General features: G+C 36.0%; 1 protein-coding gene across 2 annotated transcripts; it reads right to left on the bottom strand.

Moving 5' to 3' along the window:
- Positions 1-6,019: 6,019 nt before the first annotated feature.
- On the bottom strand, positions 6,020-52,235 carry LOC131068017 (OVARIAN TUMOR DOMAIN-containing deubiquitinating enzyme 4). 2 transcript variants are annotated; one of them, XM_058003218.2, is made up of 6 exons: positions 52,042-52,235; positions 51,722-51,929; positions 38,963-39,084; positions 38,225-38,265; positions 6,638-6,736; positions 6,020-6,418 (listed from the first exon to the last, which is right to left on the bottom strand). In XM_058003218.2, exons 2-6 carry the CDS (start codon positions 51,858-51,860, stop codon positions 6,250-6,252), a joined length of 570 nt encoding a protein of 189 aa, XP_057859201.1. In that variant the 5' UTR covers positions 51,861-51,929; positions 52,042-52,235; the 3' UTR covers positions 6,020-6,249. The 2 variants fall into 2 exon arrangements, with proteins under 2 accessions (XP_057859201.1, XP_057859202.1); XM_058003219.2 differs by lacking the exon at positions 52,042-52,235 and having other exon boundaries at positions 51,752-52,034.
- Between the last annotated feature and the right edge of the window lie 19,854 nt (positions 52,236-72,089).

A 72,089-nucleotide genomic window follows, 5' to 3' on the forward strand; every position in this document is an offset into this window, starting at 1 on the left:
AACCAATTTTTTTTTTTTAAACAAACTCATAACACAAGTTGGATTCAACAACAAACCCCCATTTCCCCTGCTCCCAAAATTGGCAAAACTAAAACCCCCATTTCCAAATTCACAAAACACAAAATAAAAGACAGGAAAGAACAATATATGAAATGATAACCAGATTTCTCCATCCATTCTTTCTTCCCAAATAAAAAGGGAAAGTAGAAAAATAGCTGACAAGGAAATAAATAAACAATGGTATTTAAAATTCCAACCTTCCATTGCTTTCTTGGAAGAAAAGTTTGAGAAGAGCACCCAATCCTCCCCAATACACTAGAGCTTCCAGCAAAACCCCCATAACCATAGATACGAAGAATTTCTCCAAAATGAGAAAAGAATCCCTCTTTTTAAAAAAATTTCCAATTATAAAGGAATTTCACCAAAAAAATCTTTTTTAGGGCACAAATTCACCTAAAAAAAATAAAATGAAAATCTAATTTTATTTAAAACATTTACATGACTTATATTCAAAAATTCTATTGTCTTTTTAAAACACCAAGAGCTATTAAATAATTCAATTACTAAAAAGTAAAAATTAACTTTTTTTTTTTTAAACTAACACTCAAGACATGATGTAAATTCCACTGGTAAATCAACAATCTCCTTAACCAAACAATTAAGAATAATTGATTGTCTAATTAACCACAAAAGTGCTTTTAATAATTTATTCTTAATTTAATTTAATAAACACGACACACATTAATTATTAATAACCATAAGGTATTAATAATTAATTTCTCATTAAATAGCATAAGAAGAGAATAATTAAGTTCACAAAACGCATAACATGCAAAACTCAACTTAAACAAAATAAGGACATGATCCACATACCAACATCGGAAAGGTGGCCTACTTGGTGATCCAACAAGGTTGACAAAAAACTAACGACGCTCACAAACGAGCAAGGTTAGGGGTGACATTTAGGGCCTTGAAACCATCTCCTCCACTTCCATTAGATTAATTAGGTACGCTTAGACATGTGGAGCCAGGTGGAGTCGATACCTTGTACCTGCAATTCCTGCATCACCGAACCACACATACACATATATACAAACACGGTAAACACGCCGGTGAAGGAGAATCGTGACTTTCTGTGTCTTGCCAAAGTGAGTGATGGGAAATCATCTCCTCGCACCCATACACTTTCCACACATACATGACGTCATATACATTATGTCACTCACACATGAAGTAAATGTGTTAGTCCATCGTTAGTAACACATAAATAAAATTAACATTTTATCATTTAAAAAATACAATGCATAAGCAAAATTAACATCTACTCCTCCATAAGCAATAATGCATAATCATATTCACCAGATCATACTCCAAAGCATAATACCGAGATAAAACATCACAATCATAATGAATCAACCATCCACGTAAGCCACTGAAAAGTCAACCATGGTCAATGAGGTAAAAAAGGGTTTGATTAGGGTAGGGGTATTACATTAACTCACAATATATGAACAAGATTACAATAATTGTTTTAGGCTTATTGTGAAGGAAGCTCACTAGTCCTAGAAAGACTTGCAGGTTGAGGTGGACTACCCCTGGGCAAGATACAAGGGACTTACGAGCTGAGATTCATTGCTTTAGGGCAAGATACAAAGAACTTGCTAGGGAGACTCACCATCTCCGAGAAAGGTACATGAATATATGAATCAAGATGAAACGAGCCTTCAACAACACTGCCTCCAACGACCTCCAGGTATGAAGTTGCCCTTGAATCTATGTCTCAAGCAACCAACTTCAAAACAATCACCACACATTGCCTCAACTTTGCATCACATACTCTACAATTAATATGATCATGTAAGCACATACACATACTCTGATCCATACACTCATGCCACATATTCACACTAATTTGATCTTCTATATATACCATCCTCTTCATCATAAAACATCAATTAGGTCAACTAGAATAGGGCAAGCATAAGTCAAGTTGGACACCATATTCTAATGGAGAATATAAAAGCTACCTAGGTCACTAGTAATTGAGTATAATCATGGTTGGGATACATGTTAAACACACCCCCAAAATGAGAAGGGGTTGGTGAATCAGTCTTGATCAATCACTTAAACTTTATACATCAAATCAAAATCAACTTATTCTTAATCTTATCACCAACAATGAAAGATAAAAATAATGAACATCGTGCATAAGAGAACACCTGATTTACATGGAAAACCCACGAAGGAAAGAACCATGGTGAGAGTTAACTCACAATATATGAATGAGATTACAATAATTGTTGTATGCTTACTGGGAAGAAATCTCACAGCTCCCAAAAGGACTTGCATGTTGAAGCGCACTACCCAAGGGCAAGATACAAGGGATTTACTCGCTGAGACTCATTGCCTCAAGGCAAGATACAAAGAACTTGTTGGGGAGACTCAATATCTCCAAGCAAGGTACATGAATATATGAATCAAGTTCAAATGAGCCTTCGACAACATTGCCTCTAGCAATCTCCAAGTATGAAGTTGCCCTTGAATCTTTGTCTCAAGTGACCAACTCAAAACAATCACCACATGTTGTCTCAAATTTGCATCACATACACTGCAATTGATATGATCATGCAAGCGCATACGCATGCTCTAATCCACACTCATGCTGCATATTCACACTAATATATATATATATATATATATATATATATATATATATATATATATATATATATATATCATCCTCTTCATCATAAAACATCAAATAGGTCAGCTAAAACAAGGGACTTTCAGCCACCAAACACAATTTTGGTAAAAGCAGTCCAATCCAAGAGATAGAGAGGACCTAAAGCATCATATCACATCTTTCTAAGCAGCCCTAATATCACATACACTAACATACATCCTCCAAAGTTAGCAAAAAGGTAATGTGTAGATAAACCATGTACCACATAACCAGTCGACCCAAAACAAATCTTCTAGATGAATAAACCCAATGTGGATTCCCACACGCCAAGGCAGGACCCAAAATGCAACATAACACAACCTCCAATGCAAGTAGAGACACTCAAGGATACACCACAAGAAAAAGAACAAACTCTATCAGCCAAACCACAATAATTGCTTTGAAACACAAACACCAAACACAATCCAACATCAAAGAGATCGTTTAGCATCATGTGGAGCATGTAAGGACGTCCCTTGAACATCCAACAACATTCCAAAATATTTCTCTCTATCACATCAAAAACATATGCAACACAAATAGTTATTGAACACTTCATTCCAAAAGGTAGAAAACCAGTCATGAACAAAACATCATTATCAACTCTTGCAGACCACATCAACACCTGAAACGCGAACTAAGACAAATCACAAATATCACAGACGTGTCCTCCAAGCCGCAACACCAGAAACATCAATGCGATGAAATGCATAGCATTTTCTGAACCAATCTTGATAGACAATCAATCTACCAACAACCTACAATTACCAACCACATCAATTGCAACACCAAAGACTTGAAAATATAGGAGTGCAATGTCCACAGAGCATACACATTATGTTCAAATCCACAACACCATATCATCAAATGTGAAGGAATGCAAATGATTCTTCCAAACTATCTTCAGCATACATTCTTGCATCTACTTGCATCACCAATCTTCCAAAGACCACAATGTCCCAAAAACAAACATTTTCTCACTTGAGAAATAAATCAACATCCTGCACCATACACAAGATCATCACAATCATATCCACTTCATTGTCATGCTTCTAATCTTTATCTCAATGCATTTAATCCTCATCTTAATATTCTTCATCTCAAAGCATCTAATCCTCATCTTAATATTCCTCATCTCAAAGCATCTAATCCTTATCTTAATATGATATTATCATCATGCTTTAATACATCATAATGAGTGTAGATATCAGACACCAAGAAGGTAGGCATCCACAACACAGAGCATCTACAACCAACATCCATTTTTACTCAACACCTAACAATCAACATTTCGAGCATATCATCAATGACCACAAAACTACTACCACCAAAAGTATAAACATCAACATTGTCCACTCACCAACAAATGGTCACACATACTGAGAGACCATACATCTTTATGGCCATTGATTGTTAAGGACATTACAAGGATGATGATTTTCAACTCCAAATTCTTAAGAGATGCATTGAGTAGGTTGGGATAGAGAACGTAGTGCAATTAGTGACTAACGTGTCATATGAGTGCAAAACTACAATTAAATTGATTGAAGCAACCTACAAACATATTTAGTGCACTCCTTATTGTGTGCATACCATGAGTAATGTACTCAAGGGCATGAGTAAAATCAATTGGATCAAAAAGGTTATTAATGATGCTATAGATGTGCATATGTTTATTTGTAACCACCATACTTGCATGCACTCAACAAGACCACCTCGAAGAAGTTTTTGAAACTTAAAGAGACTAGATATGCATCATAATTTATTCTTTGGGAGAGGATGCTTGAGTTATGTGAAGCATTACAACTACTAATTATGACAACAAAGTGGAATTGATGACCTAACTCTAAACTAGAGCAAAGGAGAGTGAAAAAGGTGATGAAGAGTGACACTTTTTGGATTGATGCAAGATAAATTGTTGTCACTATTACTCTAATCTTCAAAGTTTTTAGATATGGAAATAATTGTTCATCTAATTTTAGATAGGCATATGAATGCATTGATGAAATGCTTGGCCAAATGAAGACTATTGTGTGAGAGAAAGACCCCACATTGTAGTTCCACAATGAACATATTTAGCCAGTCATTTATTACCAATGGAAGAAGCTCTAACACTTCCTTACACATGGTTCCCAATATATTGAATCCAAAATGGCATGTGCAAAGGTTGAATTGAAGATGGAGTTCATGGAGACCATTGAAAAGATATGATTCTACATAAGCTATCATGATTCATACTAAGTAGAAAAAAAAATTACTTCTAAAAAATATCAAAAAGCAGCCAAGATAAATAGGAAGATTATGGCACAAGAAAATCTAATTCTATGGTGGACTATGCATGTACCTAACTCTTTGACAACCACACTAATAATCCATCTATTGTCCCAAGTTTCTAATTCTTTTGTTTTTGATAAATAAAGCAGCGATAACATGGACACATTCTTTTGTTACTAAGAGCCATTGATTTGCTTATAGTTTCATCAACTCTTAAGAGGAACCAACTTACATCTAGGAGGGTGGAGAAACTTGTAATTATACATAATGTCATGTTACCATTAACCACAAAACGCTCATGTACAAAAACAATCCAATAGTTCAATGGGATGTAGAGTCAAAAGAGCGATGCAACACAAACAAGGTCAATTGGTATTGGTTTGGAGAAGCTTGAGTTTGAGTTGGCCAATTGTATTTGAATTTTGAATTTTCAATGTAATATAGATATAATGATACATAGCATCTTCATTGTTCAATGCAATATGTTGTGTGTTTCAAAGTTGCATTGCTATGCACATTTCGCTCTAACTATTTTTTTAGCTATATATTTGCACTATCATCCCTCTATCCCCAAGACCCTTGGAACAGAAACTTTTTGTAACAAAATGCTTTGTCTTGGGGAAGGAGATTAATGGTTTTGGGTGTGGATAGGACGTAGGAGAATATCAGTTCAGGAGAAAGTTCAAGCACAACTTAATCTCATTTTAGTTTTCTTCCTTTGTATATGTGCATTGGGTAACCATATCGTTTTACCTATAGAGAATTGTTCTCTAATTAGAAAAGTTTAGGCCATCCTGCATAAACCTCCAAAAATGATATCCTTTTTGTTGTAGGGTGTGTTACTTTTTTATTTGGTTCAACAACTAAATTCAAATGGAAGTAAGAGAAAAAAATGTGTCTCATAATGAATAGGCATTTGCTTCCTGGAGATTAAGAACAGTTCTATTTCTATGCCCCGATCAAATAAAAAACAACCAACATTTAAATTTGCCAAAGAACTATGCTTCTTGAACACGCCCAATGTTATGTGTAATTATAACTCCGATGTTCATCTTTATCGTCGGTGGACCACTAAACTACAGAATAGAATATACTCTGCAAGGTACATGTTACATTATTAAACTTTTTGGAGGTGCATGCACTTTGGTAGAAATTCATTTTAGGATTACTAGAACAGAACAACTGTGCATAAAATTAGTATTGCATTCTTTCATTATAAAGAGAGAATAAATTCTGACACAGCCTTTTCAGTTTTACAATTTTGCCTTAGTCCCTTCAGTTGGCACTTGTAAAGCATCATAGTGACCATATCCATGATACAAGACTCTAATAGGATTTTCTTTTCCATATTCCTGACCGTACTCTGCAATTGCTATAAGATCGTCAGAGTTTCTCTCAAACATATAGACAGTTATTGGCATCCTGCACATATAAAAAAGAGAGCCAATTGAAGAGCTGAAAATATCAAAAGTAAAGATCATGACAGGAAAGTTACAATTCACAAGCCACATCATTCTAAAATTTGTGATATAACAATTTGCTAACAGCATATAGCTCAAACAGAAAGCCACATCCTAATCCCCTAAAATCCTGAACTAAAGAAAAACTACATCAAGCTACAAACTAAACAAAAAGGCTTACTGGAGGACATGTGAAGCCATCAGTAGTTCCGGCTCTCCACCCCAAACATATGGCTTTCTCATCTGCTTGACATACGTATCAAAATTCCCCTCCAAGAACCTAGGAGATTAAAAAGGAAATTTATGTGCCAAGTGTTAGCGTGTTGAACATAAATGGTGAAAAAGTAACCCACATAATAGATATTATAAAATATTCCAGTATGGAGCATGACATGTTCCAGAGTTAATCACAAATTGCAAAAATCAAGTGTCATAAGCGATAAAACGATATGTTGGACTTGGACTTGCCCATCAAAAAACTTAAGTTTAATCATTTACAACAGGTCAGTGATGTGTACAATTAATCAGGTTATGGAAAGAACCATGTAGGCAAGTTAAACAACTGAAATAAATGAAGAAGCTATAAATTTACAAGCTACCATTAATGTGAACTTTGATGGCTTGGAGTGCAACAGATGGTGATACACAACTCCAGTGACATAATTATATCACCTGACTTTATCTAATACAGGACTTATATGTGATGAAAATCATATGAGAGCCATTTACATAAGATGTTTGCCAACTTGGAATTACTAATAAACACTTCCAAAATAGATGGGAAAGGCAAGCCGCTGAAGCAATTCTGGAATCACTAAACCAATGCATAAGCAACTATAGAAAAGTTAATGCCTAAATAAACTTCCCAATCCTGATACCTTCAGGTGAAGTAAAATGTAATTCATCCCAACAAAAAAGTTTAAAATGTAATTTATCCCAACAAAAAAGTTCATGAACAATTCTATTCACGGTTAAAAAATTAAGGCACCGAGTTATCTATATCAAAACCACCATATTCATCAGAGTTTTTGTTATGGTTGCTATAGAGTAATATTGGCAAGGTACTTTTTTAAGCTCAGAATATGGCCAGGATTTATTCTTCCTTGCAGGTTTTGTTGCTTGTAAGTTATGATAAATATATGCATACTGTTCAATCCAGGAAACACTATCCACAGTTTCATTAAAAAATGTTAAGAAAGTCCACTAGCAAAGGCAGAAAGACCTGACGAAGTTGACACCCTGGGATGGGGTCCTCAACCACTCCTACAATTCTCTACTTCATGAAGATACGGATGAATATGATTCATTAGCTGTAAAAGCCACCCAAAATCACCCACAATAGTTGCTTCAAAAAATTGTAATTGCAAGAGACTATTCAAGGTCTACTAATCTATATCAATCCTGACCAGATTTCCATTAAAAATTATAAAAATGGCACGATGCACTTGTCTGCAGATTTATTACTTTATAAAAACTACTAAAAAGAACTCTGCAACAAAAACGTGCTGTGGAGCAAATATCAAGCATACAAATCATTCAGGACGTTGTATTAAACTTTAAGTCCTGTATGGTGTTTGATCCCATGTCTTGCACCTCTGTAATCCCCAATTGGGTCACATATTCTCTGGCTACAAGGTTTTGTGATCATAGATTTTCAAACCAATTGGAGATTCTATTCATAAAGTCATATCAGCCCAAAAGTTACAACTTACATCGACAAAGCAACTCAGAATCATATGGAAAGAATTCCAGCAAGCTAGACTTTAAAAATCCCTGCCTGAGAAAATTTCATTTTTATTTTCTGGAATAAACAGTTAGATTCAAATGTCAGGCATGCTATGAGTGCAGTTATTTGGTCATTGTTTCACTGAAGTAAGACCTGAACATGAAGCTCCAGACCACCTAAAAGACAGTTGTGAAGTTCCATTTCAAATATCAGAACCTCATACCATTAAAAGAGGCTTCGATTTCTAGAAAAATAAGGATGTAGAAAACCTGGATTCAGTAACGCAGTTCACCAGCAGCAAATAGATTCTACTCTTCAGAAAATCTCAACAATATAATATAGAATCTGCTCACGACCCTATTATATTTTGAAGTTCTTATCGGTGTCTACAGAAAATTGCTGATATAATCATATATGTAAACAACTACCTCAAATTCTGAAAGAGATTATGACAGGAATTTCGAAGGGACTTCTGATAAGAATTTCTCTGGGCACATGAAATTATTGTCGAAACAGGCATTTGACAGTAAAATAATAAAAAGAAAACTGTAAAATGGAACACCTACAAATATAGTGGCAAGAAAGTTATAAAAAATCAGGAACAAATTCTTAGGAATAAATTAATTATTTTGGCAAAGCAAATGGAAATGGATTGTAAGTAGACATTTACAAGAACCATTCACAATCCTCAATTATGACTCTCATCTCATAGAACATTAGCTCAATATCAAAGAATAGGGCAATAAATAAGAATTTCCTCTTCAAACTAGCAAAAGTATGTCATGAGAAACAAAACAGCCAGTAGCAGACATAAAGAATCCCAGTCAGTCTATAACTAGGTTTTGGAAATCTGTAATTCAAGATGATACAGGGCTATCAGATTAACTTTACAAGTACTGCAAAAAAAATTGATTGCTGAAAATTAAATTTGAAGAAACAGACTGATGGGTGAATTTTCTTCATTGTTCTCACTTTTCTCTTTTACTCCAGTAATAACATAGCCCCAACTCAGAAACCTTTAAATCTTAAAAGAGCTTCTTGAGATTAAGTTAATAACAAACTATGAACACAACATCCTTAATAGGGACATTAAACTAGGTTGCCTAACTGAGAAAATAAGGACACTTTCTTTCAACAATTCAACAAGAACTCATCAGGTAAAACTTGTCCTTGAGAATGATATGTTAATTGTGTGCCCGAAAGAAATTAAACACCCTTCAACCAATCATGTATTAACTCGATTAACTCGATTTTTGGACAATCAATTAGAATTTGGTCAAAAATCCTTTAATAAGAGTATTCCACCACCATATCATAAGCAAGAAGAATAATATCCTTATACTGAAACATTTTCCTTCAAAATTTGAGAAATGCAATTGATTTGCTCAAAATTCCAATAAAATATAACACAGTGACTGTGATAAGGTAAACCTATCAGTAAAAATTCAATATTGATTAAAATGTTGAAATACTTTAAACCCAAGCTTAAAGCTTCAGAGGAAAATGTTTCTAAAAATATCTTTTAAGCCAAGACAACAGTAGAGTAAAAGCTACACATCTTTCAGGCAAACATCAGAAGTAGCATGACAATTGATAACATCCTTTTAAAAAAAGGCTTGTTAAGGTGGGCTACATTTAATTGCATTAGAAACTTTAATAGAAGCAAAGATTATGTGTACCAGAGTTAGGAAAGGTAAAAATGCTCCCAATTTTCTTTCAGATAGCTACCAGACACACAAAAACTATATGCGCATTAAGCAGGCTAAGAACGTGCAGTTATTATCCTGTGGACTTGAGGAGAAATACAAAAGGACGTATCCCTCTAATTTTAAAATCCATTACAAGAACCTTGAATCGAACAGGAGTTCAAGATGAAATGATTTGGAATATCACTTGTATGGTTCACCTGTTCGTTATTTATTACTTGTTTAACACATCTCTTGGAGAATTCTTCTTCTCATTTCTTGGACTTGCAGGTCCATTCCAAGGAACTAATTCTGGTAAGCGAGTGTTTGATGTAAGGGGGACTGCAAACCCCTCTAAAAACCACCTAAAATCCACTTCAAACACTATTGCAAATCTGATTTGAAATCAGAAAACAAAGACTATATGGACATCAAATTGATGCAACAAAACTAGGGAAATTGTTATTGAAGTCTGCAACATGTTTACAAAATAAAGAGCCAAGATTATTGGCTTTTCAATTCCACATTACAATCTGATATAAATCTGCTCCAAAATCTGCAAATTGAACTTCATAACAGAAGTAATGACCTTCATACTGACATCCTTCCTTCTCCGTTGCCCTTCTCCCCAAAATTGCACCTGTCAAAACTGAATTCTAACTAATCAAAATTCAACTTGTAATTGCCCTCTAAATTTCATTTCATTTGGAATCCCAGAAGGGGTACATCCAACTAAGATTCCTGGCAATTTTGTCATTGAACTTGAAATTGGGATCCCCTATTGGTTGCACTTAACCTCTCTTACAACAGGCTTAAATTAGGCCTTTTGTTGACCCCAGAATAGCAAACCCAGAACCTCCACCTTGGGCGCCAACTTTTGACATTTACCAACTTGTCAGATAGCATTAAATGTGTGTCATAGCCTGTAAGTGGCCCACTCCTAGATACAATGCCCAAGTTGGGTAACTGACAATTTACTAAGTAAAAGTGGCTGTATTTACATGAAACTTTACCAAATGACAATTACAACTTGCCAAATTATTTAAATAAAATAACTCGCTTATTAAAAATATTATTCAACCTTATTCCACCCAAAATACTAAAAACCAAACCCAAGAAAATCAAAAATCAAAATACTCTCTTTTTGGTTGATGCCAATTACCATTAACTGTGGATGCTCTTGCATCAGTGTTCTTTCTACATTGCTGTAAACGTACAAGCCATTATTTTTATGCAGTAGTTTTTTTGAAATGCATAAGTATATTTTACTACTTCCTATTTACATAGCAAGCACAATACAAAAGGAAGCTCTTAAGTCATATATTTATGAACATAAGGTTTTTTAATCAATGAGTAAAAAGGTTCCGGTAAAACTGTTAGTTTATTGTCATCAACATTTTGGATCATACATCATGATCCACCATCAAGATAAAAAATGAACTCACTTTTTATCTTGATGGATCATACAGTTTTTATTCTAATAATGGATCACGAAGTGTGTTCCAAAACATTCATGAGTATAAATTCACAGTTTCTCTCAAAGTGTTTTACTCAAGCCATACAATAATGTGCTATCGTTACCTAATAAGGACAAGGCAGTTCCTCAAAGGTACCCAAAGTAATTGATAGTCAAATGGTTGCCCCAGATAATGATAAATCAAATTCAATTTTACTGGAGCCATAAAGAGCAACCTGATACAGCCGGTGACGGTGCAATTTTCTGAGATGCTCAAATAAAGCTCTCCTAGTGCTCTATAAAGATTTCGAATTTTTTGTCCATAATAATATTGGCTGAACCTAAGGGTTTGCCAAATGGTTGTCAAATTGCCAAAGATAATGATTGGAGCAATATTGCAGATGACAAGGATTAAAAAGGTCGTAATTTTCTAGAATGGTTGCAGATATCAATAATGGTTTTGTGAGGAATAAAATTATTTCTCACAAAACCATTTTAGTATTATTCCTAGATATTATTCCTAGTATTATTTCTAGTATAATACAGATACTAGAATGGTTTTGTGAGGAATGGCTGCAGATATTATTCCTCACAAAACCATTATAGATAATGCATTATTGTTGCAGATGATAGTAGAATGGTTTTGTGAGGAATAATTTTCTTACAAATACTCCTCAAATTAAGGAAACAGAAGTAAATACAGAATGAAGTATCATACTATCAAATGTATGTACAATTCTGTATTTACAAACAATTTTCAATCATCTAACCTAAATTCAATCAGTGTTAACATAATCTTCTTCCTGATATTGAATTGATAATTCAACCAGATTTATAATCTCACATTTACTTATTCATTCAAATTACTATATATATATATATATATATATTCTCAGATAGTATCACTATATGTTTTACTGCAGAATAGTTCTTTATAAAGTATTATTTAACTAATCAACCCTTGTATGTATATATATATATATATATATATATATATATCAAATTATATGCCATCACTGTCATTTACTAAAACACTAATCATTATTCTACCTAATAGCTGTAGTAGCATACAGATCTGACAAGCGTCAGATCTGGTCTGCCACTATATGTGGAGTTAAGTATGAGTGCCTTACGAATCATAGACTGTATTAGTATTATCCTTAAATATTACTATTAAATCCTCCATAACAAATATTATATATCAAGCACATCCCACGCATACCACCAAGAACAAAGATGCTACTGCCTGTAACTTAATAACAGTTCTGATCTAATCCAACCCATGGTCTTTATATATCTCCGTATATCCTACCCCAAAACTCTTCTTCTATTTCAGATTTCTGTATATTTTTTATGTATATGCTGTTCTATTTCCAGCATTAATCACACATATTATTCTCATGATAGATTTATTTTTTATATATTCCTTACTCCCCCCCAATCAATTACAATTCACAACCTTTATATATACCTATATTTCATTATAAAGACATGCCTCTTCATTGAAGAGTTTTCCAAAGATAAGTCACATCTTATCAAAATAAGTTGACTTTTTAGTAATCGCATCTTTTACTTATACTTTGATTGGTTAATTAACAAATCATAATCTCATTTTCTTAATGATCCTGCTAATCATTTGATAATTCTTAAACATATGGATCATTATAATGTAACCGTCTCCAATATAGTTGACCCAATCGACCATCTTGATAATAAGTAACTTTGAATTGTTTTATCTTTGTTCTCAACAATAAGTTTATTAAATCATATAATTAATGAATGCATTTCTCAATCTGATCACTGCTCATAGTTGGGTTGTTCTATTAATATCTTGCTCACCTTGTATATCCTTCGATGCATTATATATTCTTTGGTTCTATGAAGTCGACCGTTGCCTGATATTTGTTCATTGGTAAGCGCTGCTGAGTCAAGTCCTGTTTGCATATTTCTCTATACCAGATCGTGATTATTTATATCACGTTTCTTTTTACATATTCATTGATATTTAATAAATATTAATTAATTAAAAAATAATATTTAATAATTCCAAATAATCTTTTGTTTGATAATTATCATATTAATAATAATTACTTATATATATATATATATATCGATCAAGGAGGGGACATGACAGTCCACCCTTCCCAAAATTGCTTGTCCTCAAGCAATTGACAATTTTCTCAAACTGAGTCATTCCCCAAGAAATATAGACTCGGGGCATACATGAAGCATACACACAATATATGTAAAGTAATGAGACATGAGGCCTGAATACATTTAGCACACATGAAGCATGAGGCATTAAGAGTATGTAAGACATGGATGCCATGAAGTAATACACACGAAGTCATTTATACATGGAAATCTTGAAGCATAGACAAAAGTAATACCTGTAGCAACAATCACAAATACACGTAGGATATGAATCGTACACGTCACATGGAGGTGCACGGCATGTATATGAAACACACAAAGAGTAAACAATCTATGTACAAACCCAATACATTACGCATACACATGAATACATAAGACCTCAGTCATACATACGATTACACATAAGGTGTAAACCCAAAGCATATAAGGCAAGAAGCATCTACATAAAACATGGTGTATACACATGAATATACACAAGGTGTGAAGCATAGTGAATACAATTAAGGCATGCAAACATACAAGTGAAACACATGTAATGCATGAATCATGTAGTGCATAAGCAGGAGTTCACATAAGTTATGAAGCACATGAAGCATGCACATAAATTCTCTTAAGTCATGCAGCATATATGTGAGTGTATGTGGTTATGAGAGAGACACTTATGTAGAACAAGCATATGCTAGATAGGAAGCAATTGCGTGTAAAACATACATGATATCCATACTTAGAGAATGCACATGAGGTCAGCATTCTGAAGACACATCAGTCCTGAAGTAACTATGAAGCATTTGAGAAAGGAATATAAAATGCACATGGAATAACATATTGAAAACATATCAATCATGATGCGAAGCATTTTCTAGACATAAAGCATGTGTTAGGAAGGTGTGTGTGACACAGTCATGCTGAAAATGTGACAATCATGGAGCAATAATTATACATACAATACAAAAATACATGTACACATATAAAACATACAATGGAGCAAGCATATTGAAGACACATAAAACACATATATATCCACAAATTATGAAGTGTATATACATTTAAGAGATACATAAATCAGGTACGTGAATACCCTTAAAGCATGAGGCAATTCACTTAAATACATATCAGTCATGTAGCACAAAACCATAAGTATATATACGAAGTATGAAATAGCACACATGTAAACATGGAGTAATATACATAAGGCATGGAGTATAGATGCAGCATTCATGTAAAATACAAAGTAATATACCAATATATTGAGGCACAAAGCATGCACAGAAGACAAATAAGACCTGAAGCAATACACAAATATATGTAGGGTACAAAGCACATATAAGAAAGGCACTCATGGAGTGGACATGCTGAAGACACGTCAATCATGAAACAACACATAAAGACACAAGGCATTCTTGCTGAGAAACATATTAGACATGAAGAAATCACATGAATACAAGTAGTATATATACAAAGAATACATGAAGCATACATTAGGAAGGTGTATGATGTGATTATGTCGAAAACATGACAACATTAAACAATCCCACAAACATTAATACAAAACATACATATATAACATGGTGCAATCAAGTTGAAGACACATAATAAACACATAATCATAAATCACTTACATAGGCAACAATTATTGTTTACAAGATCATAAAGGTAATTCATTCTATTATAAGAATTTGAAACTAGAATACAATCAGGTTTGCCCAACCGTCCCATATTGAGCCCAAAAGTGGTCACATGCCCTTTTGGCCCCCTATGGCGTGGGTCTTATCCCCTAGCTTATACCTTGTTCCTTAGTGCTAGGTTTGCCCAACCATCCCATATTCAATCAAAAGCAGTCGCAAGCCCTTCTGGCCCCCTACGGTGTGGGTCGTGTCCCCTAGCTCATACTTTATTCCATAGTACTAGGTTTGCCCAACCGTCCCATATTGAACCAAAAGCAGTCACATGCCCTTCTGGCCCCCTATGGCGTGGGTCTTGTCCCCTAGCTCATACTTTATTCCATAGTACTAGGTTTGCCCAACCATCCCATTTTGAACCAAAAGCAATCACATGCCCCCCTGGCCACCTATGGCATGGGTCTTGTCCCCTAGCTCATACTTAATTCCATAGTACTAGGTTTGCCCAATCGTCCCATATTGAACCAAAAGCAGTCACATGCCCTTCTGGCCCCCTATGGCGTGGGTCTTGTCCCCTAGCTCATACTTTGTCCCATAATTACAGTTTCCTTATGCCAGGGAGTCAGTGGTGGCTAAATTCTACCAAACCCAAGCCCAGGAGCAATCACGTGCCCTCCTGGCCAATTGCTTCATTAACATTCAGTAGGTGACTCACTTGGGTGGGCAGCGTCTCCCCACTACAAATCTCTTTTACTTCCCCGGGATAATATTAAGTGCATACTAATAAGTTTATATATATATTATTGGTTATCAATATCAAATATGTATTTTGAAATGTGGTTTCCAATTAAGTGCAGGTTAGAGCATTTATTAGAAATAATATTGGTAGTTGTTTACCTTTCCTTTGGACTCGTGCGTATTCCTTTTCTCCATTATTTTCTTCCTCTTATATGCATTAATTGACTCCCATAGGATGGCAAGAAAATTGCTCTAATACCACTTGTAATGTCCCCTACTAGGTTTAGACCTATTTTAACATTAGTTACTCCATCTCAACATACTTATTACTTAAACTACATTGATTAGGAGACAAAAACCATCTAACCTAAATTCAATCAATGTTAACATAATCTTCTTCCTGATATTGAATTGATAATTCAATCCGATTTATAATCTCACATTTACTTATTCAAATTACTATATATATATATATATATTCTCAGATAGTATCACTATATGTTTTACTACAGAATAGTTCTTTATAAAGTATTATTTAACTGATCAATGTTAATTTTAACACTTTCAGATTAACTAAACTCAGAAAATCAGAATTTGTTTACTGATTAGATTAATTAGATTAGCGATTTATAGTTTCAGATTTAAGCATAGTAAGGAAAGAGAATGAAATAAAGACAAGACACAGTTACCCTGGGAAAACCTCCTAGGAGGAAAAACCCAGCCAAAAAAGATCCTCGGATCTGATTATGGATTATGGATTATGGTTATGCAATCATTACAACACTTATCTCAAGAATTTGTAGAAGCAGATGTTGCTGTCACAGAAAGAATGACAGATTGGTTGGCTGTCACATGTGTGTTGGTTGTTGCTGGCTTGCTGCTCCTTTAACCCAGATTTGCAGACCTTCAAGGAATTCGCACTATCTTCACTAAATTCGCTGACTTCTAATGATGGAATTCACACCTCAACTAGCAGATCCAAATTGCTGATGTAGCAGATATAATTGCTATAGGTGCAGATGTAGTCTTTCTTCCTGAAGTTCGCATTATCCAGACATGTATATTTCGCATGAAGTGAGAACTGAATTGAATGATTTGTGATGTGGGTTTTATGTTTATATATATGTGGAGCAAACCCCTTTAACATGTTGGCTTGCAAAATAGATTAAAACCTTTTAATTATTTAATTTATTTAATTTGCTTAATGTGAAATGTTTAGGATAGGCCCTATCATGATGGCGTGTAGACTTTAGTGTAGCGTGGAGGTGAAGAGTGGAGATATAGGGCCCAACCCTTATGCGTTGGAGAAGGGGCTGGCCCCCTTAGGCGGATTCCAATGTTGCCCAAGGCAATTGGAATCCGCCACCCTAATTACAAACAACACTCCCTCTTAATTAGGGAGGAGAACATAACCATAATCTTCCATCTTGCACACACGCAAAGGATGGATTACATAATCAGAATATTGTAGTCTTCCATTTTGCACACAAGCATATAATGGAACTACATAATATAACCTTCCAGCTCGCACACAAGCATAGACTGGATCCACCTTACATTGCCCACAGAGGGTGGAGAGGATCTTTTCGACCATCTTACATTGCCCGCAGAGGATGGTCAACAATTACACTTCTCCCTGAGAAGATTACAATACCATCTTACATTGCCCGCAGAGGATGGTTAACAATTACACTTCTCCCTGAGAAGATTACAATACCATCTTATATTGCCCGCAGAGGATGGTTAATAATTACACTTCTCCCTAAGAAGATTACAATACCACCTTACATTTCCCGCAGAGGGTGGTTTGATACAACACAATGTATCACTGAGATTGAGACTCCCTCTCAATTAGGGTTTCATTTTCCACAATACCATGTCTGTCCCTGAAGTACACCAACTTCACTTTGGATAGAGGCTTGGTAAGAATATTTGCAACCTACTCATCAGTGCTGACATACTTCAGCTGAATAGCACCTCTTTGCACCATATCCCGAATGAAATGATAATGGGTTTCCACATGTTTTGACCTGTCATGAAACACTGGATTGATAGACATTTTGATACAACTTTGGTTATCACAGTGAATAACTGTAGGATCCCAAGGCTGACCAAACAGCCCAGCAAGAAGCTTATGAAGCCACACTGCTTCTTTAGAAGCTACACTTGCTGCAATATACTCAGCTTTAGTAGTACTCAATGCCACTGAGGATTGTTTTCTGCAAGCCCAAGAGATCACTGCGGATCCCAAGCTAAAACAAATACCAGAGGTGCTTTTCCAGTCTTTGATGCTTCCAGCCCAGTCTGCATCTGACTAACCTTCCAAGGTTATTGAAGTGTTAAGTGGATACTTCAGCCCAAAACCAACTGTGCCTCGCAAGTACCTTAGGATGTGCTTGGCTGCAACAAGATGAACATGTTTGGGCATGCTCATAAACTGGCTAAGAGCATTCACAGCAAAACATATGTTTGGTCTAGTGTTAACTAGATACATCAGTGATCCAATCAACTACCGGTACTCTGATGGATCTACAAAATCAAAGTTAGCTGCAGAAACACTTAACTTCTTTAAATTAGATTCCATAGGAGTAGACATGGGTTTACAATCCATCATTCTAAATCTTTTCAAAATGTCAATAGTATACTTTCCTTGACTTAGAAAAATTTCGTTAGATCTTTGCCATACTTCTAGACCTAGAAAATAATGCATTAGACCTAAGTCTTTCATTTCAAATTCTGAAGCTAGTTCTTTCTTGCATCTAATAATAAGTTCATCTTTACCAATAAGAAATAAGTCACCCACATTTAGAACTAGAATTAGCATTTCATCATTGGCTAACTTAAAGTATATGTTAGAGTCAGCATCATTTTTACAAAAACCTAGACTTAACAAGTATTTATCAATTCTTTCATACCAAGCACGAGGAGCTTGTTTAAGGCCATACAAAGCTTTCTTCAACCTGCACACATGAGTTAATCTATCCTGAATCTCATAACCCTCAAGTTGTTCAATATAGACCTCTTCCTCAATGACACCATTAAGGAAGGCAGTCTTAACATCCATCTGATGTAGTTTCCAACCCCTAGCAGCAGCAATAGCTATTATCGTTCTAATAGAAGTATATCTAGCAACAGGAGCAAATGTTTCTTCATAGTCTATGCCTTCTTTTTGAGAAAAACCACGAGCTACAAATCTAGCCTTATATTTTTCAATACTACCATCAGCATTATGTTTAATTTTAAATAACCATTTAGAAGAAACAACAGATTTACCTTTGGGTCTGGGCACAATATCCCAAACATCATTCTTGATGATTGACTGATACTCTTCATCCATAGCAAGCTTCCAGGCATGATGATTCAAGGCTTCTTCAACATTGCAAGGTTCAGTTTTAATGAGACTGCACATCAATGCAATGTAGTTGGAGAATACTTGAGATCTCTTAGTTTCACGGAAGGTGCCACTAGGAGCAGCAAATCTTTCGGCTTCTTGAATGGTGTTTCTTACCCAAAGAGGCCTCTTTTTGGTAACGACAATGTCACTAGGAATATCAGTGGGATTCATGGGCTCTGGTGGATCATTATGTTCTTCTTGAGGTGGAGGTTCAACCAGCTCCCTCTGAATCTCAGGATTAGTATCAACATTCATATCTTGATTGTCATTAGCTTCATCAATAACACAAGAACCTTTTGATTTCTTAAAGGCAATGTCTTCTTCAAATGTAGCATCCCTACTTACCTCAACATACCTTTGACTCAGGATGTATATCCTAAATGCCTTGGAGGATTCACTGTAGCCGACTAGCATGCCTTTCTTTCCGGAGGGTTCCAACTTGGATCGCTTTTCCTTGGGCACATGAACATAAACGAGACTTCCAAAAATTCTGAGGTGAGTGATGTCTGGTTTGGATCCTGTGAAGGCTTCTTCAGGGATCATGTTCTTTAGAACACGGTGTGGACATCTATTTTGGATACACACTATTGTTCTAGAAGCCTTAGCCCATAGGAAGGTCTGCAAATCTTGATCGTGAATCATAGCCTTTGCAGCCTCAACAATAGTCCTATTCTTTCTTTCAACAACTCCATTTTGTTGAGGATTGTATGGAACACAAAACTCCCTCTTAATTCCTGACTCAACACAAAAATCATAAAAGCTACCGGAGGTGTACTCACCTCCATTGTCAGATCTTAGACATTTAATTCTTTTACCAGAGGAGTTTTCAGTTAATGCCTTAAACTCTTTAAATTTACTTAAGACTTCATCAGATTCTTTAGATTTCAAGAAATAGATCCAAGTTTTCTTAGAGAAATCATCTATGAAGATTACATAATAAAGAAATCCATTAGGAGATGCTACAGACATAGGACCACATAAATCAGAGTCAACAAGTTCTAGTTTGTCTTTAGCTCTATTTTCACTTTTATGAAAAGGACTTTTAACATTTTTACCTATAGCACAACCTTTGCAAGTATTATCATGAATTTGACTGAGTTTGGGCATACCTTTGACTAACTTTTCAAGAGAGGGAAGAGCTTGATAATGCAAGTGTCCAAGTCTTCCATGCCATAGCTCACAAGATTCAGGAGCCTCATTAATGAGGGCTTGAATAGGGTTAGTAGAGAGCTTATAAAGACTATCATATCTATGACCGATTATACGAGCAGATTTAAAACTAGATTTTTTAGGCCAAGCAAGAACTTTTCCCTCAGAAAATGCAATTTGATAACCTTTATCTTCTAGAGCAGAAATGGAAATTAGGTTTCTTTTAATTCCAGGAACAAACAAGATATCACTAAGGTGCAAAGAAATACCAGAGTCTAAATTTAAAGTAGAGTTCGAACCTCTTACCGAATAACGAGCTTCATCACCAATTACCATGTGAAGGCTGGTATCCTTTTCTACTAAGTCTGAAAGATGATCACAATAGCCTGTGATGTGTCTGGAGGCACCACTGTCAATCAACCATGTATTACTATCTGTAGGAATACTGCTAGACAAAGCGGAGATGAATAAGAAGTCATCATTTTGTTCTGAGACTTCATTTAGGTTGGTTTCACTTTGGATAGGGTTATTCTGACATTCTTTAGCATAGTGACCAAGTTTGTCACATCTAAAGCATCGGACACACGAGGTATCTCTTGGTTTCTTCCAAGGGTGCTGGGAACTAAATGGTTTGAATTCCCTATTTCTTTTTGGATAAGACTTCTTCCAATTTCCCCCTTTCTTGCATTGGGCTGCAAGCATGTGATGATCATCTACATGGGGACTTTTGGCTTGCCCTCTTGTGATGAGATGAGACTCTTCTTGGATGGAATCACTCTTAAGGCGATCAAGGGTAGGTAACTCAATTCTGCCACTTATAGTTTGGATAAATGACTCCCATGAGTGAGGTAGACCATTTAGGGAATCATGACAAGGTCTTTGTCTTCCATGATATGACCAATTAAACCTAGCTGATTCTTTAGTTCTGAAATTCTCATAAAGTAGGAAATAACAAAATCTTCTTTTGCCATTTTGATATTAAGTAGTTGTTGTCTTAAAGTAATTGCCCTACTGAGATTGTTAACTTCATATGTACCTTGTAGATGGCTGAACATTTCCCTTGCAGTAGTAAATGAGGCAATAGAGGTGACTAGGTGGTCCTTGACTGAATCAATGAGAATCTTCCTGGCCTTGATAGCATCCTTTTTGAATTGTTTTAGCTCAGCTGCATCCGTAGGTTCGGTTAGCTCTTTCGCTTCAATGAATTGGAGAAGATCTTCTTCCTCTAGAGCCAACTTGATTTGAACCTTCCATGCAGTAAATTTGAGATTCCCATCATGCCTATCTTCAACTTTCAGCCCCACTGACCTGACCTGCAAATGCGACAACAATCTAGAAATAAAGGAGTACTAAATTCTAAAATCTGAAAGATGATCTAGCCTATAGCTCTAATACCATGTTAATTTTAACACTTTCAGATTAACTAAACTCAGAAAATCAGAATTTGTTTACTGATTAGATTAATTAGATTAGCGATTTATAGTTTCAGATTTAAGCATAGTAAGGAAAGAGAATGAAATAAAGACAAGACACAGTTACCCTGGGAAAACCTCCTAGGAGGAAAAACCCAGCCAGAAAGGATCCTCGGATTTGATTATGGATTATGGTTATGCAATCATTACAACACTTATCTCAAGAATTTGTAGAAGCAGATGTTGCTGTCATAGAAAGAATGACAGATTGGTTGGCTGTCACATGTGTGTTGGTTGTTGCTGGCTTGCTGCTCCTTTAACCCAGATTTGCAAACCTTCAAGGAATTCGCACTATCTTCACTAAGTTCGTTGACTTCTAATGATGGAATTCACACCTCAACTAGCAGATCCAAATTGCTGGTGTAGCAGATATAATTGTTGTAGGTGCAGATGTAGTCTTTCTTTTTGAAGTTTGCATTATCCAGACATGTATATTTCGCATGAAGTAAGAACTGAATTGAATGATTTGTGATGGGGGTTATATATATGTGGAGCAAACCCCTTTAACATGTCGGCTTGCAAAATAGATTAAAACCTTTTAATTATTTAATTTATTTAATTTGCTTAATGCGAAATGTTTAGGATAGGCCCTATCATGATGGCGTGTAGACTTTAGTGTAGCGTGGAGGTGAAGCATGGAGATATAGGGCCCAGCCCTTATGCGTTGGAGAAGGGGCTGGCCCCCTTAGGCAGATTTCAATGTTGCCCAAGGCAATTGGAATCCGCCACCCTAATTACAAACAACAATCAACACTTGCATATATATATATAGAACAAATAAATCAAATTATATGCCATCACTGTCATTTACTAAAACACTAATCATTATTCTACCTAATAGCTGTAGTAGCAGACAGATCTGACAAGCGTCAGATCTGGTTTGCCACTGTATGTGGAGTTAAGTATGAGTGGCTTACGAATCATAGACTGTATTAGTATTATCCTTAAATATTACTATTAAATCCTCCATAACAAATATTATATATTAAGCACATCCCACGCATACCACCAAGAACAAAGATGCTACTGCCTGTAACTTAATAACAGTTCTGATCTAATCCAATCCATGGTCTTTATATATCTCCGTATATGCTACCCCAAAACTCTTCTTATATTTCAGATTTCTGTATATTTTTTATGTATATGCTGTTCTATTTCGAGCATTAATCACACATATTATTCTCATGATAGATCTATTTTTTATGTATTCCTTACTTCCCCCCCAATCAATTACGATTCACAACCTTTAAATATACCTATATTTCATTATAAAGACATGCCTCTTCATTGAAGAGTTTTCCAAAGATAAGTCGCATCTTATCAAAATAAGTTGACTTTTTAGTAATCGCACCTTTTAGTTATACTTTGATTGGTTACTTAACAAATCATAATCTCATTTTCTTAATGATCCTACTGGTCATTTGATAATTCTTAAACAGATGGATCATTATAATGTAACCGTCTCTCATATAGTTGACCCAATCGACCATCTCAATAATAAGTAACTTTGAATTGTTTTATCTTTGTTCTCAACGGACGTAAGTTTATTAAATCATATAATCAATGAATACATTTCTCAATCTGATCAATGCTCATAGTTGGGTTGTTCTATTAATATCTTGCTCACCTTGTATATCCTTCGATGCATTACATATTCTTTGGTTCTATGAAATTGACCGTTGCCTGATATTTGTTCATTGGTAAGCACTGCTCTGAGTCAAGTCCTGTTTGCATATTTCTCTATACCAGATCATGATTATTTATATCACATTTCTTTTTACATATTCATTGATATTTAATAAATCACTTAGTAATATTCTCCACCATCTTGTTCACACATATATGTAATATTATAAGATAAAAATACACTATAAGGTTCATCATATTAATAATAAATATTAATTAATTAAAAAATAATATTTAATAATTTCAAATAATCTTTTGTTTGATAATTATCATATTAATAATAATTACTTTATTTAGGTTATATATATATATATATATATCGATCAAGGAGGAGACATGACATGAACTCCTGAAATTGTTAAACAGAGTGCAGTATCATACTATCAAATGTATTTACAAATAATTTACAGCGAACTGTAAAAACAGAATGAAGTGTCATATTATCAAATGTGTATTTACAGCAAATTGTAAAAACAGAATGAAATATCATATTATCAAATGTATTTACAAATAATTTTCTTACAAATACTCTTAAAATTAAAGAAACTATAGTATATGAATTTAAAAAATAAAAAATAAAAAATGCTTACTTGTGATAGAATCCTGATTGCAAGAGGTTGGAGGAACAAATAATATTGGCCGTGGAGGCACCACCATGTACGAGCACAACTACCATGATTTCTTCCTGCGATGAACCTACCAAACTCTTTCCTAATATTATCCATCACTGCTGGATCAGAGAAGATTCTTCAGAATGCCAAATTGTACCCATAAGAAACTTCACTATCTCTATATGGCACAATTCTCCCTAGAAAAGAAAGTATCTATATCCTATAGTATTTGGGGGATAATGCATGTGCAAGGAGAGGCAATGGTGTGTTCATCTTGTTCCAACAGTGGTGAATGATTTTTTCCACACCTTGGAAAAATGTTTCTTTCGGATCATTCTCTTTTTGTGCTATTATGACCTTTATTTTTTTTATCATGGAGTCAATGCGATTATAGATTTCTCCCAAACATGATCGATTTGTATCAGCAAACCTAATCATACTCATGATAGACTCAATGAAACTTAAGGCATAGTCCACACGAGCCCACCAATCATCATCTAGGATCAACGACTTGACTAGTGAACTTATAGGTCCTCTCTAAATTTGATTGCTTCTAGATACTCCATTGGTGGCTAATGGCCATGGCGCCCAATGCCTCTCGCACCTTCACAAGTCGTCTCAAAACAATTGAGTGTGATGCAAATTGGATCTCAATAACCTAATGTTGTGTAAAAAAATAAATTAGTAACACATTAAAATATAACCATGGCATAAATTAAATTTAAAAATAAAATAAATTTACCTTCAACAACTCAAAATTTGAGAAAATCCTAAAATGCCTGACATATGATGGTTTGTCAAAAACATTTGGATCTCCTCACCCTCAATGTATATAGCTTTCACCCACTCTATTTGAGCGTCAATTGCTTGCATCACCAAGTTAAGGGAATGTATGGTACATGGTGTCCAAAAAATGTGTGCACACCTTTTGTCAACCAAAGCACCTATGGCCCTTATCTTTTTCACATTATCTGTAACGATTTAAACATTTTCAAGACCAATCATCTCTATGGACTCAATGAGGATTTTAGAAATGAATTTTGTGTCCTTGAATCGCCCCTCAGAATCAATCACCTTCAAAAACATTGCCAGTTTGGGGAACACAACAATAATAGTTATTAAAGATCTTGCAATCTTTTCATCCATCAAAAATAATGGACACTCCTATTTCAATCCAAGAATCCCTAATTGGTTTGGGTGATGTCTCTACAAAAAAAGAAATTGTCAATAAGGTGGTGTGAACCTTTTCATACCCAAGACCTATGAAACCAAAAGCTCTATTATTGATTGTCGTCAACATTTATTGCCAATATGGTGATCTCACCAAGTTGAAAGCAAGGCCATTGGCATAAATGCAACATGCAATTTTTTCCTTTATAATGCCTCTTGTTTCATTCTGAAATACCTTAACCAATGGGTATATTTTGTGGGAAGAAGGAGAGAGATCTTCTTGGACAAAGAGTATCTCATAGAAAGGATGTTGGGAGGCCATTACTGAATTTGTAAGTGCCTTCAATGATGTTTTCCTTGTTAAAGGATGATATTTAAATATTTCTCTCACTCATAGCATCAGTGGATTCTTGTTCTTTATTGAATGCGATATTTTTTTCTTTTGGCAACCCCTTTATTTTTCTATCTACATATTCTAATTGCACACCCACTTATATCACATATGTGAACTTTCATTCAACTATATGAGCTTTTAAATTGTACTCCAGACTCATTATAATTCCATAAAAGCCCCACCTTTTGGAAGTTGATCAAGCATTGTAACATATTTCCATAGAGGAGGTGCTTGATCATATTTAAGTTGTTTTATCAATGCCCACAAGACTTGAACTAGAGGCCATTCCAAATAGATAAAGATTGCAATTTATTGTTATAATAAATTTTAAAATTTTAAATTTTAAAAAAATGCAACCCTACAATATGTATAAACTAATAAAAGTTCAAAATGAACACCAAAAAAACATTATAAAAATTCTTGAAACTTGTTTAAATTTTTTTACACTTGAAAAAATCTTTTAAAAAACCCAAAGAATTAGTTGAAATATCTAGCTTAAATGAATAGATCTCCTTTGTGCCAGTTATATTCACCCCTTTGGCACTTTGTGATCATTCTCCTTCAAAAAAAACAAATTCCTTTCAAAATGCAATAATGGTTTAGCAAGAATAAATTTGTGTGAAATGGAGTTGTGTTTGTCAAACAACAAACAATAAGGGGTGTGTTTTAGGGTTTAGATTTCTTTTGGTGTTTTTTTAATGTTTTTTGGTTTTAAAAATCACATTTTAATGTCTTTTTGGTGGCCCGTTGTGTTGGTGCTCCTCCGGCTGCTCCCACGCTCGGCTTGGTTGTGTACAAATCCAAGACACACAACGGGAGAACCCAACAACTTACTTAGGGTAAACACAATTCTTTTTACAAAGTATTCATTAAGGGCTCTATGAGCCAAAAACCTAAATAGAAGAATTACGAAAAAAATCTAAGAGATTTGAGAACATGTCCCTACCCATTGACAAAAGTTGCCTATCCTTTCTTTATTGGGACCCAACTAAACCATTCAAATCTACACCAATGACAATGAATATGCTATAAGAGCAGGCCTATCTCAATGCAATAAGGTGATAAAATATAATGATAACAAAATGGATGATTCTCACCAAACATGCTCTATCTTCAACCAAAAACTATATTATTAATGGTATATATGCTATCAAACATGGAACCTGTATCTTAAGAACATTGATTTCAAAGTCCATATGAACCAGAAGCCATGATTGTAATTCCCATCCACAGCAATATTAACTACAAACATGCATCATTGTGGAACACAATGGTAGCATGTAATCACAATAGTCTTCAATATAAAATTCTCTGGAAATTCCATGTCAATTCACTAGAAGGACTTACGGGTAGCAATGAAACCTACAAAGTATTTTAAGTCTGTTTATTAGAAGACCATGAGAAAGGATATTGATAAGAATGTCACAACTTGTGATAAGTTTCAGCTTAGTAAAGCTAAATGATTACCTTCCACAAGAAATCCAGTATCCTTATCAATAGTCAACAATAAAGCAAAAGATAAATCATACATTTGTTTTCACAACTGCCTCAAATCCCCAAACCACAATTGTTCTAGATAGACTGATTAATAAGGATAGATTTATACTTGATAAATCACTAAAAAGACATTATATCTTGTGCCAATACTTAATGCCAAAGTACTTTTTAACTTTGAAGCACCAACTAGTATTGTGCAACAGACCCCAAATTAATAAGAAATGTCTGAAAGATATTTTCTATCACCTGGAAACCATTATGCAAATGAACCTTATTAATGGATATTGCCTACAATCAACTAGACAAACATAGAGTATATAAAGTATCAAAGATAGTTTAAGACAAACACTATTCAAACAAAAGGCTACCCTTTTGAAAGTTTACAAACCAAACTCATTCAGGGTGATGAGACTTTAAAGAGAAGATGTTGTTATCGCCCTAAGAAGGCCTTACGAACAAAGAGGAGCCAATACTGCAAAATTAACTACTAGAAGAATTCTCTAGACTAAAATGTGACTTGAACCTAAATAGACCCAAGAACCGTGCCAACATTATTAATGCATTTACAATGAAGCCTACAAAATCAAGTATGTTCTCCCTCCTGGCTGGCCTACCACTAAATACAACACTTATTGAGGTGATTGGACCAGTCTTTGTATGTCAGGTTCTGACTCTAAATTTCCATAATTACTGCATACATCTATTTATACCAATGTTCCATGGGGACACATTCTTAAGGAACGTCCACAAGAAGGGACATCACCTGCTTTAGGAATGGACAGCCTGCAATATTTGGAGCAGAGAAACGAAAATCACCAGAAATCGCCCAAACTCGGCGAGTCCGAGTCCGAGTCCGAGTCCGAGTCACCCCCCCACGAGTCCAGCAAACTTGGACTCGGACTCGGACTCGGCCGAGTCTGGGGTCCAAACTCGGCCAGACTCGCCAGACTCGGCCAAACATAGACTGGGGTCCAAAATCTTTAAAAATCTCTAAATTTCTTGAGTTTTTCACTTTCTCGAGTCCAGCCGAGTCTGACTCCGAGTCCCAAGTCCAAGTCAGAGTCGGGCTTGCGGAGTCCGAGTCCGAGTCCGAGTCCCATTTCTTTGATTTGGAGCATAAAAATAAAAAATAGATAACTTTTTTTAAATACTAATCCCCCAGTAAAAATCATTAAAGGAGAGGACTGCTGTTGCAAATTCAGCATATTAATTTTAAAATTTCACTGCCTTTTAATTTGTTTGAGTTATTTTTAATTTTAATAGAGGTCTCTGAAATCCGGAAAGTTTTTAGAACTGGACAATCTGTGCCATTTAATGCATAAAGTTTTAAACAGGTTAAACTTTTTTTTAATGCTAAATCCACCCAAAAGTCTTAGGGACAAACGGCATTGCAAATTCAGCCCATTGTATTTAATTCTTAAAATTTCATCTTTATTTAATCTGTTAAGGTTGTTTAGTAACGATCCCCAAATTCAGGGAATTGTTTTGCTGTCCACATGCTCAAGAATTTTTTTTGCTGATTCCCAAAATCTAGGAAATTATTAGCACTAAACATTTGGCGCATAAAAATAAAAAAGTTAACATCAAAATATGCTAAAATTTCGGTAATAATTTATAACGAGAGGATTGCCATTGCAAATTGAGTACTTGTATTTAATTTTTTTTAATGTTCGTCTTCATTTAGAATCTTTAAGTCATTTTAATCAAGGTTCCCAAATTCCAGGAAACTTTTTGCTGTCCACAAAATCCAGGAATTTTTTTGCCGTACACAAAATCTAGGAAACTTTCAGCTGTACCAAAATCTGGGAACCTTCTAGCTGTACCCGAAATTTGGATAATTTATTGCCATCCCAAAATCTGAAACTTTTCACCATCACCAAAGCAGGGTCCCCCTGCCTGGGAAACTCAGAACTAAACACTGATTTATAGCACATACATACATAGTTCCACACACTTCTCTACCATTAAATGCCTCGTTTATTATCAAGGATGATGGGGATTCAAAAAGGTAATTTTGTCAGACTATATTGTCAACATCAGTGTAAGTCATATTGATGAGCTAACTGATGTTGACCAGATTTTTTAATATGCTATTTGAAAGTTGTTTGATCAAGCATGCATGTGATTGGCTGTTGTGTAATGTCCCTTTTCAATATTTCATAAAACCTGCAACTTTTTGTATTTCCTATCTATGCAAGGAATAAGAACTTCCAAGCTTCCCCTTTAAATTTACTTAACTCTAATAAATCACTGACTTTTTATGTAAACAATAACAATGGAGCTCGCAATTTCGATGATATATGACTGAATAATGGCAAAAGCCTTAAATATCAGCATTTGTTTTTGGCAACCCCTATTGCAAATAATATTATTATTGTAGCTAGCTCGACACTTATAAAATACAAATTTAAATAGCAGGTAACACAGCCAGAACCATCATGCATACAGTTTAAATAACACGAATGAAAGGAAGCAATAACAAAGATCTAACTCACAAACTTACAGCAACAATGAACTGAACAGAAGACTGTGGTGGTACAGCAGATACAAGCAATGCCACAAATATAAAAATTGTTGTGGCAAGAATCAACACCAAAATCATACTATGAACTGCTGTTATAAATATGATGATTGCTGATACAAACTGTTGGTATAACTATCACTTGTACCAAAAAGAAGTGCAATGGTTACACCGATAGTAAAATATCCTAGAAAAAAGTTGAAAGTTGAAACCATAGACTGAAGTTGTCTTGTTGAAATTGTGGACTTTTACATAGTATTGTTATTGTCATCTCATCACAAAATAGAAAGGGACAACTTTAATAGAATGTTTACAAAACAAATACGGGATTGATATAAATAAAATTAGACTTGTTTTTTTTGTTTTTGGTTCCTTGATCATGCATAAACTATATCACCTCATATGCAATTATCTACTCTACGCAATACACTATCCTATAATCAACAACAATTATTAATTAAAAAATGAACCACCTGATCCTAAAATCAACAAGAATTATTAATAAATAATCAACCACCTGAAAATAGTGCTCTAACTGCATGAAACTTTCTAAATTAGTTCTTTGAATTATTAGAAAAGAGTGCATGGAATTCACTATTTTGGTTGCACTTAAACTATTTGTTATTCTAGAAATCACAACGCTTATCCAACAATCTTTAAGATTGGTCATCTTGTTGAGTACATCTTTCACTCTAACAAAATAATCATTTGCACCATGGAATTCACTATTTTGGTTGCACTTAAACTATTTGTTATTCTAAAAATCACAACACTTATCCAACATTATTTAAGATTGGTCAACTTGTTGAGTACATCTTTCACTCTAACATAGTAATCATTTACATTATCAGCTTATTTCATCTTCAAGGTTTACAACTTAACAACTTTGACTTGATCACTACCGTGATAAGCTTCTTCTACAGTTGTTCAAGAATACATTGTTGTCTTTACACTCGTAAAAAAATTCTAGAAATAAATTTTATCTAGAGTTGTTTGAATATGGAATAAGGCTTGGGAATCCTTCTTTTAAGCTTCCTTCTTAGCTGAGGGTGGTCCAATCAACTGACTCTTGATAACATGTTTTCACAATTTTCCTAAATCTTTTCTGATCAAAAGAGTTACAATCTTGATACTTCAAAAATCAGTCATTTCCATTAAATTATGAAATAAACAAAGAGTTATAATGTTCAACAAAATCAATTATTAGAAAAGTCTCAAATGAAAGATTTATATCCTGCAAAACCTAAACACCCACTTGTTCAGATCAAATGAAGAATTAAAAAAATCCACTATATTCTTACTTGCAATAAAAAATTTGCAAATCACGACACATATTACTCAGTCAAGGCAAAATTGCTTACAGAACAACAAATCACCCTTTGTTGATTAACTGATTAGAGGAAACCACGCTTGGAATTTAATGGTCTATATGGCCATTTTTTCACTTTTAGCTTACAAGTTGTCGATTCTAGTCTCCACTCCCAAACCCCCTCATTTTAATCAAATTTATTATATGACAAGAGATCCCAATAACTGGTGGGGGTCTCAAAGCAATTACTCCAATGGGATTGAGGGATAGTGCCCCTCATGGGGGTCTAGGGGCAAAACCCCCAGCAGGATCGGGGAACAACACCCCTTGTGGGGTTTTGGGGGCAATGCCACCAACAAATTCAAAGGGCAATGCCTCTCGTGGGGGTTTGGAGGAAATACCCCAATTGTTATTTCTTATTATCAGCATATTTGGTGCCTGAACACCCATTCAACACCAAACCTAGTTAGCCAAACTTGTCATTCCCTCCATCTAAGGCCATAAACTAACCCAACAAATGACGGAATGGACTGATGTTGCATAGATCTGAAGCTGTTCAGGTCTGATTGTTCAAAATACATCACCTGAAAAGAATAACAATTGTAAGACAACTTGTCTATTGCTTTTAGGAAGAGTTATTGGGTTCAAGCCATAAAATTTGTGCTGCAATTTTGATCTTTGATTTCCTTTCATGCCCTAGGCAGACTTTGTCAAGCTATATTTGACATTTTTCCTTGAGGACTATAGCAACTTTCTTCTGATTATATGACTCTGAAACTGAAGAAACACGCACACTTATACTAAGAGGGGGAGTGAATCAATATAAGTCTATTTTAACTTCTTCAAACTGGATACCATAAGCATATCAATTGCACACAATATCAATAACATACAATGCAAAAATTATGCAACACAAAAATCTATAGACGTAAGAGAAACAGGATTTTGGGTGGAAACCTTTATAGGAGAAAACCACGGTAAAATATTGCTTGTATGAAACCTTCTTACAAATTTCGTAGGCAACAATCCTTAGGAGACACCAATCCCACCTTCTCTATCCCAAAACACCATGGAACATGGTCAGAATGAGATTAATGGTAGAACTTCAAAGCTGTTTTAACCCTTTTCAACGGCACGAATCAACACCTCCAGCTTCTGGGGTGGGAGGTATGATATTCTCACAACATATGCCAATAAAAAACTGAATAACCCATCTATAATGTTTAACGTCTCAATGTTGGTTCATTTACCAACCCATCTATAATGGTTAACATTTCAATGTTGGTTCATTACCCAGAAAAGTTACATTTTATAGTCCTCTCTAAAAACTATGAGCTTGCCTGATATATTCATTGAAACTGTGGAAATCACTTTTTTGGGAAATTTCATCACATTTTTATCTTTTATGTAATGCACCGAAGTTGTTGCACATCTCCTACATGTCTCTTGTCTTGTACGAATGAGTTGAAAGTTGAAATCAATCTATGGAAGGATAAGAATGTAACATGAACCTCACCTTATGATAAATATAGGCACAAATATTCAAATACAATAAATAATCATGTCAAGGTGAAATTCATTTTCTCCTCTATATGCTCTAGTGTGCTATTTTAAACAGCTTGTAAAAAATCCACATAAGATTGTTATCAGTTTTCATATGCAGAGAGACTGTTTCCATAGAATTAGGGAGCCTTGAGGCTTTGATTATTCCAAAAAGGTGGTTCAAATATAGCATATACAAAAAACACAATGATAAAAATGACAGTCTCCAAATTATCCTTTAAAATCATGCATAAAAATTCCCAGTGGAAACAAACCAGCTACCTTAACTCATCTTCTTGCTTCAGCTCAACAAGCACCTTGGAGATGCATTTTTGCCCTTGACAAGAAATATTCACTAGTTTATATAGATTTAATTTTATACAATGTTCCACGGGCGTTGGGGACGGGGGGATGCGGGGACGCGTTTCCGGGACGGGGGGACCAAGGGCCTAAGTTTGGGGATGGCGGGGGGACGACGGCGGCGGGGGGGTGGCGGGGTGGTGGTGCTGATATAGTTATACATATACATATAGTACTTGAAAAACTAGTTTTGAAAAGATGTATGACAGTATTACAGACTATAGTATAAGAATTACATTTCAAATGAGACTATAGGAAATTTGAAATGCTAAATCTAAATACCAAGATTTCTTCAATGCTAATTGTGTTGTTATATGGAGCCTAATCAGACTCGGAGGTTAAATTTTCCCTACTTCTATCGGCACGGTTTCCCCCTATATTTTTCAACGGGGGTTTGGGGGCAGCGCCCCCAAGTTGCGGTCAAGGGGCATCGCCCCTTGTGGGGTCAAGGGGGCGGAGTCGAGGGGCAGCGCCCCACGAGGCCAAAAATACTTTTATTATTTTCTAAAGGCGTCAGGTGTTATTTTTCTCTTGGCCCACGTCCAATTAGGGTTACCCCTTAACCCCCCCAAAAGTCACATGTTTTTTCAAAACTGCTTTTTTGTGGTTAGCTTTGACGTGGGAACGTGGGAGATGCCTGGGCGTCTCCCTATCCCTCGAGAGACGTCTGGGCGTCTCTCGAGGAGACGCCCAAACGTCCCGGCGACGCTTGGGTGGCGGTGGCAGGACGACAGGGGACGTCGCGTCCCCGTCCCCCCGTCCCCAAGACGTTTCTGGTGGGGGGACGCATCTCCATGGAACACTGATTTTATAATATATATAAAATACACTGAGAGATATCCTTCTCAATGCACCTATTAGAATTTAGGGAAAAGAAATATTAAAAATAGGCACCTCAAGAAGGATATCTTTTAGCGAATTTTATATATATTATAATATTAAATATATATAAGCTAGTAGCAGTCAAAACGCAACGTGGAAGACATTCAAATAAGACAATATATATTTATATAGTATTGTATTATTAGATAGAATTATGGCAATATATAATTATATTAGTATAAAGATAAATCATGGTGTTTGGATACGGATTCTATAATAAAGCTTTGTTTTAAGATTAGGATTAAGGTTTGATTAGGGTTATGGGTTATGTTAGCATAAAGATTCAATTAGGGGTGAGGTTCAATTAGGTTTTGATTAGGGACAGGATCAAGGTTAGGTTGGATTTAGGATTAACAGTTAGGGTTCAAGTTCAAGATAGGGTTTAACTATGGTTAGGGTTAATTATAGGGTTAGGTTATCATAAGTGTTCAATTACATTTGGATTAGGATTAGTGTTAAGTGCTCAATTACATCCTTTGTTTCTCTCTACAAATTAAGTGCATGTTTTGTGGCTTCCTCCTCCAAAGACAGTCCTCTGTCAAAAAATCCATAATAAATAGCTTCAGAGAACACCCACTCTTATGTCAACCTAAAACTACAATCAAGGAATCCTGAGTTCACTGAGTCTTTTTTTTAATACAACCAAAGCAATCCACAAAATACCTAGAAAATTTCTTTGAGCTGAGCTTCCATACCATCCTATTCAGAAGTTCTCCATCTCCGCTATGCTGCTGCCCTCAGAGAATTATCTTCTTCCCATTCTTATCCCTGAGTTCTCCCTCCACCACCAAATAAAATTGCATGCTCGCTATCTCACCTCTCCCCCTCAATATAACTCCTCCCAATGTAATGCTTGACTCCTCAACTTCCTGCTCAACCATCAACGAAGAAAAAGAGTTTGTGTAACAGCAAGAGTTGATTTCACTTTTTTCGTTTGCAACTGTCAGCAAATCTTTTTGATGTACACGGACTCGTTCACTCCCTGCTGCCACTGTAGGGTACACCTCTTGGCATAAAAATAACTAAGGAAAAGAAAAAATGACAAGGAATGCAAGGAGAAAAAGTGCATAAAGAAGTAACAAAACAGAGAAACAAAAATAACTAATAAGTGAGGGAAAAAAAAAGCAATGGAAAAAGATGAGAAGAGGAGGAATCTGCCTTACTTTCTGCAAGTTTAAAAAATGTTTTCCATGTGTACTTTGCTCAATCCCAGACCTTGAATGTTTACCTTGCAAACTATGAACATTTGTTACACTTTTTACCAAGGACAAAAAGAGTGCCATGTTCAAGTGAGATCAATTTGCAAGTAAGCAAACAGGATAGAATCATCAATAAATCCTATTGGGATGAAGACTATGTTCCCGGGTTCGCCTCTTTTGGTCCACACACCCAAACTGGGTTCACCTAGGTTCAGGTTCACCTTGGGTATGTACCTTGGTATTTGGGTTCGTCGGGTACGAATCCAAGTGTATCCAAAGGCGGCTGAGCACCAAAACATAACAAAAACAGACATTTTTGACCCTTTTTTGCGTTTAAAAACCCTAAAATGTTCCTAAAAGCACCCCTTCTATTGTTGGGTTCTCCTCACACATTGATCAATGATGAAGTACCATACTATTAAATGTATTTAGTTTTATAGTTCTGAATATTTCTTTAAATTTTTGCATATAACATGTATATACATCAGAGTTCCGTGACTCGCGGCGAGTCACGCGAGTCAGCGGGCCGAGTGACCCCTCCTGGGTCACGGTGACCTTGACCCCGGCTCGAATGGGTCAGGGGGCGTGACTCACCTGACTCGCCAAGTCCGAGGGTCGTGACCCGGCCAGTGTCACTAAAAAAAGTCTATAGATTTATTATTTATTTTGAGAAAATCCTTAAGGGTCGGCCAGCACTGTAAAGTGTAAACCCTGAGACAGCCCTTTAAAACCATATAATTATTTCTTAATTAGCCACTGATATATTTTCAATTGGGTCCTTAAAGAAATCACTGTTCTTAATTGGGTTGGCCATAAATAATTATGGCCCATAATTATCACTTATTTAGGGTTGTCTTGCATAATTTAGTCACCTAGGGTTTTATTATCTAAGCTGCAGCGTGCTAGTTTTACTTACTGTGTTTTCTTCTCTTATGACAAGCCCTAACCTTGGGCGGGGATATGACACTCTCGGTTCAAGGAGGTTGTCTTTTCACATTATCACATATTTGCAAATTCTGTTACAGATTTTTAGTTAATTGTGGCACTGACCAGGAGCCTAATAAGCTACTATAACTATGTATAGTAGTCACACTTCCTCTTGGTGAGATACTGACAAAAATTAAAGTGTAGAGCTCCTTAATATTTCAATATTGGAAACATTCTATCCATAATTTGAACGTCTGCAATATGTAATAAAGTGACCTTTATGAAGTCTAAAGGTGATGTTTATTAGATCCTTTGGTTCATGTGTTTTATTTCATTTAAATATTGTTTGGCATAGCTCATGGGGAAGAGTATTTCAAAGAATTCAATGGTTGTTTCTCATTGCTGTGTGGTTCCAATGCTTGTTATTTTTCAGGCACTTAGCAGTGATCTAGGTGTTTAGGCTCTTCTTATTAAGGTGTTTGTCTTTTGCCATGGCTTGCAAGTACTAATCCTAAAAAAGCCACGATCCTCTACAAAAAGGGCAAGAATCAAACCTAAGAGTGAAAGCCATTTTCGCCTACAATAAATTGGCAGTGCTAGAGTTCATAAAAGAAGTATTAGGTGATTACAGATTAAGACTTACAGGTCTTTGAGGTCAAAGATTGCTCTCCATGAGGACTTATGGCCAACTCAACAACAACTATTCCCAATGGAAGGCCTTGACCCTAGCTTCTTCAACTGTCCTTACCTATCCACTTTGGTGACATATCCTTAATGAGCATTCTATGAGGATGTTGAGAAAGTTTTAGAAGGCCTCATGGTGACCCATAATAAGGATCGCCTTAAGGTGTTGAGTGACTTTACCATCTGTCTTTTGTGGTAACTATATTCATTGTGTGCAATGCACGCCAACGTTGTTCCATGTCATTCGATCCCTTGATGTGTTGACTTCACCACCTTAGGAGGATGCTAGAGGGTGAGTGATGTTCAAATTGAAGTATTTGGGGAGGTGAGGTAAACTCAAGAATGAATTGTTAGGGTTCATGTTGAAAGCCCCTAGGTAAGTCCGATTGGCTCATTGAGTCCACCGATCCAGTCTTCACTAATGAGGACCTTGAGTGGGTTGACCAGGCAGACAGAAAGGCTGAGGCTGTGGCTATGGCAGAGGAGGAGGATAGAGCACGATCAGGCACAGCACCTATGGCTACTCAAACTGGCACATCACAGGTAGAGACTATGGCTACTCAGTCATCCAAGACCTACCTTAGACGCCTTTCTAGGAGGCAGATAGACGAGGCTGAGCCAGAGCCTGAGCCATAGACTTGTTTTTGTTTACACTTTACAGTTACATATATGTTTGGGAACATTTGAAGTCATGGATTTTATATACATTGGACAACATTTATAACTCTATATATCTATGTTTTCTAATTCCTTCAGCTACAATTTACATTTCTACGCATGTGATGGATGTATGTTTATGTATGTGATCAAATTAGCTTCTATTTGATGATGTTATAGTGTCTTTAAGCTTAATTCAATAATGGGTGTATGAAACAAGTTTTAACTTTTAAATCGTTAAAAATCTCTAAATTTCAAGGGTTTTCCTATTTTGTCGAGTCATTGCCGAGTCCGAGCTGAGTCACGAGCCGAGTCAGCCTTGCCGAGTCAGAGCCGAGTCCGAGTCTGGGAACTTTGATATACATACATAATATATATATATATATATAGACAAACCCGACCCACGAACCGGGTTCGTGTACCCGAACCCAAACTAGTAACTTAGGATGAAGACCAAGCAGGCCAAAACGAGGCCTGCCAGCTCATTTCACCAGAATCTGGGCAAAAGTTTAAATATATCAAGTATTTGATAATAAAAATATTTACACATAATGCTTTACTAAAATTGCTGGGGTTTGTGTACCAAAAAATTGCTGGGTTTTTTATGAGTCCAAGTCCTAGCTAAAAAACAGCCTTCTGAGTCTGGTAACTAAGGGATGAACAATTAGTACAATATCCTCAAGGAACATTGACAGGATTAGCATGTCAAACTGTTGTTTAATTGCTCCAAGTCTATGTGGAGTCAAATCTTGATATAGGCAATTATATCACTACAGATTTCATGTACAAACTGCAAAAAAATTAAAAAAGTTTCTGTTGAACCAGCAACTATAATATCAAGAATATTTCTTCGAGTACAGCAACAAATATAAGCAAACTGTATCTAGATTATGCCCAAAAACCTCTTATTCATCAGTAAACAGTCAAATAACTAACCATTCTGTTTCCTTGCGTCTCTTTATAAATTCATCCGCAACCTGTTACCAAACATAATATGATAATTAGAATAATGTAGCAGTTGACTTTCATTTGGCTAAACCTTGAAAAATAATTCTAGCGAACACAAACTAAGTGAAATACTAGCACATCAATTCTTTCAACTAGAAGTGTCGAAAATGAAGTTGTCAGTACACAGGTGAAAGTTAACATTTAATTCTGCAATGATACTGCAAGAATAGACTTTCTGGCCTGAAAATGAAGTGAAATGGTGAGAGTCCAAAGCTGCCTTTCTCCCATATTAGATAGAAAGCAAATGCGACTGCTCATATATCTTGCATGATTATGAAAATCTTCTTTACATAAAAAAGGGGCACCTTATATAGCTTTAAATATAAAGACAGCAAGTTGTTAAAATTGTGAAACCCAACTACTACCATGAAACAAGAATATACTTCTAAATGTTCCATTGGCATTAACAACATAATACAAATTAACTAATATTCCATGGAGCATACATACATGACGAAAACCACTATGAAGTCAAAATCCACATGAGGATATCCTAGATCCAACCATTTAGGTTCCTGAAAGCAAGCTTCATCTTTTCTAAAAGAATATGTGTAAAGTGTATTATTAACTTCAATTGCTAGAATGCTAGGTGCCTAAATGTGAAGTCCTACAAAGGTAAAATGTCTCTTTGCCCAAAATGCTAGGAAGATGGTTTAGAATTAGTACTTTATTGCGTAATTCATCAGCTAACTCTCTCTCGGTGTTCTCGTTTGGGGAGGGTTCACCCTTTCTCAAGCAGGCACCATGAGAAACTGCCCGAAACAAACATCTGCCATCACCTGGTATGCCTGCATGAATCAGAAATGAAAAGCATGTCACTATTTAAAATAAATTTTAAAATGTCCCAGCACACTTCATCTGCCTAGAAAGATTGCTTGCTAGATTTAGTAAACATAAGACTTAAGTCAACTTGCACAAAGGGACTGATCCTAGAACATGAAACATTTAAACACACCTTATTACATAGTGGCAATGCTGTAAGCAATAGCAGTGAGAGATACCAAATTTTGGAACCACTGTAATTCATCTATGGAGAGCATTTTTTAAGTAACTTTATTTATCATTTGGAGTAAATAAGAGTCACTCTAAAACAAAAGCCATCCCTTGATTCTAGTTAAGGTGGATTTTTGTTGGTTTCCAGGATCAACAGAATTAGAAGAGAAAGGTAAAGGTGGCAGGACTTGCATCGCCACAGATAACTCTTACAGACAAATGGTGGTGGGAGCACAGGCTTAACCCTTGCTGAGAGAGTTTGAAGCACTCAAGGAGGTTGTAGGAAAGCAAAAAAATGGTCATGCATCAAAGAATAAAAATACATGCACATAATATTAGGTAAATTGTTAGGATGAAATTGAGATCTAGAATGACTAATCTCCATATAGCAGGAAACTGATATGCATTTTCCTTAGGGCCCAAATTTCTTATGAGGATCACTATGCATGGGCAGAAAAGAATTGGAAGTGTATGGAGAATATGAGATTATTACTTGTCCAAAATGACACTTCATTGCAGTATTCACTAAAAAATATGATCATAATAAAGTCCTCAGTGGACGACCTTACTGCTTCTGAAATACAGGTCTTTACATTAAACACTTGCATTTTTGGGTTCAAACCAATTATGCTTTTGATTCTATCCCAAATTCTATAGGAAATTGTAGGGACCTCTAAAAACAAAAAAAATGGCTTCAATTATGTTTTTGATACTATCCTCAATTCCATAGGAAAATTGTAGAGACCTCTAAACTATTTTATGGAAAAGGGCTAATAAAACTATGATAGGTTATGACTACAGTGGACTATGCTTTGGTCAGATACTTCAGCATGCCAGTTTGTACTACAATGGACATTTCTAACAGTCAAAAAGTACATGCATATTCAATGTGATCAGTGCCGCATCAACTTAAACTGTGTACTAAAAATAGTATATAGTAAATAAACTATATTTAATATATTTGTTTCTCAAGTGTCTTTGAGAAACACAACATTAAATATTCAGTATTGCTTGAAAAAATGGAGATTTTAACTCCAAAAATTGCCAGCAAACCAGAAAATAGAAACTTTAAATTTGCTATAAAATGTTTGTACAGTAACTAATTAGTTTGCATTTTCAGTGTCCGCCAGCTAATAAAATCAGTTAAAAATATTATTGTTTTTTATAATAATATAAATATTACGTGTTACTGTTGAAATTATACGAAAAAAAATAAAAAAATTCAAACAAACTAACTTGTTTGAAATTACTACAATAGAATCACTGCCAAGGCAGTGACTAATAAGCAAATAAATGCATATACCACGCGAAGTATTATTTCAAATATTAAAAAATTATGGTATTTGAGACTTCAAAACATCAAGAAAACAAGATTCACCCAAAGAAACTGAGAATCTAATTATTCTATACGTCTACTTGTAGCTGAGCAAAGGCAAGCGATATGGCAAGCTTATGATATGTCAAACAGAGTCGCATGGAAATGGTTACAGTATCACATACAGTTATGGTCTCAGATATGAATATAGAAAATTTTCAAGATTCTCAGATATTAATATGGCTAGATATGGCAAAATTATAAAAGTATAAATATATTCATTTATTTATTCACTTATATATATAATGTTTGTATATTTAGTGATATACATGTGTATTTTTTTATATTTCAATTTGTTGCTTATTTTGAATGTTTTTTTATTAACCCTACACCAGATATGGCACCACGCAGTGTGATGCCATATCCAAACACGTTGACTAAAGCCCAAATATAAGATTACATATGGATATGTCTGAATATGGTATCCTTGCCATATCTGAGAGTACCGTATCTGTATCTGGTATCTGATACATAGATACTTGTAACTTCGCAGGGGAGAAGAAGTATCCAGCAATTCTGAGGTCAATTAAACACAAACAGAAATCCAGGTCAATAAGCAAAAAATGGTTTAGGTGACATGAGTTTGGATTCTTTAATTTTTTCAGAGATAACTGCCAAAAATATTTATAGAAATAATCTAATAGACAGTTAATAGGGATAGTCCAGAGCATGGATATTTAAAAGGAAGAAAATCATCAAACAGGCAAAACTCTTGCATTATAACAAATTGTCCACAATTTTTTTGTATTTTTTATCTACAAGGGACATATTTAAAAAACTATTGGCAAATTTGCAACAGTTGTCTAGAATATGAACGTTGATAGAAACATCCCCCATCAATGATCACAGTTCTGTCTCATTGAAGCTCGTTCCATTGTTCTGAGGATATTTACTTACATAAAACTGCAAATAGAAAAGGTCATGTAAAGCTCTTGTTTGAGTTAGACAGTAGCAAAGGAAAGCGTGTACTCAATGGACTTTGAATTTCAGCAATACAAAAGATTTCAAAACATGGTAAAAGAAGGAAACTGGTGAGATCCATGTAATTTTTTATTCAAAAACTCGTGGATTACTAGATGCTACATGCATTACAAAAGTCAATTTACCACTTACAAGAAGAGTATCCACTAGTCACAATAGATATTTTAAGATGCTTACAAATTTCTTCTTCAGTAACCATCTTAGTTGATTTTGGTAGGTGCAAAGGACGGAAAAATAAATAAAATATAAAGATACTTTGAAACATGAACGATTCAAATATCTACTCCAAGCATAAAGGATGATTGCTAATATTTGATTATTGAAAAGCAAAATAATTTATATAAACATCATCTCATCAAAAATATAATGAGCATGGACCAAAGTTTCAAATGTGCCTTTGTCATATTAGTTGATTGTTACAAATTACAAAACATTTAATTTGATCCAAACTAATGTTTTGAGATAATTTTTGAAAAGGAAGAATTTTCCAGGCCATTGTTGTCCATTTCTAATAGTGCCTTCACATTTGCAGGTTTTGGAATTTGTAAAGCAAACTACATTCCAAACAGCAGCCAGATCATATTGTTTTAACGTAACCAATGTGCAGGTTTATTATCCACTGCTACATTTCAAGATCACTCACATAAACCCTGAATCCAACACCACAATGCATACTAGCACATATCTTACAAAGGCCAATGAAACATAGAAAAGATATTTGAGAAATCACAAGAATATTGCTTTGAGCAAGCCTGTTCAATGTCATGGCTGCATTCAGTTGCCTCTTCTGAACAAATTACTTCTCTATTGGATAATGACAAGATGGAACAAGCACATGTCATAAGGTAACACCACCAATTTCATTATCTGTAAGGACATATGACCTTCAATTATTTTGGGTGAGTGAATACAAATATGCACATGGATACACACACACACACATATACATTCAGAACCTATATCTAACATTGTTTACCAAGGATTTGAGGGACCTGTTGATGTGTCTTTTGTACATGACCAGAATAAAATACCTAAAGGTACCTTATCCTCTCTTGAATAAAGCTTCCCCAAATGCTGAAGATCTCGCAGAAGGATCAATCAAAGTAGCTCCAAGGTTCTATTTGTAGGTTCTCTAAGTGTGGATAAGCTCTTGCGGTATGATGTGATTTTCCTGGAATCACAAGGGGACTTACATTCGAAGATCTGAGTGTCTGATTTGCTTTGGATATCACTGGAACGTGGGTCTTTACTAATCCTTGATTTTTAAAAAAGGGAAATAAGGATAAGGGTTGGAGAGGAATCTAATTCTAACACTAAGAATGTAGGAGCAATGGATGACCTTTGATGAAACTTTAACTAAGTCTTGCTTTGACATGCTAGGATCATCTCCACAAGGTTAGTGCGATCTTCTAAGGAAAACTTTATGATGTTCAGATCATCACTACAAGCATAGACACCGTCAGGTTGATGCATATCAATGAAGAAGCGATAATTGAAATTAAGCTTAAGCTGAATGATTCCAGTTTACTATGCAAGGCAAGTTTGCAATCAACAAACCGTTAGTAGTATGGATATACAAATTTCACCATTGATCATACAAATTTCTTCCATTCATCTAATAACATGAAATTAAATTTGAGAAGTATAGAGACCATGCAAATTGTAGAATTCATCATTCCTTCAATGAAGTTTACATGTCTTTTGCAACAATCTCTTGGCAACAATCTTTGCCTTCTCTTTCTACTCTACTCTAAAATGCTATCTACTCTTGAGCTACTAGTTATTGACTATCTCTCTTTTGCCAACTCCTAACTATTCTCTGACTATTAACTATTAACCCTTACGAATGACGAACCAGGGCTTTATATAGAGGACCCTTTACAAACAGATGGCTTTGATTGACTTAGAATCAATGGCTAGGATTACAATATAGAAACCCTAATTAGGGTTTGTTACAACAAACTTTCTTAGCCAATGAGAAAATTACATTCCAAGGGTGAGGACCAATAGGAAGCAGGGGTAGGTACATCGAAGTTTGTGCCGCCTCCGGTAAATTAGGTACATTGAATATGGTCATGCTGAGGTGGACCAATCCGACTAGAGGAATGATGACTAGGATGTCACCTTGTCTAACGCTTGTGACTTGGTTGATCCTCCTCTGTCTTTTGATGCGATGAATGATGCACCTCCTTGACTCCCATATGCTTGATGGAGCTTCCTCATTGTCAAGTGTTCTTTCTCTGGTAGCATACCTCGCCTTGAAGTGTCATTCTTCTCTGTCATCATGTGGTTTCTTCATGTGATAGAATGAGGTCTTGAGGCTAGCTTGCAACTCCTCGAACACTTGAAGTCTTCCAACACTTCAAAACACCTAGAGTCCTCCTTTATGCACTTGGAATGTCCTTGATGATGATGAGACTAGAATAGGTCGTCCTTGTCCTGGCTCGATCTTCTCCATCTGCAAAACAAACCAAAAGATGATTAAGTACACATGATATATTCATCTTAACATAGCATTTCTTACCTTAAATCATCAACAAGAAGACATTAAAATGAAGTTTGCTCAAGATCCTCCCCAAGGACGGGCCCTATAAGAATTTTGCTCTAGACCCTTTGGAAGGGTCAGGAGCAAAATTTGCTATTTTGCTCAATTTAGACCTCATTTCATCATTTCATAATCTTAGGCCTAGCCTTTCGCCTCCAAAATTGTCTAGGAATAGGTTTTGCTCAAAGACCTAGGCAAAATATTAGACCTCCTAGGAATTTCACTATGGACCCTTTGGAAGGGTCAGGAGCGAAATTTGCATTTTAGCTCAAATTTCATCATATCCTTTGCCTTGAACTTCTCTTGACCTTTGAATCGCTTCCTCCTGAAGACATCATTGATTTGACCTCCAAAAAGACCAAAAAAAAAGGATTTTGCTTTGGACCTAGGCCAAGGACAGGACCTATAGAGAATTTCGCTCTGGACCCTTTGGAAGGGTCAGGAGCAAAATTTGCATACTAGGACAAAATCTTCTCATTTTGTGACCACAACTTTCTCAAATGCATGCCTAAGGATGCCTATAATCTCAATCAACACTAGGTTTGATGCAAAATTGGGAGCAAAATAGAGGTTTTAAGGATTTCGCTCTAGACCCTTTGGAAGGGTCAGGAGCGAAATTCCTGATTAGGCTTAAGTTCTATCATTTCCTTACTCCAAGTTGCCTCCCAAGGCAAGCATACACTAGTCTTCTTTCTACCTAGGCTTAGGAATCCATACCTTGACCTTCATCATTAGTAAATTAGGTGAAATTGAGAATTTCGCTCTGGACCCTTTGGAAGGGTCAGGAGCGAAATTCAAGTTTTAGACTTATCTCTTTACTTCCTTCACTTCAATTCACCTTACAAGGCAAGAATACCTCACTCCACCTTCAACCATGCCATAGGAATCAATGTTTTGACTTCACACAAGGAGAAAATAGGTGGTTTGAAGAATTTCGCTCTGGACCCTTTGGAAGGGTCAGGAGCGAAATTCTCCTTTTAGGTTGATTTCTCTTACTTAGCTCCATTCTTCTCACTTTGATCTACCTTGACTCTCTATTTGGATCCTTCTCCCATGCATGCAACACTTGCTTGACCCTCAAAATGGCCAGAAAGGAGAATTTTGCTAAAAATCATGGCCAGGGACAGGACCTATTTAGGATTTCGAAGGGTCAGGAGCGAAATTCTTGTCCTAGCTCAAAATCTTCATTTTTGGTGGCCATAATCCATTCAAGGGCATGCCTAGGGGTATCTTCAAATTTATTTCACCTTGATCAAGGTTTGTCTTGACACAAAAGTTGGAAGAAAAAATATGTTTTGGGATTTTCACTCTGGACCCTTTGGAAGGGTCAGGAGCGAAATCCATGTTCTTGAGCTCATTTCTTCATTTTTCCAATTTAATTCACCTCAAAAGGGCAAGGACATATTACTCCATTCCTACCTAGGCCATAAAAACCAAGAACTTGACTTGTTTTGAAGGGGAAATAGGTGTTCTTAAGAATTTCGCTCTGGACCCTTTGGAAGGGTTAGGAGCGAAATTCTCCTTCTAGGCCAAAATCCTTCACATTTGGTGGTCACTAGCAACTCAAAGCAATGCTTAAGGACATCTCCAATCCTAATTCACCCTGACCTACACTTGGCTTGGCACAAAATTGAGAGAGAAGGGAGGTTTTGGGGAATTTCGCTTTGGACCCTTTGGAAGGGTCAGGAGCGAAATCCACATTCTAGGCTTGACCCTTCATCTTTTCAACTCTAATCTTCCTTGCAAGGCAAAAATACACCACTCCACTTGCACCTACGCCATAGGAACCAATGTCTTGACCTCATCCAAGAAGAAAATAAGAGTTTCCAAGAATTTTGCTTTGGACCCTTTGGAAGGGTCAGGAGCGAAATTTCTATTTCAGGCTAAAATCCTTCGCTCCTTCACTTTTAGTCACTCCCTAAAGCAAAAACATGTCAATCCACTTCCCAACATGCCTTAGAAAGTAAGAACTTGGTCTAAACAAGGAAGAAATTGAGGTCTATGAGGATTTTTGCTCTGGACCCTTTGGAAGGGTCAGGAGCGAAATCCATGTTCTTGGTTGGTTTCACACTTACTTCATCCAATCCTTCTTCAAACTTGATCAAATTCACCTTCCTTTCACCATATTTAAGTGAATCCACTATCAAATTAGCTCAAGACAAGGTCAACCTAGAGCTTAAGGCAAAAAGGAAGGTCAAATTGAGGATTTCGCTCTGGACCCTTTAGAAGGGTTAGGAGCGAAATTCTCATTTTGAGCTAATTTCTTACTTCCTTTCTCCTTTTCATGCCTTGGACACACTTTGTTAGGCTTCCTTCCATCATGACCATGCAAATTTGCTCTTTAAGTTGACACATATCTCAAGATTATGTGAAAAATAGGGTTTTATATGAATTTCGCTCTAGACCCTTTGGAAGGGTCAGGAGCGAAGTTCCTCCTTGGGCTCAAATCCTAACTTCATTTTCACATTTCTTCACTCCAAATAAGTGTTTTGCCTTCACAAATGCCTAGGAATGAGCTAGTTCATGGCTTTGGGCAATGTAGAGTGTCTTGTAGAGGAATCAGCTCTGGACCCTTTGGAAGGGTCAGGAGCGAAATTCCTATTCTAGGCTCAATTCACCTTCAAACTGACTTGACTTTGTCTTAGTCTTGATCCTAGATCCATTTCCTTCCATATCCCTGCAAATTTGCTCAACCATTCAAATGATTTAGGTGAAGAATTTAGGTCCTTTGTGAAATTTCGCTCTGGACCCTTTGGAAGGGTCAGGAGCGAAATTTGACATTTTAGCCTCTCCGTCAGGATTCATATATGGAATATAACATTTAAGTATAAGTGACATTTCCTTATATCTTTCTTCTTTCTTATACTTAAATGTTATATTCGATATATCTTTCTTCTTTCTTATACTTTAAGTTATATTCCATATATACTGTCAGGATGTTTGAGAGTGGTTTCGGACCTCCAGGAGTTATAATGCAAAATCTACTTTTTGGAGGATTCTTCAATTTTCTAGACTTAGTCAAATTTCAGGATCAGGATGACATTCCAGACAGCCAAATTTCAGGACATTTGAAGATCAGGATGGCATTCCAGACTTCATCACTCACCAATTTGACCTAACTCAGACCTTCAAAGAGGATATTCACTCACCAAGTTTCATTGACCTCCTCAAACTCAAACAAGACACAATTAGCAACAAGAGCAAAACTTTGTCCTAGGAAGACTTTCAAAGATGACCCTAACCCGGAGCATCCACTGACTCACCTTTAGCTAAAACAGAGCCTGCTATCTTAGTGATCCCTCTGGCAACACTCAGCACGCAAAGGCTAATAGACAAAACCCTAAAAGACCTAGAAAAACAAACCCCAGAAAGCAAAAAGTAGGGGTCCCCATTTGCAATGGGGCGATGTGTGAATACGTCACAACAGGACCACTACGTATGATGGTTTTCTACAAAAAATTTAAGAAGCAAAAGAATTGATAGGCATTCCACAACATGCAAATCCCAGCATGTCTTTTTAACTCTGCTACCAGTTCATACAGGAAAACCCCTGGATCCGGGTCCGGTTTGAACCCTGTTTGGGGCCTAGTTTGGATCCCTTGTAGGGCCACCCAAGACACTGCCAAACAGACCTGGATTCTGCCAATTCTGCTGCAGGGTGGGCCCAGGCCCCAAACATTAATCTAGGTCCATTTTGCAAGACCTGGATAGAGTACATAGGAAACCTGTCTAAAAAGATGGTTCTTTTTATTTTTTATTTTTTTCCTTTCTATTCATCATTGGCCTGGTTCTTTTGGAAAATCTTACAATCAATGTGCTCCTGGAAGGTCTTTGCAAGGAACAGTAGAGGACTTTGCTAGTTCACCATCTCTTGGTGGATCCAATGACCACAACTTTGGGAGGGCAGCAGAATACCACCCCTGATATCCTGACCTTCTCTTTGTTGGCCAGCCCTCTGTGTAGCTTGCTTTCGCACTTTCCGTTGCACAGGAACTACAACAGTGTAATTATGAGCACAGACAGTTGACTAGATGACATACATAAACAATAAGCAATGAAGGAACAAATATATGGCCTATGGTTAGTGGTTACCTCTACTTGGTCATCAAGCTAAAGAATGAGAGCGCCAAGAGTGCATTTAGCAATGACATTTAAAATTTAACAAATTGACATTGAAATTGGATTTTTTCAATTTTTCAAAGGACTTCGTTTGGCCCTTTCGAGGCTTTGTTTGCAGACCTCCGGAAGGGACTCTGTCCCCAAACCCTTGCACCTGCTTTGAATTTAAAAAGTAACAAAGAAAATTGTTTTGTGACCAAATTTGGGTTCATGGTGCTTTGGTTCCAAAACTCCAAGAAACAATGATTTATGATGGTTTTGTTTATTATATGATGCTATCAGTATTCTAACTTAATTACAGTTTCTAAGCTGTAAATATGTATAAATTTATGATCTTTATATGTTTTCTGTATGGAAGAACCAAATCCCAAAAATAAATTTGCCATATTGGCATACCTGAACCCAAACTGATAGCTTAGGTTTTTCATATTTCCTTCAAAAGCTGCTTCTTTTTGTCTACTGTGAACAAAACTTTGGTTCACTGTTGAGTTTGCGAAAACTTTCCTACCATCCACCAAGGCTCATTTCCAGTTTCTGTCTGCTCTATCGAGATGGCATGTGAAAGAAAGGAATGAAAAAAGATGCTAGTCCCGAGTGATTTGGAAGAATATGTCCCTTCAACTTGAATATAATGCAACGAATGTTTGTGCTATAGAAAGCAGCCCCCAATAGTGTGTTTCTTTGAGCATCCAACATACAACAAAAAGTTACTTTTCATATCAAACCTCAATTGATTGCCAACTATTCTCACCCTACTAAATCAATATGCAGCTACCGACAACTTAAAAGGCTTTAGAAAACTAGAGAGATATCTATCAAAATCTACTGAAGAACCCAAACATGGAGTACCTAGCACATCCTATAGCTTCTATACTATGTAAAGATCAGACCGCTAACTCAATACATGGAGATTAAACAGTCATTCCACTCTGCATCTCTGAAACATAAGTACAGGATTTCTGGCCAGGTACCTGATGTTTCGAAATTTCTACGAATTTTGAAATTTCTTTGGTGAGGAAAATGATCCTTATCTAAAATATTTCTGCTAGAACCCTGCATTAATTATTTATTAAATGACCCACTGCATCTGGAACCATTTTCCTACCTTTCAATTAAATTGAACAAAACAAACGTATTTCAAATATTGCAGTCCAAAAATGGATTCTGTATTTAACTAAGCTGTCATATAAATTGATCCACAAAGCAAGTACAGCATCAATCTTAGGGCTTAGAGATAGATGCAAACGGCTTTGGGATATAATTGGAATGCAAATGATAATATGTACCCATCTATGCACAGAGTAAACCATAAGTGAGAATAAGAGTCAAAGCTATTGAAATTTGAACCATTACAACCCAAGAACAATATACTATATCCCTGAAAAAAATGTATTGAGAACTACTTTGTTTGATCATTAACCATGAACAACCTCAGCAATTCAAGACAACAAAGTAACACATAACATTCAGCTTCCAAAAATAATGATTGAGCAGAAGATAATACAAAAAGAACAAGAAGCACGTAATTCATCAAAAAGAAATCCCCAAATGCGTTGATTACAAATCAGAGTTTACCATGCCCAGCACCAGTTGCAAAAGGAAGACTTAACACAACTAAGATCCAGTTCAAAACCCAGATAAGAATGAAGATGTACAAAATTTCTTCCAGTAGGAACAAAACTTAGTAAATTTAACATAATTTCAAATTTCAGTGGCATTAACACGTTAGATTTGCAGGCCATGAAACTACAATCTCATGAGGGCAAGGATTCCCACGATGTACAAGAGGCAATTAAATTTGTCTAAAAATAGGTGTTTCCTGATTTCAATTTAACATTCATGTTCCAGGAACTGGAACGTAAGCTTGGAGGAAAATTAAACTCAACCTAACTACTTTGGCTGCGGCTAAACTGGCTCCAAAAGGTCACCAAAAAGTACAATTTCCGCATAACCTTCATGTTAGTCAAAAATTGCAGATCCTTGATCGTGATCAGCAGAACAAGCTGCGGCTTTGATTTTTCGAAAAAGTCAATAACAGGAACTTTTTGGAGCCAGTTTAGCCACGTCCAACTACTTCACCCAGCTAGCATTGTTAGTTATTGCCACGTGAACTCTATATTTGCCTAACAAACAGTAGTCAATGTCATTGCTATGCCTCTATCAAGAAGCATATGTTAAACAATAGAATCCATCCATTCACAAAATCTGATATGCACAAATAAGTCATACCCATATTTGGATCAAATGGCAAATTATCAATCTTTAACTCATATCAAATATTAATAATAATTATCAAAGTGAGTAAATTATAAAATAAACATTCGATGAAGTCGTTCATATGAGCAACAGCGGTAAATCATTGAAGCTTTCTGGCACATTCTGAGTTCAAATCTCTGAATGAAATGCTCAAGTGTAACAATTGGGTTTATACTGCATCCAATTCTAAGTGTGGCATGTCTCAAAGGATGAGACCCGGTGCAAGTCGTGGGTTCATTTAATGATACAAATACACCTCAGTCGTGGTATCTATACCAAAGGTATCCTTGCAAGGAGGCAATTCTAAACAACAAAAATAACGTTAGGAGCTACTTGTTCACTGAGACTGTTTTATTATTTTTTTCCTTAATGCTCAAAAACTTAAATTTGCCAAACAACAAATCAATCCGAGAGCCATTTTTCAAATTTGTAAAATTCCTAATGTTAACAGAGAACTAAGTATTGTTTCCTGAATATTTTCATTTTTGAGCTGGTGAGGTTCAGGGCTTGATTTTTAACCAGCAGCCATTAAGACACTTGATGTCAAAGCTTAGCTACAATGAAATTATCTTGCATGGAAAGTGCACCAGTCAACAGAGGCCAGGATATCCCGATGACCCAGGGATTACACATAATCACAGGAAGAATTGCCTCAGCCTTTAAAACCCAGTAATCTCTCCTCTGTACGTCAGCAAATGGGTTTGCCCTATCCAATTAAACTTGACATGTTAATGCACGTGAATACTAATTCTATCAACCATAAAGATATGGTGGTCAGACTAATTTATGAATAAAATGCTCTCTGGTCAACCGAACCGTTTAAACAGGTAGAAAGCCCCAGCTTATTTCATGTGATATAAATAACCCAAACATAACAAAAATAAATAAAAATAAAGCAGCACTAAAATATCTAATGAATTTCAGTCCACCAAGACAGTAATCAGCTAATACCCCATCAAACATTCAATCGTTTCCAGACTCATTAAAAACAACCTTCATTTAAACATCCTCAAACAATTTGGTATCAATAAATTTAGCCATACCATATATTCACCAAATACAGATACAATAAATATTTAATCAGAACATTATAAAGAATCCAGTTGCCTTCAATTCAAAACATTTTTGGGAGGGGAAATGTTCGGCAATGACATACGAATAGTACGGAATTGAAGTAAGCCTTTACCCATTGCCCCATTGGCCATCAGCAGCTGCTCTCTACAGCCCACCCTAAAACATGGAGCACCGGGAATACAAGTCTTATATTTTTCTACCAAATCTACCCAAAAACACATACGCCTTTAATTCCTTCGACAATGAATTGTAACCACCTTCAACGATGGCTATGTATCTATCTTAGTGCTCTGTAGACAGAAGAGAGAAAGTTTCTTTCGAAATATGCTTTTCAGAGTTCCAGTAGCATCAAATTCTACGAATAAAAAAAGTATTGGCTCGAGTGCTTAAAGAATCGAATACCTTATTACCAAAGGAATATCAATTCCCCGAATCTCAATTGCAATCTTCCTCCCTAACCTGTTTGCCTGGTTGCTTCAGCCATTTTGTTTTACATGCTTGTTTTTGTTTGTATTTGGCCCCTCCTGCTGACTGACTGGCACAGGAAAACACTTTGACTGCAAGGCTTATAAGCATGGCCGTACAATGTGGAATTCCTAGCTTTGGAATGAGAGAATGATTTCTGCACGGAAATATTTTTTAAATTGGCTTTACCGACCGGCGACCCACGTGAATAACACAAAGTACTTTTTATAAACATGAAATTTGATGTTATATCTTCTGCAGGGAAATATTTTTTAAATTGGCTTTACCGACCGGCGACCCACGTGAATAACACAAAGTACTTTTTATAAACATGAAATTTGATGTTATATCTTTTTTTTTTATTTAGAATATCTTAATACCATTTCATATTCAAAAATAATATAATTTTGTATGAAATTAAGTCTATTTTTATGGTTTTTATTATTTTTTATGTGTATATATTTTTTAAAATTTATTCACATTTTTTTTATTTATGTGTATTTTTCTATATAGATTACATTACTCATCTTGACTAGACAACCATTATATGCATACTCAAGTATTACATCATCTAAGGTCATTTGTTGGATACAACTTTGTGTTCAATTATTTTATGGGTGTGTTCAATTATTCTCAATCATTTTTGTAGGTGGTATATTATTTCTATTATTCTCAATTATCTTATCCATATAGAAGTAATTAAGGTGGTTTATATGGAGAGAATAAATGTATAGGAAAGTATGTGGATATGGATAGGTCAATGTTAGGGTAATGAGCCTCATTTTATAAATAGTGGCATTTATTTGTGTAATGGTACTAATACATTCTCTTAATATAAACAAAAATTAGATGGGATATGGCATAGGTATACAAGTTTCACCATTACAAAGTGCTTTAAACTAGCAATCACACCTTAGTGTGCAATGGGTATGCCGAAGAGGTGTGGAAGGTCAATTAGAAAAAAATTGGTCCATTTTTTGCATATGTTCATGTAGTGCATGAGGTCAATTAATAGGTCATTTAGCAAAGGATGTTTGTGCAAAAAATATCTCGATGGAGAAGTGGTAGCTTTAAGTCAATTATGCATCCACTTACAAGGATCCAAACATGAATGAAATGAAACTTCCTAACAGGCTCATGTTATGTTTATCATAGGGAGATAGAGAGAAAGGGGGAGTTAGAGATAGAAAGAGGGAGAGATATAAAGGGGGAATATTAAGAGAGGAGGTAAGGAGATAGAGGTAAGGTGTGGAGATCTAGAGAGGAAGACAGAGATGGAGATAAGGAGGAAGATTGAGAGAGGAGGTAAGGAGAGAGAGAGAGAGAGAGAGAGAGAGAGAGAGAGAGAGAGAGAGAGAGAGAGAGAGAGAGAGAGAGAGAGAGAGAGAGAGAGAGAGAGAGAGAGAGATGGAGAGGGACAGAGACGGAGAGAGAAACAAGGGGAGATAAAAAGGGAGAGAGATAGAGATATATAAGAAGAGAGAGAAATAGAGAAGGTGGGATTGGGAGGGAGCGATGGAGAGATGGAAAAAGATAGATGGATGTGTGAGAGAGAGAGAGAGAGAGAGAGATGAGGAGAGAGATAAGGAGAGAGATGGGGCGGGGGGGAGGGAGATAGAGGTAGAGAAATACACATGAGTAGAAATAGATAGAGAGAGGAGTGAGAGGGAGATAGAGAGATTATAAGAGATGGAGTGATTAAGAGAGAGAGGGAGATAGATAACTCAATAAATAGAGAGGGAGAGAGAGTGATGTAGATAGATAGATAGAGGTAGGGAGATAAGAGGTATAGAGATATAGATAGAAGAGACAGAGAGAAAGGAATGAGTGAACTTGGGAGATAAAAATATAGAGAATATATAGAGTAGAAGAGATGGAGAGAGTAAGAGAGATAGGTAGAGATGATAAGATATAGATAAAGAGGGAGACAACGAGATAGGGAGATAGAGATAAAGGTGGAAAAAATGAGAAATAAGAGTAATAGAGAAAGGTATAAAGAGATAGAGAGGAGAAAAGATAGATAGAGATAGAGATGAGAAGGGAGAAATGTGTGTGTGTGTGTGTGTGTGTGTGTGTGTGTGTGTGTGTGTGTGTGTGAGTGAGAGAGAGAGAGAAATATGGAGGGAGGGATAGAGAGGATGGGATAGAAATAGGGAGATGAGAGAAAAGCAAGATATAAAAAGAGGGAGTGATAGGGAGAGAGGGAGAGAAAGGGAGAGATATGGATAGAAAGGAGAGATAGAGAGATCAATATAATTTGGGAAAGATAAAGAGGGTGTGAAAGAGATAAACATGTAGAGAGGGAGATACATAAAGATAAAGATATATGAGGTGATATAGAGAGAGGTAGAGAGGGATATATAGAGAGAGAGGGGGGGGAGGAAGGGAAGGAAAGATAGAGGGAGAGATGGAGTGGATGAGAGAAATGCAGATAATGAGATATATAGACAAGGAGTGAGAGGGAGAGATGGAAATATAAAGATAGAGGGGGAACAAGTTAGAGATGAAGTACATGATAGAGGAAAGTAATAGAGAGTGGTGAAAGAGAGATATAGAGGGGGAGAGGGAGGGGGAAATAGGGAATTTTTGCATTCATAAGGGAGAAAGATATGGAGATAGAGATAGGGAGGGAGAAACAAGGAACTTGTGTGTGAAAGTTAGAGAAGGATAGAGATATATAAATAGATAGAGAGAGGGAGAGGGAGGGAGATAAATAGAGGGGAGATAGAAAAGTAGAGATATATAGAAATAAGGAGCAACAAGGAGAGAGGGAGAGAGGGAGAGATACGTTTCATAAGAATTGTTGGAGTTATCTTTTATTAGCTAATAATTATCTATTTAATTATTAGTCTATTATACTCCATGTTTAAGCTAAACTTATGAATCTTATAATTCTTTAGGGTTTTCACCTTTAGGGTTTCGAGTATCCTTTTATAAGGATTCTCTCTTTGTATTTTTATAACAACTATAATTATTGAATTGCGTTCTTGTTGCACAATCAATATGACTCCTCTTTTCTGGATCTTTGAATTTTGGCCTCCATAGCTATTTTGCTTCTCTCTTTCTGTGACAAGTTTCCATGCAGGTGATCTTTGGGACCTGTAGAGCTGATTTTTCCTCAACTCCAATATGGTATCAGAGCTCTAGATCTGCATGCCCATGTTCTCTTCATGAGAAATTTGGGCCTTGTTCTTCATATCTGTGTATTTGGGGGTTTGTGTAGTTGTTGTTTTTTCATTTTTGGGGGTAGTTGATTTTGTGGTACATTTTGGTGCCAAAAGGACCTCACGGTTGGATTCAGGAGGCCGATTCCATGAATTTTGATATATAATTAGACCTATTTCAGTGACAAGGGCATCTAAGCCATGTTTTTTATGGCATGCTTTATGAGGCACAAAAACCCTACAATTGTACCTACAAATGCGTCAGAAATTTTTTCGTCAAAAAAATAAAATATATATATATATATATATAACCCTCTTTATGCCCTAAAAGAAGTTTTTTTCTTTTGGCCGTAACTTGGTCATACAGAGGCATTTTTCGACAAACCTTATATCGTCGAAAAGCTCTTTCCAAGATCTATCCATATATGGAGGTTTGAACTTTTGATTTTTCTTTTTTGATGGATTTTTTTGCTGTCAAATCCAAAGGTTCATTTTTGCACTTCGGAAGACATAACTTGAGCATCCGAACTCCATTTTTCGAAAACTTTATATCGTTGGAAAGCTTGTTCTATGTTATTTCCATTCATATGAGTTCTTTCCAGATTCTGCTCTAGGTATATTTTATTCATTTTTTTGTTTTTCAACACTTCGGTGAATATCTTGGATGTTTCAGGTCCTGAGATCTCTTTCTTTGAGTGGGATGTCTTGTCTTTGACTGTTCTTTCTATATTTCCAGTCTTCTATTTCTTCTGATCATTATAGAATTTTTTTTATGCAAACGCATTGAGATAAAGTATCACTTTGCATTGTATACTTGGGATCTTGCACATCTTGTGCCTTACTGTACATGCACTACTTATAAAGTGTCATGGGGCGATTGATGTTTGCCTTTGTTTGCCATCTACCTTTGTCACGTGAGTGTTCCTTCCATGACATTAGCCTCATGTTGTGTATCAAGTGAGTGTTCCTTCCACGACATGATGTACTTTCTCTGCACCTCTGATGTTCCTGGTTCTTCATCATGTAGTTCTTGTTGGTCATTCTTTTCAGTGTACCTGTCCCTCTCCCTTTTCGGCATTATGGGGAGGTTTGTCCTATTGGTTCTAATGCTTCCTTGGTTCGATTGATCATCTCTTCGGGCTTTGGTGTTTCATGCCATATGTATCTTTGAGTTCAGTTGTTTGCCTTTGTTTTCCATCTTATTCGAGTAGTGTCATTTGAGGGCACTCATGCAGATTACAATCTTCTCTACTTGGTCATGTTCTATTTTAGTGGAGGTTCTTCAGATCAACAGTTACTCTTCGATAGTGTTTGCAGCTATTTCATGCTTTAGTGGTGTTGTTCATGCTCTTTTTTTGTTCCTATCTTCTGGAACACTCTTGTTTGGAGGCTTCTTAGTCCTTCACTTGAGCTTTCATCTATTCTTGGAGAGGAATTTTGTTCCCACAGGGTTTTCTCCTTTTTCTCCACTTTACAGAGATTTTATTGTACTTGGGTACCTCATTAGGCCTAGTTGTTGGGACCCATTGTTGCTTTCCTGCATTTTTTACGTGCTTTTTAAGTCCTTAGTTGTTTTCTAGCTACTCCCTAAGTTCATCTTAAGGGGGGGTGTTGGAGTTATCTTTTATTAGCTAATAATTATTAGTCTATTATACTCCATGTTTAAGCTAAACTTAGGAATCTTATAATTACTTAGGGTTTTCACCTTTAGGGTTTCAAGTATCCTTTTATAAGGATTATCTCTTTGTATTTTTATAACAACTATAATTACTGAATTGCATTCTTGTTGCACAATCAATATGACTCCTCTTTTCTGGATCTCTGAATTCTGGCCTCCATAGCTATTTTGCTTCTCTCTTTTTGTGACAGGTTTGCATGCAAGTGATCTTTAGGTGATGTAGAGTTGATTTTTCCTCAAATCCAATAAGAATAATAGAGAGCAAAGAGAGGGATGTGAGGAGAAGTAAGGTATAAGGGAGAAGAGAGATAGGTATAGTGGAAAAGATAGAGAGGGAAGAGAGAGATGTAGGGAGATGTAAGGAGATAGAGATAGGGGACAGATAGAGAGCAAAATAGATATATAGATAGAATATGCCTTGCTTTGATGAATTTCTTAAAGTTCAATACCTATCACAAAGAAATGGTAGAATTATTTTAAGCTTTGCAAAGTCAATATTTCTACTTTGTTATTGGTTCCTTCTTTCAGTTTCTTTAATGTTGCCATTATTAATTTAACTTGCTTATCTTTTATTATAGATCCCTCTCTTGATATTCTTAAGTCACCTTTCAAAGTTCCATCAAATTTAATTTGAACCATCTATATTAGCTTCTTTTATTACTATAGCATAATTAAGTCTATCAATCCCATTAATAGGAGCAAGTGAATGAAATTTTATTGTACGATATTTGTTTTTTTCTCATTTTTCTAATGAACATTAGGTTATTATTGAAAATCATCACATATTATTATGTCGAATTTGAATCCTATTTGTAAACCTTAACTAATCCAACTATAGCGTCATAAAATTGCAGCCCTTGCAATTTTCGACTGCATTTGGGTCTTTGCATTAGCGGATGAATCGCTAAGCCTAATCGGAGACCCGAAACATGCTCAAGACATCAATAACTTGCATTTTTCATCATTTTGCACTACCCTTTTTGTTGTTGCCTGTCCTAAATCAAGGAAAGACAGGGGTGTGGTACCCCTGTCCCTGTCCCCCTAGGACAGGGGCATGGCGCCCTTGTCCTAACCCTATTTTTGGGGCCCCTTTGATCTCCCCTTGCATTGAGCTTGTCAATTGATTGAGTGAGACAAGTTTCTCTATGTCGGCCTAAGACGAGAAATTACCTAAACACCCCTAATTGGCAAGTATATAAGGATCACTTCCCCTCCTATTTGCATAAGTCGATCATAATCATAAAGAAAAATTACAAGGTGACTTTATATCAAGCATCAAGCATTCAAACATTCCTTCAAGCATTGAGCATTTCGAGTCTCCTTTCAAGGCTAGGTGTTGCATTCAAGACAAGGATTTGACCATTGAAGAGGATATTTCTATCAACATTCAAGACATCTTATTTCACACACCCATTCAAGAAAATTCATCTACAAAGATATCAACATTTCAATTACATCCCCTTCTTCGGGTGGATTTTACTTTGGACATTTCCTTTCATTTACTTGCAGCATTGTACAACCACTTGGTTAATTCCAAAATGGGGTTTGACCTAAAGGAAAACCCCCAATCCCAGCAACATTTCCCTCTCTTTTAGGTTGTAGGTGCACGACTGTAATTGCAGGTTTAGGCTTCATTTTTCAGAGATGGAAAAACCCTTTTTGACGCGTAGATTTTTCAGAGGATCGTGCATAACGTACACATGATCCTTGCAAATTTTTCTCAAATTTGCAGGGAAGCTTCGTCTCAACATTCTACTGCTAATTCTAGGTGCACAACTTCATCATGCATCTCTATCTCAAGATATAATCGTTTCTTTGTCATTTTTGCACTTAGTCTCAATTTGCTTAATTCAACTAGTCTATTACAAAAGAGGGTCAATTTACTTTTCTAATGCTTTCCAAATTTACTACAATTCACTTAGTATTCAATCTCTTACCATTGGGGATTAGATCTAGTGAATTCAACCCCTCTTTTGAATGTAATGTGTGAAAATTTGAAGGGAATCCTTTGTGAAACTTTCATCCCTCTTTTGAGGGGAGTAAAGCTTTCCACTTAATCTCCCCTCATCATTTTTCACCACATTACATTTTGGTGAACCCGACGTCTTACATGCTTTAGATTGAAAATTATTGCATACTTTTCATTTACAAATTTAATTTACACAAACTTAGTGGTTAATTCATTCAAAACCCTAGTTGTTAAAATTGAAATTGAACTTGTCTTTTGCAAAAATTGCTATACATTGTCTTAGATCTGAAAATTACATTGCTTGTCAAATTCAATTATTTCATTGTCTTGTTCAATTTGCAAATCAAATTTACAAAATTAAGTGGTTAATTGTCAAAACCCTAATTTTCAAACATCAACTTGAACTTGTGCAAAAAGTAGATTTACATTTATTTTTCAGATTTGTGATTGTTTTCAGACTTGTCTTCTTGCCTAAAATTCAAATTTTCAATTTCCCTCCTTTTCCCAAAATTCAAAAGTTCAAAATTCAATGGTTAGGTCCTAAAACCCTAATTTTTAAATTTAATTGGATTTTGTGCAAATTTCAATCAATTTCAACCAATTTCAGTTTTCTAAATATTATTTAAGGTGATCCAGCAGGTTTGACCTTTTTTTTCAAAATTGCAATTCAATTTCTTATCTTTTCCAAAACCCTAATAGGGTTTTCGACATTCAAACCTTAATTTCACCTATCTAGAGATCATAAAATCAATCATTTTTTGCGGGTTAGCTCTCAAATCATTGTAGCTTTCATCCCTGAAAATTTTCAAAAAAGTTGGGAGGACCGTGCATAACTTACACATGGTCCCTGACTTTTTTCTCGAAATTTTGGGAGACTATTATGACTATATTTAATTGCTTAAATCCAGAAAATCGGCTAATTTTGTCGAATTTTGATCCCTCTAAAAATGAAAACACTTCCCCAATTTCAACATTGCAACTTTCAAGGAAACATTTAAAATTAAGTGGTTAATTATAATCTGTGCTAATTTTAAGTTTGAAATTAAGTGGTATCTCATTGGCCCTAATTTTAAATTTCAATCTCTTTTTATTAATTATAAATATTTCTTGGAGATTGTGTCATTTCTTCTTTCCACAAAGTTCAAATTGTATAATCATCATTTTCTTGAATTTTGCATTATTCAATTTGCAAACTTTTGTTCCCAAAATTCATATTTCAAATTTTCCCTCTAGTGCATGAGTTTTACAACTATTAGTCCTACGTATACTATCCCCATCAGACGAAGCATTAGAATTAAGGCTTCCCAAGGTTTAATTCTCGAAGAGATGGAGCCTAATTTGGGTGACTTCTAAAATGAAGATATTGCTAATTCTTCCCATCCTAATAATATCTCTACCTACCCAATTGATGATTCCCATGATGAAGAATAAGCTTTGACTAGAGTTTCCATAGATCAACTTTCAAAATTAGACAATCAATTTGACAACTTCCAATAATGTATGTCCCAAGAATATCCTAATAGTGAAGCTCTTCCATTAATTGAAGGTCAAAAACACATGATTCAAAGTGATAAGACTGGAATTGATATATTGTGTGGTATTGCTCATATTGCTGATTCTAATGTTATGCCTATGAAGAGTTGTCTTGAGAACCTAGGTTATTCACAACCTTCTACACAAATCAATCATTCTATTCCTTTGACCACTTCTATGGCTAGTATTTCCTACTTTCACTTCAAACATCATGCTACTTCAACTCAAAATGTCATACCTACAACCATTAGTCATGGGGGCAATCCCTCTTCTTCATTCAATCCTCCATCTTTATCTATGCCTTCAATCAGTATCATATTGTCTCTCAACCAATCAATATGACACAAGGGGGCAATTCATTCAATCTTTTTACTCCTCCTTCTAGTGTCCCATTCCCTGCTCAATCATCACCTGTGCCTAATTACCATAGTGTCCCACCATCTTAATCTCAAGCAATGCCTTCTTTCAATAACATCACCCCACCTTCTCAATTAAACATGTCTAACAAAAATTCTTCAACCGAAGCAACCATTAATAACCTTGCTCAAATTGTGCCTTCATTGCAACAACAAATCGCTTCAATGAGTCAATCCAAGTTTAGTGTGCCCACATTTGATGTTGCGAGCCCACTTTCTCTTGATATTGTTAGAGATGTCCCTCCTAAGCATGTTGAAGTCCCTCAATTGGAACTCTATAATGGGAAAGTTGATCCTTTAACACATGTCAAAACATTTCAACTTTGTGTATTAACTTTGCTCATGATCAGAGATTGCTTGCCAAATTGTTTACTAGAACATTAAGAGATAAGGCTTTACAATGGTATTTATCTTTGCCTTCTTATTCTATTACTTCTTTTCAACAATTAGCAAATGCTTTTATTCAACAATTTCAAAACAACGTAGGCCCTAAAATCACTTTGATTGATTTAATGCATTGTAAACAAGGTGTTAAAGAAAAAGTGATGTATTTCATTGGTAGATACAAGCATTTGTGTTCTCAAATTTCTTTTCAAGTGCCTGATAATGACATTCAAAGAATTTTCATTTCTAATTTGCAAAAATACATTAGGGAGAAACTTATCTTTTCTGAGTTTACTTCCTTTCCGTAGTTGTGCGCAACACTTCACAATTATCAAATGATTGTGAGTCAAATGGAGAAATATACTCCTATGGCTCCGAGTGATAAGGGTGAGAGTGCTCAACAACTGTTTGCGAAGTTCAAACCAAACAAATGCTTCATCAAATTCAATGACACCATCAACAACAACAATGTGAATGCTACAACAGGTGTGCCTCCTATTTCTAAATTTTTCAAAAGAGAGAAAGAATTTACTCCTTTGAATGAGTCTTTGTATAGCATCATGTCTTAGTTGTTACAAAGAAATGTTATCAAACTTCCTCCAATAAAACCAGTTGATCCTTCTAAGGCAACTTCGCCTCACTTTGATAATAATTCTTTTTGTCAATTTCATCGTCAACCTAGTCATGATACTAAAAAATGTTTTTCATTAAAATGTAGGATTCAAGACTTAATTTATAATAATACTATATCTGTGGCAGGTGTGAATGATAAGGGAAACAAATCAGTAGCTCCTCCTAATCAAAATCTTAATATTTTCACTGATCCTTTACCCTCTCATACCTCTAACGTGATTGAAACTTAACACACTTCTTTCTCTCCCTCTGATTTTACTTTTACAACTCAAAATGTAGTTAATTTGGTAGAGAAACAAGAAACACCTAAGGATCCATGTATCACATTTGATCCTAGTGAGACCATTAGGGCACCTGATGACCCTTTATACATAGTTGCGAAGATCCAAGGCAAACCTGGTCGTGGTGTGCTTATTGGTCCCTCTTGCATGGTTAATGTCATCATTGAAGAATATCTTTATACTTTACATTTTCATCGACCAATCTATGATGATACTAATGTGGTCGTTAAGTTATTTGATGGATTTTCTTGTCCTACCATTGGTTCTATCACACTTCCTATTGAGGTTCATACTAAATCTATAGATGTCAACTTTATTATCATTCCTTGATTTGAACAATTCTGTGTGAAGTTAGGCTACCCTTGGCTATCTTCCATGAAGGCTTCTCTAATCTGTAAGTGTTTGAAATTTCCCCACAATGGAGAAATCATAATTATTAACCATAGCTTATTTCGACCAATCGAAAGAAGCCCAGGTGTTCCTATTGATTACTTTTGGACTTAACAATTTGGATCTCTTGCATCGAGAAGTGATGCTCTCTTTCGATATTATAAAAAATGGAAGAAAGATATGATTTTATTATTTAATTAATTGTGATTTAATTCCTTTAATTCAAATAATCTTTATTATTTAATCAAAATCCATTTCTAAAATAATTAAATAGTTTCCTTAAATTATTTAATTAACTAATTAATTCTTCTAATTTCATTAATCCCCCAAATTCTAATTCTTATAATTTCTTCTAAATTCAAATACATGTGCATGATTTCAAAAATCAAATTGAAAATCCAAGTCAAAGTTCAAGCACATGCTAAATTAATTAATTCAATCAATCAATTAATTAAATCAATTATCTTTTCAATTCCTATTTCCATCTTTTAGTTAGCTTTGTCTAAATAAAGCTCTCAATCAGCTTTCAATCAGTTAACTATTTTCTCCTCTTTATTTCCTCCAATCATTCTTTTTCATCCCTCAGTCAACTTTTTCTCAATCAGTTAACTCATTTATCTATTCAATCAATTCTATTCCACCTCCAAATCAACAGTTTAACTATCAATCAGCATGTGAGCTCACTTGAGTTCCACCTCTTGATCAAATTGTTCCACCTCTCAATCAATCATCTCCAATTATCAATAAATTGAGCATTCAATCTCCATTTTCAACAATCACAAACTTTGAATCTTTGTGTCACTTGGAGGTTGCTAGCGCGACATCTGAGAGCCACCATACCACAAAGAGGAGAAGAGCAATGGAAGCTATACACAGTCTTGGAATAGGGGGGATTGATTGATTTTAATTATATTCCTGTTTCTTTCTTCTATGTTATTTCATTGTTTGTTTGTTTGAATTCTAATTAGGATAGGGATTCGTGATTTTCCCTTTCATTCCTAGTTTACTTTACATTAGATGAATTTATACATGCGACATTTTGGTGAACCCGATGTGAACTAACAACAATTTAACCTTGTTTTTCTTCTGTATAATTTTGCAGATCGTACAATTTTTTTAAATTTTTTTGCAGGTTTGTACAGATTTGCAGAACAAATTTTGAATCATGCAATCGCACTTACATCATCACGCAATTGCATAGATAGGCTCACGCAATCAAGAAGACCGGGTCATGCATTTGTGCAGAACCCATCATGTAAACACCCTTACAGGATCACACATTCGTCAGGGATATTGTTGTTATGTTTATTTTATGTTTTTTATTTTATGCTCTCTGTTCTATCAAATTTTGTATGAAATTAGGTAAATTTGAATATGGTTTACTTTTATTGCATGCTTAATTATGATATTTTATGGCACACAAGGTACAATTCAGAATTTTAGGTGCCAGGAGGACGAAAGAGAAAAGAAGACAAGCCAAATGCTATCAGCAAATCCTCAAAGTAGAAAAGAAGATACAAGATCTAGAGGATCAACCAACCATCAATAGATACAATAGCCTAGTTATCTCTTATAGAGTGAAATATGATTTGCTTAATATAGAGTGGATGATGAGAGATCTTGCTAGGGCATCACAATCTGTTTTACAGGTGTAGACACCTAAAATTGTCCAGTCTAATTAGATAAATATTTTATTTATTTAATTATCTAAGCCTAATTCTTCTATTAATTAAATAAATCCTTATTTATTTAATTAATTCATTTATCCTCTTCTAGCCTTATTTCTCATTTAAATAAATACATTTATTTATTTAAATTATCCTTTTCCTAAATTAAATAAATATTTTATTTATTTAATTATCTCATTTCTTCTATTAATTAAATAAATCTTTATTTATTTAATTAATTCATTAGCTTTTTCTACCTATGACACATGTCATTCATCTCTTAATTCCTACACTACCTACCTTTTTCATTATTTTACTATTTCCTTTACCTACCCTCTAATCCTAGCCGACCTCTCTTTTTTACACCTCTCAATCTTATCCCTCCATTTCATATTGTGTCTTCTATTTAAGGAGATGCCTTCTTCATTGTCAAACCCTAATGTCTAATCACTCATGCTAATGATCATTTTTGGCTACACTACGATCCTACTTGCAACCGCATTCCGTTCTTTGTTGAGCTCTTGTGCATATAAAAATCTGAGAGCAAATATATCAAGCAAGATCAATGGAGATAGGAAGAATGGAGATCAAAACCCTATTGGACATGTAATGGTAAAATCTTTGTGATTTCATGTGATTTGTATTGTCTTAGGTAATCTTCATATGTTATGGTGGATCTTTGTTGATTGTTAGGCTAGGGTTTTGTGGTTGGATTCATTTAGCCTTTCAATATTGTTATTATTGTTATCCATTTTCACCATATACATTTTGGCACGTCCGGTGGGACTCTTGTCCCTTTGCATTTAATCTTTTGTTGCAGATTTTGCGTTTTTGAAGTTGCAGATCGGATATTTTTCGACGACATTTTAGGTTTCTCCGCGTCTGCGAACTTTCGGATCGCATCTCTAAGTTTCAGGAGCGTCTGCGGATATTGGAGTCACGTTTGTGTATTTGACAAGTTTTATTTTGCAGGTCTCAAACAGGAGCGTCTGTGTTTCATAAGCGCGTTTGTGTTGTTTCTGCTCGCGTCTGTGTCCGATAGGGGCGTCTGTGATTTTTGACCACGTCTGTGAGTCACAGAACCGCGTCTGTGTCATACAGACGCGTCTGTGTCGGGGGTAACAGCGTCTGTGTTTTAAATGTTTCGGAATTTTAAAATTTTCTTTGATTCAATTTTCGGATTTCGTACTTAGGGTTTTAGATCTAGTTTATTTTTGGACTAACCCTTGCAGATCTAGCTAACTAAGTTTGTGCAGCTTGTCTTGGAAGCAAAAACATTTTTGTTGAAGGCCCCTCTTTCACAAAGTCTTTTGGGTTTTTAAAATTTACCTAACTTGTGTGCTTGCAGGAAGGGGTGATCATTTGAAACAACCCAAACTACTAACAAATTTTGTTGCAGGTCCTTGGCTAGGGTTTTGAAATTTTGTTGTGTGCCTTGTTTTCATAGATTAGCAAACACTTCCATTGGTGCACTAAAATTGAATCATTGTCTTTTGTGTCTTGAGCAATAGGCTCTTTTTGTTTAATCTTTAGAGGGCCTGTCTTCCCGTGTGGTCATTAGGACTACTAGTGAGAAGAGAACGACCCAAGTGGTAGCAAAAGAAAAGCCATCTTCTTCCAAACCACTATAAATAAATGTATTCATGGTGAAAACTATGAATAACGTGTGCTGATTAGTTCATACCGACACTATGTCTCCCCATAAACCCGTTTGATCAAATTTATTTGATCATTTGTAGGGCGTAACCCCTACCGGCTGGGAGCCTTCTGTATTTACAGAGCTGAAAGTGCCACATGTATGGCCACACGAGCGGATGCCCTTACTAGCACCTTTTTGTTTTAGAAGCCCAAATCCTTCTAGTTGTTGAGGCAGGAGGTCGGACCTCTGGTAGCGGCCCACACACATACGGTTCTTAGTAGAGATACAAAGTTCGCCATGGGGAGTTTTCATGGGGACTGATGCTTGGCTGACCCGAGAAGTGAGTACCGAGGGTGGAGCCAGTGAGGTCAAGCATCTAAGTATCCGCTCTGAATAGCGTAGCCTCGGGGGTAAAACCCTATGTGGGATCAACAACTATTGTCTTGGCCAGCCATAAGAATTGTGCTTGTCTTATGTTAAACATTCAAACATTCAAGACCAAACAACAAAACATTGTGTCTTTTGTGTCTTCAAGTGTATGCAAAACATTTTACATCAAACAACACACTTTTGGAGTCTAAACACTTGCAAACATTGAGTCCTCATCAACATTGTGTCCTCTTGTCACGAAAAAACAGTCAAACAGTCGGATTTGGTCACAACAAAACAACTTCACAGATTGGAAAAATTGCACGAAGTTTACAAAAACGCGTCTGTGTCTATTTTAACCGCGTCTGAGTCATCTAAACGCGTCTGTGAAGGGCATAATAGCGTCTGTGTGTCTAGCAGCGTCTGTGTCGAATAGAGACAAGTCTGTGTCTGGAAATCGCGTCTGTGAAGTATACAAAAGCGTCTGTGTACAGAATTGAAAATTTTTACAGTCCAGCAAACAAAGGAAATCAGTTTCGGAATACTTGAGCTTCTTAGGTTGTTTCTTTAGGTTTCATCTAGCATTCAATCTGTCATTGGGTCTCATACAGTCCATCATTGCTTCACATCTCATTTTACATTCATACTTGTCTAAACTTGAGTCAAAAGGTCACTTGCTTGTCCTCATCATACTTTGTCAACATACTACATACAACTACACTTTGCTAAGTGGTCCCTCATCAAGGTTTCTTACCTTTGGGTCTCATTTGGTCTTACTTAGAGTCAAGGTCAGCTTACCTCATCAAGAGAAACTATCATCTCTTTGGAAGTCACACCTACTCTACTACTTACATACTTGGTCTTACACTTTGGACATTGCAAGTACACCTCAGATTCATTTACACTTCATACAACTCTTGGTCTTCCATACTCTTTTCATTTTTCATCTAGTCTCTCACATCTTGGTCAAACACCTAGTTCATGGTTGAAACCCACCTTCAAAAATCTAGGAGAAAAGCTAAAGAAGCTCAAGAGTCCGCAAACATGAGTTCTTATGAGTATGACAATGATTTATTTTTCAATCCTGAGCACACTACATTGCCTGACAGGGATGTTTATAGAAACAATCCCAATGTGGAAAACACAGACACTACAAACAACAATGCTACACACAATGACAATGTGGACAACTTTTCAATACAATCAGCAGATGTAGAAGAATCCATAATGAATCCCCATTTCAATAGATTGGTTGAAGAGATAATGAAGAGGGATAGACAGTACTTTTTACACATGATGGCACAAAGTGGAGCTAAAATACCTCATGACTTTGACATGTCTCAACTTATGGAAAACTGACCCTCGCAACAAACTCACTCTAACATGGATCAAAGGAGACCCAATAGTGGAGGAAATAGAGGACCGCATATGGTACCTGAATCACCATCAGCTTTGCTTCAAAAACCAAAAATCCCACATACACATGGTCAAACATATGATACTTACCTTCGAAGACCATTATGGAAGCCTTATGCAGATAGATATACTCAATCACATGCTCAAGCTATGGATCAATCAAAACAAGTGGACATTCAAAGGCATGCTCAAAATTTGGACATAAGGAAACCTCATGTCAAATTTGGGGGTAACACAATAGAAAATGAAATGCCTATAGAATATGGTATATATGCACAAAATAGATATGGGGTTCCTCAACATGAAGCTATACCAAGTGCTCCCTATATGCCGCATCAATATAGACCTCCTCCATATGAACATGTCTATGATCAATATCATCCATACATGCAACAAGCTCCTCCTCAAATTGGTGTCTCAAACATGGGGTATGCTACAAGAAATCGATCGCCACCTAAGAATAATTTGGAGCAACAAATCAGAGATCTACGAAAGAAAATGGAGGACATGAGTACACCAAAACCAACATACACTATGAGAGACATATGTCCTTATCCATTTGATAAGAGCATTCCAATGCCTCCATTTCCTGTACACTTTGTGACGCCAAAATTTGACAAGTATAGAGGAAAAGGAGACCCCAAGGCACACATACGATAATTTTTCATAGCCTGCATTGAGGTAGCGGCAGAAGAAACGTATTTGATGAGGTTGTTCCCGCAAAGCTTAGGCGATCAAGCTATGGAATGGTTCTCTCAATTACCTCCTGGTATTAAGTCATGGGGTGACTTAGCAGAGGCATTTATTCAGCATTTCTCCTACAATATAGAAACAGATATCTCAGTCACTACTTTGTGCAATACTAAGCAAAAGGAGGGAGAATCTTTTGCATCATTTTTACAAAGATGGAGAAATCTAGCTAGCAGATGCTCTTGCGAAATCCCACAGAAACAAATGGTAGAAATGTTCACTCAAAACGTTAACAAGGATATTGGCTATGATCTAAGGAAAGCTTGTTTGTCCACCTTCAAGGATGTTATTGAAAAGGGCTTAGCAACAGAAAAGGTTCTAATTGAACAAGGAGTCATTAAAATATTCAAAGAAAACAAAGATGACTTTAAAGGAAAAGACAAGCCAAGATTTTGGAATAAAAACAAAAACACAGTCAATGATGGTGTTGTTGATGCCAATACAGTGAGACCCAAGTTCATCTTTTCAGGATCAAGTTCTACAAACAATCAAGTGAATACTCAAACAACTTCTAGACCACGAAGGAAGTACACCCCATTGGGAGAACCAGTTGAATCAGTTTTCAAAAAGCTTGTAGCAAATAAAGTGATCACAGTTCCAGATTTTCCTCCATATGAACCAAAGGTCAAACCAAATTGGTGGAATGATGATGAGTATTGTGAGTTTCATAAGAGCAAGGGTCACAAGATAGGTAATTGCCATCGACTGAAGAACATTGTGCAAGATCTCATTGATAGAGGTGACATTGAGATTGAGGGACACTCATCCAATCAAGAACATGAGATGTTTAAGGAACCATTACCAAAGCACGACAAGGGAAAAGCCAAAGTCACAGATGATCAGGCCAACTATACTAGAGCACCTTATAACTATGATTCAACTATCAATCACATCTCAATGGACAATCATATCTCTACTATTACCATCAAGAACAAAAATCCTGAGAATCCTCCTCAGAGACCCAAGATTGTCCTAAGAGGTGTTGGATCTTCTTCCGAACCTACCTCTGAATGTCATGTTACAACTCGTCGAGGTAAAATTACGTTGCCAGGTGCCTCCACTAAAAATACCACTTCTTCATCAACCAAGCTTGAGTATGACCTTGTAGAACAGTTAGGGAAGACACCCGCGCTCATCTCCATCCTTGAGCTCCTACGTATATCCCCCGCTCATAAAGCTATTCTTGACAAAATCTTGAGAGACACCGCCGTTCCTACTGATCTGAACGTGGACCAGTTTCAAGCCATGGTGGGACACCTTTCCATTCCACATTCCCTTACATTCACAGAAGCCGATGACGCCTCCGTAAGTCAGCCACATAATGCGCCTTTACATGTTGAAGCCTTCATACACAAACATCGAATAAAGCGAGTCCTGATAGATGGAGGAGCAGGTCTAAACATTTGTACATTGAGCACCATTAAACAATTGGGATACTCTGATAAATCTGTGAATTCTACAAATCAAATCACCATCAAGGCATATGATGATGAAGAGCGTTCATCCAAAGGCACAGTCACCTTACCTCTAAGAATTGGGCCAGTCACAAAGGATGTGGTTTGTCAGGTCCTAGATCTGGATCTCACATACAATATATTGCTAGGACGTCCTTGGATTCATGAAATGAGGGCAGTCCCATCGACATATCATCAATGCATTAAGTTTCCTCATAATGGAGTCGAGGTAACAGTTAACGGTGATCCTAATCCGTTCATGTATTGCAATAACCTGAGATCACATATGGAGACCATCATTCCCAGTAATCGTGAGGCTGTTCCTTCTTCGGCATACATTGACCCTGAGTCACTAAAACCTTCGACATCAAAACAAGGTGAACTTAAAGGTAAATTTCAAGACAAAGGCATGGGAGAGTACACTTTAAATCAGACCATGTATTTACGACAAGTCATGAGCTCTCCAAAAGAATATGGAAGGCCACATCCTAACAAGCAAATATCCATCATGATACTCAAATGGAATCCTACTACCTTTCAAGGATGGGGCGAACTAGAAGAAGAAGATTTATACAAAATGCTCTACAAAGACATTGAAGAGGACACACATGATCAGATCAATATACCTTGTGAGAAATATGGCAAAGGCTTCAAGATTCTACAAAAATTCGGGTATGATGGAAAAAGCCCTCTTGGGTTACGCAAAGAAGGCATTATGGAACCCTTACAACCTGAATTGACTGTAAAAAGAGAACGCTCAAAGGGACTTGGTTTTCTGACTTCCAAGATCCATACTAAGAGGACAGAAGGGGCATCACAAATCAAAATTGCCAAAGTTCAACAAGAGGATTACTATTCCACAGATTCCAACGAATGGGAATGGGGTTCAAACAAATCCTCCAGTGACTATGAGCTCACCGAGACATTCAGAGAGCTAGATGAACTCACAGAAGAAGAGGAATTTTATAAAAAGTTTAGAGTTGGTCAAGAAACAACCCATAAGGATTCCGCACAATCTTCGTTTCAAGGTCTTAGGTCGAAATCACATAGGACGAGGACACCTGTCCCGGAAGGCACTACTAGTGATGACAATTTGGATTCGCTTGCGATCGAAACTGATGAGGAGAGTGCCATCGATGACCTCGACGATTGTCTCGATATACTCGAATATAACCACATCTTCACTCTTAGCCCTACAAACTCCGAAAACATTAAAGGCCTTCCCCTTGTTCACCACCAACTCATTGACTGGGATTATGAAGGACCAACACAATTTGACACATTTCAAAATGACGAAGCTATTATTGACTATCTTGGCATACGAGATGACCTTCCCCCTGGGGACCATAAAGCAGGATACACTATAGAACTCAACAACATAACATATTTCGGTGAGGGTGTCGGACCTTCCAGTCGCAAAAATGTGAAAATAAGAACAAATCAAGGGTCTTATGGCGAAAACCACACTGTGGCGCTATCTGATTCCAAAAAAGTAAAAAGAAAGGACGTATCTGAGGGCGAAAACCTCTCTGAGGCACCCGAAGATGGAAGGCTCGACATTCTCCCAGCATCATATGAGGAAAAGTCATCCATGTTGGTAGAGGATACTATCAAAACGAACATTGGTACAGAAGAGGTTCCACACAACATATTCCTAGCTCAATCATTAACAGAGTCTGAAAGATCAAAATTCATAAGCTTCTTCAAAGAACGACAAATCAACTTTGCATGGTCATACGCTGATATGCCTAGACTAGATCCGGATTTGGTAATGCATCATTTGACAGTCAAACTGGGGGCAAAGCCAGTGAAACAGAAATTAAGAAAAATGCATCCACAAGTGGCATTACTAGTCAAAGCAGAGCTAGAGAAATTATTGGATGTCGGATTCATACGCCCAATTGATTATCCCGAATGGATCTCCAATTTAGTACCTGTCAGTAAACCAGATTGCAGCATCAGAATATGTACAGATTTCAGAGACATCAACAAAGCTTGTCCGAAAGATGACTTCCCATTACCAAATTTCGACTTGATCGTTGATCTCACAGCAGGTCACAAAATGTTATCTTTAATGGATGGATTTTCTGGTTATAATCAAATCAAGATTGCACCTGAGGATCAACACAAAACATCATTCACTTGTCCGTGGGGAACTTTCTGTTGGAATGTCATGCCCTTTGGGCTGAAAAATGCAGGTGCTACATATCAAAGAGCAATGACCACTATCTTTCATGATCTC

Source organism: Cryptomeria japonica, chromosome 4 (assembly GCF_030272615.1).
Source record: "Cryptomeria japonica chromosome 4, Sugi_1.0, whole genome shotgun sequence".
In the NCBI taxonomy this organism is placed as follows: domain Eukaryota; kingdom Viridiplantae; phylum Streptophyta; class Pinopsida; order Cupressales; family Cupressaceae; genus Cryptomeria; species Cryptomeria japonica.

Coding starts and splice junctions, on each gene's coding strand:
- LOC131068017 (XM_058003218.2), bottom strand. CDS start 51,860: ATGTGTTTTTGGGTAGATTTGGTAGAAAAATATAAGACTTGTATTCCC. Junction 38,266..38,962: donor CTGATGAATTACGCAATAAA/GTACTAATTCTA, acceptor GTTTGGTAACAG/GTTGCGGATGAATTTATAAA. Junction 6,737..38,224: donor AGACGCAAGGAAACAGAATG/GTTAGTTATTTG, acceptor TTAATCTCCTAG/GTTCTTGGAGGGGAATTTTG.